At 30.8% G+C, this 72,089-nt stretch overlaps 7 protein-coding genes across 11 annotated transcripts in view; all 7 read right to left on the bottom strand.

Annotated features, from left to right (window-relative positions):
• Positions 1-21,544: 21,544 nt before the first annotated feature.
• LOC100815215 (protein GL2-INTERACTING REPRESSOR 1) lies at positions 21,545-22,913 on the bottom strand. Of its 2 annotated transcripts, none has more exons than XM_003540208.4 (2): positions 22,775-22,901; positions 21,545-22,114 (listed from the first exon to the last, which is right to left on the bottom strand). In XM_003540208.4, the coding sequence occupies exons 1-2, from the start codon at positions 22,887-22,889 to the stop codon at positions 21,780-21,782; spliced, it is 450 nt and encodes a 149-aa protein (XP_003540256.2). In that variant the 5' UTR covers positions 22,890-22,901; the 3' UTR covers positions 21,545-21,779. The 2 variants fall into 2 exon arrangements, with proteins under 2 accessions (XP_003540256.2, XP_025980501.1); XM_026124716.2 differs by having other exon boundaries at positions 21,549-22,131; positions 22,775-22,913.
• Positions 22,914-30,236: 7,323 nt separating this feature from the next.
• Positions 30,237-34,366, bottom strand: LOC100500255 (uncharacterized). Its single transcript, NM_001248484.2, has 3 exons — positions 34,066-34,366; positions 33,781-33,963; positions 30,237-30,709 (listed from the first exon to the last, which is right to left on the bottom strand). The coding sequence occupies exons 2-3, from the start codon at positions 33,937-33,939 to the stop codon at positions 30,542-30,544; spliced, it is 327 nt and encodes a 108-aa protein (NP_001235413.1). The 5' UTR covers positions 33,940-33,963; positions 34,066-34,366; the 3' UTR covers positions 30,237-30,541.
• Positions 34,367-42,409: 8,043 nt separating this feature from the next.
• On the bottom strand, positions 42,410-43,948 carry LOC100781337 (F-box protein At2g27310). The gene has a single exon (XM_006592707.4). The coding sequence runs from the start codon at positions 43,675-43,677 to the stop codon at positions 42,682-42,684; it is 996 nt and encodes a 331-aa protein (XP_006592770.1). The 5' UTR covers positions 43,678-43,948; the 3' UTR covers positions 42,410-42,681.
• Positions 43,949-52,953: 9,005 nt separating this feature from the next.
• LOC100814694 (leucine-rich repeat-containing protein ODA7) lies at positions 52,954-57,010 on the bottom strand. The gene is made up of 10 exons (XM_003540207.5): positions 56,839-57,010; positions 56,672-56,743; positions 56,484-56,576; positions 55,495-55,576; positions 55,358-55,414; positions 54,606-54,670; positions 54,423-54,518; positions 54,182-54,268; positions 54,016-54,096; positions 52,954-53,930 (listed from the first exon to the last, which is right to left on the bottom strand). The coding sequence occupies exons 1-10, from the start codon at positions 56,935-56,937 to the stop codon at positions 53,247-53,249; spliced, it is 1,416 nt and encodes a 471-aa protein (XP_003540255.1). The 5' UTR covers positions 56,938-57,010; the 3' UTR covers positions 52,954-53,246.
• A 3,090-nt stretch (positions 57,011-60,100) lies between these two features.
• Positions 60,101-65,414, bottom strand: LOC100814161 (mRNA-decapping enzyme-like protein). 2 transcript variants are annotated; one of them, XM_006592706.4, is made up of 8 exons: positions 65,092-65,414; positions 64,955-64,995; positions 64,787-64,836; positions 64,121-64,265; positions 62,946-63,002; positions 61,922-62,048; positions 60,794-61,258; positions 60,101-60,620 (listed from the first exon to the last, which is right to left on the bottom strand). In XM_006592706.4, exons 1-8 carry the CDS (start codon positions 65,248-65,250, stop codon positions 60,561-60,563), a joined length of 1,104 nt encoding a protein of 367 aa, XP_006592769.1. In that variant the 5' UTR covers positions 65,251-65,414; the 3' UTR covers positions 60,101-60,560. The 2 variants fall into 2 exon arrangements, with proteins under 2 accessions (XP_006592769.1, XP_003540254.1); XM_003540206.4 differs by having other exon boundaries at positions 60,101-60,617.
• Positions 65,415-66,484: 1,070 nt separating this feature from the next.
• Positions 66,485-67,824, bottom strand: LOC100527457 (casparian strip membrane protein 5). 3 transcript variants are annotated; one of them, XM_041007070.1, is made up of 3 exons: positions 67,313-67,824; positions 66,992-67,089; positions 66,485-66,904 (listed from the first exon to the last, which is right to left on the bottom strand). In XM_041007070.1, the coding sequence occupies exons 1-3, from the start codon at positions 67,627-67,629 to the stop codon at positions 66,792-66,794; spliced, it is 528 nt and encodes a 175-aa protein (XP_040863004.1). In that variant the 5' UTR covers positions 67,630-67,824; the 3' UTR covers positions 66,485-66,791. The 3 variants fall into 3 exon arrangements, with proteins under 3 accessions (XP_040863004.1, XP_040863003.1, NP_001236338.1); XM_041007069.1 differs by having other exon boundaries at positions 66,485-66,920; positions 66,992-67,115; positions 67,313-67,816; NM_001249409.2 differs by having other exon boundaries at positions 66,597-66,904; positions 66,992-67,115; positions 67,313-67,659.
• A 655-nt stretch (positions 67,825-68,479) lies between these two features.
• LOC100813086 (mitochondrial fission protein ELM1) overlaps positions 68,480-72,089 on the bottom strand; it is a 4,059-nt gene continuing 449 nt past the window's right edge. Inside the window, exons 2-10 of the mRNA XM_003540204.4 lie at positions 71,882-72,089; positions 71,689-71,785; positions 70,735-70,884; positions 70,484-70,610; positions 69,638-69,750; positions 69,477-69,540; positions 69,280-69,373; positions 68,958-69,066; positions 68,480-68,813 (exon numbers count right to left, since the gene is read on the bottom strand). The exon at positions 71,882-72,089 is cut by the window's right edge and continues 4 nt beyond it. Of these exons, the coding sequence (XP_003540252.1) occupies positions 68,712-68,813; positions 68,958-69,066; positions 69,280-69,373; positions 69,477-69,540; positions 69,638-69,750; positions 70,484-70,610; positions 70,735-70,884; positions 71,689-71,785; positions 71,882-72,089 (1,064 nt within the window). The 3' untranslated portion in view covers positions 68,480-68,711. The remainder of the gene's footprint in view (positions 68,814-68,957; positions 69,067-69,279; positions 69,374-69,476; positions 69,541-69,637; positions 69,751-70,483; positions 70,611-70,734; positions 70,885-71,688; positions 71,786-71,881) is intronic.

The raw sequence follows: 72,089 nt of genomic DNA, 5'->3' as shown, positions 1-72,089 counted from the left end.
TATGTGCATTAGCTTCCTTCACTCTAGTCTCAATCAAAACAACAATACTTGGTTGGAGGTTAAGGAGATGGGAGCTAATCTCCCTTAATTTGCCAGCTTTATTAAGCCCCCGAATATTCCATGACACTAACATGGTCCTCTATCAACAGGATCTTGTGGGACACTCAAATCCCCCAAAGCATAAAAACCATTAGCAAACTTAATTGTTGCAGAAGATTCCCCAACTTCAATACTTTTGCCTCTTACTCTAGAATTCTTGTTAACCAAAGTCCACACTCCACCTTCCTCAACATCAATAGTGTTAGGAATAATTTCCCTTGAGGGAATCTTAATCCTAACAATTTCCTACTCAGGAATGGCCTGCTCTATTTCAATTTTCCTGGGTTTTGGTTTCCAAACTTTATGCTTCACTGCTGGGTCACAAGGATGTCCAATCTTTTGACATTTATCACAAAATTTAGGGCGCCATTCAAACAAATTTTAATATTCATTTTGCTCCATAACCTTCATACCACGAGCTTCCTCTATCATTCTTGGCTAGTTGTTGAAGCACATCAATCTCGAGCATTGTTGCATCCCGATATTTCCGTATGCTTCTAACTACCTTGATAGCCACGTATTCTTTGGTTTGACGGTCCCAACATTCCAAAACCCGACCAAATGTGCCTACAGCACTAGCAATATGCTGAATGACACAAGCATAGTGACAAAAAATTAAAATCTTGTATTCAGAGGACACTTGACTGCTAACCTTCACCTATCTTGCCGAGGATTTTACCTGTTAAAAAAATAAGAAAATATCAAAACCGCTGCTTAAACAAGCAAAAGAAAAAAAATGCGGAAAAAAGACAACCAACAACACTTGCATGAGTGATGACAAAACATAATAGATTAAAATCTGCCATAAGACAACATGCACCAAAAATGATACTCAAATTTAAATGGTTAGATTTACCAAATCCATCGAAATTGCAAAAAAAAAAAACGCAATTGCAAAAAAATTTACATCTAGGAGTGAGATTTTCGCTGAGATTGAAGACATAATGGTCCTCTCGATTGTCATCCCTTTTCGAAGGCGAAATGTGCTTTCTTTCAAACCTTCGTCACTGAGCACCGGCAGAGCCCGTTGCGCCCACAATAAACTATGAAAAAGCTATGAAAAGAAGAAACCCTAATTTATTATGAAGGAGGGAAGAGAAGGAAGCGGACATCGAACGCAGAGCGAGGAGCTACGTCCCACGCCAGATGAGGGTGTTTCCGTGTTCGTTCCCTTTCCATGTGAATTTTTTCGACAGATACCATCGACGAATCAGTAACCACACATATTTGCGAGCAAATAAGGTTAAATCTTTGAAAGAGGAAGAGGATGCAGTTGTAAAGAAACAGAGGAAACTACAATTGTGAAACCAAAAGGCGTTAGGGTTCAGAGGTGAGACACTGCAGGTTTTGGAGAAGAGAGAGGTGGCGGAAGGAGAAGAGAGAGGTGAAGGCATTGCTTGAATGGGCTGCGCACAACACTGCACACTGAAGGTTATATATAATTAGAGCTTTTTTTTTAGAATTACAGCGGGTTTTAGTATAAAACCCGTCTTAAATTTTATTAGATACTTAGAATGTACGTCGTAAAATGTATTTTTCATTACAATAATTACAAAAATGTCATCATCTTACTTTCTAAAACGGTTCCCAGAGAACCGTCGTAAAATATGTGTCATAAAAAATTAAATTTGTAGTAGTGATAGATCAATCATATTTACGTACATAGTTAACTAACACTTAAATATGTTTTTAGTTTTTCCAAAATATACTAAGTTTAACTAATTTTAGTTGTTTCAATTTTTTTTCTTTGCATTTGATCTCTATAACTAGTTACATGGCATGCCAAACCATTTCAAAATCGCTGACTAGAAAGATCACGTGGCCACCTGTAGAAGCAAACAATGTTAAAAATGTGACTAAAGTTTAGTACTTCAAAAATTTTAAGGATCAAAATCAAATATTTTTTTCTTTAAAGGACTAAATTTAAATTCAATATATTTTAGGATAACCAAATATCTAAATAGACACATGTATTTTCTTCTTTTTCTCAATGTTAATAACACATTCTTTAAACATATTCTTCTATACATATTATCTTTTATTGGTTAAAGGGAAAAAAATCATTAAATAAGATATAACACTTATTAAATTTTGTGATTCCTAATAAAATATATTTAAAAGAGTATGTTAAAAAATATAATTCTGTCATTTATCTTTCCGTAATTATGACTTATCTTAATTCTATTTGAACAAAGGACTAAATGAAATGTTGGTGAGATGAGATAATGAATCTGTTTGTTTAAATAATTGTTTGTTAAAAAAACATTTAATATAAAATAAAATAAAAAAATTATTTTATTTTTGATGTGTTTATTTTCTTCAATAAAATAGTTTTATGCTATTTATGAGCATATATCTGCTTCTTAAAAAACATTCCTTTTTAAAAGTGTTTTTTTTCATAATTATTTTTTTAAAATTTAAACAAACGGCCACAATGATTGCTCCAGCTACTACTTATTCATAAATAGTATAGTAAGGGTTCATGATAAAAAGATTGTTATATATTTTGGTTAAATTAACGTTGGATTTGTTCTTACTGGTTGGTATAAATGAAAAATAAATTTTAACCCAATACTTTACTTTTTCTATCCGATACACTTGTCTATCATCCGTATATTTTTCATTTTATGCTGTGCTGTTGATTGGTCATTGGCCTTAACATAAGTGTTCTTCGTATTCCTCAGTTATATTTGCATTGCAGCTTGTAGATCACTCATCTCAGTTTAAATATTATCACGATAATTAACTTGACTTTTGCATTTTCAAAAAACTTAAATATAATTTTGATCATGAAAAATATGATCACTTTAATTTTGGTCTTTTAACTTTATTTATGTTAGTTGCTGTAAAATTTAATGATTTTGGTTTTAGTTAATATAGTAAACTAATAACGTTAATGGATGACATAAATGACAATAACATTTAGAGTCCAATGATTTATCACGTTATTAAGAAACTTGAGTGTTTGACATCAGAGTCACGTGCTATTTTATTTTAACTTTATTATATTAATTCTATCCAAATTAAATTAGAGATGAAATTGAATCATATATTACTTTTGGAATTTGTATATATAAAAATTATATGTTTATCTTACTTTTACATAGATCATATATTATTTTTGGAATTTATATAAATATAATATTTTTTCATGTACCGAAACTAAGTATAAATATATATAAAAATTCATTTCGTGGTTCGTGTGAGCTTGATGGTCTGTGCATGTTTGCTTCTCCATATATCCCGTATTCGCCAAGTGATTCTTTATCACCTACAACTCATTGCTATAGTTGTGATGAGGGTGAGATAGGTTCATGAACCAACAGTGCAATTAAGTTCCAAACAGTTATGCTAACGCATCACTCGTATCACTTTGTTATATCCCTCAAACCAACAAAGCGGCACCCCTTGATAAAGAGCCATATATATGAAGTTAATTAGCTATCTCCACATGCAATTGCAAAGTAACTAAGCCACATTATATACCTTCCTCAAGAAAGATAATAAGCCTTGGAATGGGCATTTTGCTGCATTGAACCAATGTCACCTCTTCTTGTATGTGGCAAACCGGACAATTTGGAGAAACCTGGATTCCTCGAGCAGCTAGCTAGTGTGGCTTTCGTTGGAATTGAACAATGCCAAACCTGTATTTTTTTTTTTAAAGAAAAACCGAATGCTAATTGCTGAATGAAAGTTGACAATTGTTTTGGGCATCCAACATTTTTACTGGGACACCCAACAACACACTATATTATTAATAAAACACTCAAGTTAACTAAACTAATAGATACATTATGTTATAAACAAATAATGTCGCTATATATAATAGACACAAAAATTATATAATGAGTTTTTCAATATATAAAATATATTTTTCAAATTTATTTAAATTTAGTAATCTTGTATTTTATAATGCAAAATCAACTATTAAAATTTAGTTTTTTTTATAAAAAAAACAATATCCATTAAATCTAATAATCAACTATTAATGCTATAAATTACAGTTGAAAGACACCTAAAATTTTAAAATATATATTGTTTGAAAATAAAGTAATAATTTTTACAAAAAAATATCATTAATTTAGTATCAACTCTTAATTATTAGTTTTTTAAAAATTGTTTATAAAATTTTTGAAACCCCACAAAAGTAGGGCCTTAACAACCCAATTTATATATTATCGTGATAGTAAAATTTTAAAAAAATTTTTTTTTTAGAAATTTTTTATTTATTTAATTTATTTATAAAATTTGATAATTAAACAAATTTTATATTTAATTGAATGATGTATTTAGATGTTTATTATAATGATTAAAAATTAAAGAAATATGATATTTAATTAAATGATGTATTTAGATATTTTTTATAGCAATTGATAATTAAATAAATTTGATATTTTTTTACATATGTAAATACTTATTAAACCTATGATTTTTATTTATAATTTATATATGTAAACAAATTAATTATTAGATAAAAAATAATCATCACAAAATTTATTATGTAAATTTACGTGTACATTAAATATAAATTAAAAATTTTAGTATTATATGTAACGATACTATTTATTTATAACATAATATATCTGTTAACTGAGTTGATTTAAGTATTCTATTAATAATGCAAGAGACAAGAGTGTCCAAAGCAACTGCCATGAAACAGGCATATCCAAAGCCCAGCTTTCCTAGTAGGTCCATTGTTATGAGAATATCAAATTATTAATCCAGTTGTTGTATGAATTAAGATAAATAAGATTAGAGAAATATTATCAAAACTAAATAGCAATTAAACTCAATCAATCTTTTTTGAACCAAGGAAGGTCATCAAGTGACTCTTACAACTTATTAATCTTAACAAATTAAATGGGTCATTTATAAATACTTAATTTAATATTAATTAGATCATTATATATATTATCTTTTTTTGTCATTATGACATTGACGTAGAGTATTTACTAATTTAACATGAGATCTTACTTAAAAAATCGAGCCTAAGACCACTTTTAGATTTTTACATGAGGTTTTACTTATCATTAGTTTTTGCTATTACATAATTACAGTTAAAATAAATTTTTGTTGTAGTGATATAATATATATATATATATATATAACATATGTTACTACCAATATATATAAATCCGTAATATACCAAATCTAATTTTTAAACTCAAATAATTCCAAATTAACTTTAGATTGAATGGTGTTAATAAGACCGAAGGGGTGATAGACACTGCCCCTTATATCCCCATGTCTATCCTATCCAATCTTGAACAATTAAATTGAGGGTTCGAGAATTTCTGCGCAGTCCTCACCACACAACCCACATTCTGCCCAAAGTAAATTTGACATTTATAAGGGCAATAAATTCTGCTTTTTCTTCACTGCATTCCCACTCCTGAAAACCTCAATGGTTTGCTCAACACACGAAATTGGTACAATATGCTGATGCATGCAATTTCTCTGGCTGATGACACACTTATGTACTGATCCCCCAGTAATTCGCTTCTGCCTGCAGCTGCTTCTTTTTTTAAGCAAATGATATCTCTTTCATTCTATTTTGCACTCGTATCGTACGCAGTATTTCACTTTATCATCCCTTGCTTTGAGCCTTTGATGACAATGACTTGCCAACTGCTATCTCCCTCTCTATGTTACTCTTTATAAATAGATTATTCACTTAATTTATAGGAATAAAATAAAATTCTCATGGTTCTAAGATGTTTATTTACTAGGTCTATTTTAATTTTTAAAATCTTTAGGTTCATATCTTGTTGAGATGAAGTTTACAGGAGATGGTAGTGAAACGTGGTTCCTCTATCTTGTTCGTAGCAAGCTAGGAACGGTAGTAAGATGTGTCTACTTCTCCTTATGCATTCATATCTTTATAAATACATGGATACATCATCAGGAAAAACACCTTTAATTAACACGGTTTTTTTTATATCTCTTTTTATGATTTGAAGACGGGAGGGAGTATAACATTATCACGTTATCACTTCTTTCTGTTATATATGTTTATATATTTCTCTAAGATATAGTAAATTTGAGGGACTAATAAGTTTTAAAAAAAAATTATGGGACTAATCAAATGATGTTTTTAAGATTTGGAGGGTAAAAATCAAATTCATTCTAAATTTTAAGCACTGAAAACATAATTAAATCTTCATTAAATCCAGAAATCTTATCCTTAATACATAGTTATTAAATAAGTATAACTTTAAGGATAAATTAATCTACAGGTCATAGAACTAAATGAAAATTTTTAATTAGGTCCTACCATTAATTATCGTTAACTTCATTAACGACGAAGACTTCTTAATTAAAAAAATAGAAGTCCAGGCATCCAATTATAATAATTGTTCAGGGACTTAATTAAAATTTTCAAATGATTTATAGACCTACTGAATAATTTAAAAGTAAGTTAAAAGTCATAAAAAAATATCACTTAATTAAAAGATGTATTCGGAGGAAATGCGTTAGGTTTGTCCAAACTAAACCTGTAAGAGAAGACTGAGAATATTAACCAGGATAGATGAGAATACTCAGTGCAGACCTACTGAGGTAAAAATACCAAATTCAAAAGTAACCTATAAAGATTTGAGAAAAATATTGTGAAATTCTAAAGAGAATTTTAGAATGATTGAAGTAAGTCCTTGAACTATATATTTGAAAATATTTAATTAGGTTTTTAAACAATTTTTTCAATTGGTTTCTGAACTTCTATTTCTGTTATTAGGTCTCTACCGTTAACAAAGTTAATGACAATTAAGGACATGAACCAAATTAAAAAAGAAATAAAAGTTCAACGGCTCACTTGAAAAAAAAATATAATTCAAAAACCTAATTAAAAATTATGAAATAGGGACCTATAAATTAATTTAACCTAAAATTTTCAAAATATAGAATATTGAACTAGATGATAACTATTCAAAATATATTACAAACTCATTTTTAATATAGATCATTACAATAAATTTTTAAAATTCAAATTTATCACAATAACTTTCAATCCAGATGGATTAAGTGAGAAAAAAAAGTGATGAAGACACTTGAGTCTTATCAAATAGAGCAATCATATGCATATAACTCATTATCTTATAATTCGCTTTCATCCTCTTTTTCTTTATCTATTTCTCTATTTTTTCCATGACATTACATGTCATATTTATTATTTATTATTTTTTCTTTATCTTTCTCTTCCCTCTACCATGATTCACCTAAAATGGGATATATGGATGAGAGAAAATGGATCCTCTCACGTGAAACATTCATTTGAATGTTCTCATGTGAAAATTTTCACCTTTCAAGTGGCATGTCTTTCTTTTATTATTTAAATTTTCTTTCTCTTACTTTTAATTATATATAAGCTAAGATTTCACGTGATCGATAATAATGTCAAATGATCGATCCAAACCCGCGTGTACTATTAACATTTTATATCAAACACTATCCTATACAACATTGAACATATATTAAATTGTTGGTTAATGTAATAATAATACTAATCTTAAGAAACAATTAAAAAATGCGCTTTTATTACGTAGGAAGAACTTCACCAGACAAGCCAACTTTCTGCCCAAATTAAATTTGATATTTACAGGGGCAATAAATTCTCCTTTACTGCATTCCACTCCTCAAAATCTCTACATATAACCAGTGTCGACCCTCAATTAGCTTAGTACGAATATGCTATTGCTGATGTTTCTCTGGCTGGTGAGACAGTTGTGACTCGTGAGTGTGTGATCCTTTTCAACCACTGATCCATCCCCTCCAATAATTCTGGCTCTTCCCGCTTGGTTCTATTTTAATTAATTAAGGTATTCTCATATATTTGCTGCATGCTACAACTTTTTGATCTGCGAATTTTTATTACGTTGTGCAGTGCTGTCAAACTGAAAAGGTTCACAATAAACAAGCGCACACACACACTAACCACCCTTCTTGGTTCTTGGATAACCCCGTACATGAAATTTTTATTTGACACCATACTTGTTTACATGTTGCTAGCTATAGCATAACAGGGTCGGATTTAGCTCTCGGATCCCTTAATTCCCTTTATTATATTGCCACAAGAGACTTTTACATTTCTCCATTAGCTTAATTCCTCCTTCTGAAAAATTGTTTTAGTTCAACTTAACGCAACATTTTTTTATCAGCCAAGAAAAACATGGATTAGATAGAGGTACAAGTACAAGTGACCCCAACCCTTTAGAATATCAAATACTAGTCACTAGCTACTAATTATGTTGCATGTTCCTGTGCTTGGTTTAAGGTGAGAGGAGAAAAATAAGAGAAATTTTTTTTTCATGTAAGACTTACAAATTTTACACTTTATTTTAATTTTAAAAAATTTATTTTATTTTCATCCTCTAAATCAAACACACCCACGATATCTCGATCATTCTGGTTTTCACACGCACTATTTCACTTTATGACTTGCTTTGACGGGTAGATTAAAAACAAAATCACCTGCTAATTGCTACTCCCTCTTGCTCTATTTATATAATTATGCGTACGTAACTGATTTAACTTGTTTAGAAAATGCTGGTCAAAATATATATATATATATATATATATATATATTTAAAAAAGTTATTATTTCTTGAAAATACTAATTGTTTCCAATGACTGACTTAGAGGAAGAGTTACTTTGGTTGGAAAAGGTCTAACAAAAAAATGTGCAAAAGAAAGGGTCCAAGCTCAGAATTGAGGCAACCGAACATGCCAACATCGCCGCCGGAGGTTGTTGAATCATCATCAGGTGAGTTGCCAGAAGAGTTTTCTTGGTCATCGTGTCTATCTTCTTCGGTGTCATCTTCATCAAAGATACCAATTGAGGATGAAGAGAATGTGCAACGTGCAAATGCTTCTCCAGAAACAAAAGCCATGGATCTCGTTGGTTGTCCTCGATGCTTCATGTACGTCATGTTATCCGAGGTGGATCCAAAGTGCCCTAAGTGCAAGACCACAGTGTTTCTTGAACTTTTCAAAGATGAAAACTTCAACCCAGATAATTAATTGAGCTTTTCCACGGGGATTTAAGTTAATTATAATATATATAGGAAGGGAAAAAATAAATCTCCTTGATTCTAGGATGCTTGTTTAATGTTTATCTATGCTTATTTAAAATCTTAAGGATCATATATTCATTTCCTGTTGAGTGTTGAGAGTGCAGTAAATAAAGTTTTAGGGAGATGGTAGTGTAATACGATTCCACTGGTACTGATTGAGGAACGGTGGAAATTTTGTAGCCACGGATATTCGTGTAGGTTCGTACTATATTATGAAGGTTTCGTACCATGCAGCATTTTCTTCCTAAATGTATACCGATCCAATATTTCCCAATAACCCCAGCTTAATTACGAGGCAGTTATAACTCGGTATCTGAAAATTTTCACGTCATAGTCCATTAATTAAAGTTAGACAAATTAATTATCTAAAAATTAATGAGAATAATATTTAATATTATATGCTCTTACAAAATATTCTTAGTAATTTTATTAAGAAAATATATCAAATGAAAAATAATAATAATTAGATTTAAAGTATTGGAAATGTACAAGCATTCAATATATACTTATCATATATATAAAGTTACTAGGAGAGTTTGTACAAATATAGGGTATATTTGATAAAATTAGTTGATAAGTTAATAGGAAGTTGATAAGTTACTTGGAAAAATCTTACAAGGTATAAGTTAATTATAAGCTAACTGAAAACATATATGTTATTTGATTTAATTGAAAGTGTTTCATAAAACTAAATGATAAATATTAAATGACATAAAATAATATATTTAATATTTTTTATATTTGAATTTATTTCTAATAATTTATATTATTAAAAAGTAGGATAATGATTTTTAAATTTTGTATTAAAAGAAGATGATAAAGATTTGATGATTTTACTCACATTATTTAAACTCATTTTTTAATAAAAAAGTAAAATTAAATGAAATAAATTTTATTAGAACTATATTATTGTTCAACATATTTTTTGACATTTAAATACTTTATTAATGATGTTATTTTAAAACAAAAAAATAAAAAGTGTTTTCTCTTTATAATTTTCTTAAACATTTATTTTTCTATTTATACAAGAATAATTTGGATGTATACGTCTTCCACTATCATAACTACGAAATAGGATACAAATTAGATCTTCTATTTAGAATTAATCATATATATTTGAAATTTTGTTTAAATTAGATCATATAATTAAAAAAGTCAACAAATAATTATAAAGTTGATATGATTTAAATAAGAGAAAAAGGATTATACAAAATTATAAAGTTGATATGATTCAAATAAAAGAAAAAGGATTATACAGCGACAATGTAAAATATTTTACACAGTTATCTGATCACAACTCACCAGTGGTAAGTTTGTTAATTTTTAAATTAATTATCTTAAAGTAATTCAAACGGTGATTTATAATTGAATGACTGTAAACTTATTTTATATTTTCTATGCATAGGCATTGAACTCCTCAAGTAATTTCTAGCCTAAATTGAATAAAATAATAAAATATAATTTCAAATAAATTAATAAAGATAACATTGAGAACAAAAAAGCTAGTAATTTTTAAGCTAGTTTATTTTCAATGTTAGTTCAAGTAACTTATCAAAATAAGTTATGGAAGTAACTTATAAAAGATGAGCTACTAAAATAAGCTCGTGTACTAACCAAACTTATTTTGGTCAAAATAACTTATAATTAGTCAAATGAGCTTATAAGCTCCTCCTTCAAAGGTTTTATATATCAAATATATCCATATAACATTTTTAATTATTCAATTAATGAATGTTAAAAATTTCTTTGCATGAATGCATTTTCTCACATTATTTTCATTTGATAAGTTTATGTCTTTCACTTAAAAGATATTAATTAAGTATAATTACCCACATATAATTGATATGATTGATATGAGTAAAATTGATTCAAATTTTTTAAGTAATATCTTGAGTTTAATTATTATATAAAAAGTCATTAAAAACGAAAACATAAAATTAAAAATTATTTTAAGTACGATTTTTAAATTAGTTATTGAAATTTGTTATTATACACTAAAATTTGTAAAAGTATTTTTTCAATTTTAATGCAAACATAGATAAAGTTGGTTATATATAGTTTGTTTCAAAATATTGATTGTTTTTTCAGTTAAGAAGATCTAGACAAATAATAAATAAATGAGTAAATACTTAATTTAAATTTTAGAAGTGACAAGCACTCCCGCAATATTTTCCAACTTTAATCCAAATATAACTAAAGTTGGCTATATTATATATAGCCTGTTTCAAATTAATTATGAACATCTATTTTTATATATATAAAATGCTGGTGGTCAGCCTCACAACATACAGCTGTAGCACCAAGACACAAACTTCATTAAAAAAAAAAGGGGAAATTACAAAAGGATGAACAAAAAAAACAGCTAGAAAAATCTGTAGCTAGGAAGAGAGATCCTATCCCTAAGGTACTTAGTCCTGGCAAAATTAGGAGCAGAGTTCTACAAAGAGAAAAGGAACAGAAGAAGAGACTTCATACTTAGTTAGCTTATCCGTACAAGAATTGTTGTCTTTTCTATAAATGAAAGAAAAAATGAAAGTTATATCTTTAAACAAAAGAAAGTTATATCTTATGAATAATACACAGTATATGCTTAATTTAATCTTTAAAGCGACAAGCACTCCCACAATAGTATCTAAAATTAAAAAACGTTAAATAAATACTTAAGATATTAAATAAATTTCTAACTTAATTATTTATTATCATTCTAATTTTTAAATATATGTCAATATTATTATTTTAATCACACAAATTTTTATATTTTAGATTAACATAATTAGTCATTTACATTTTGAAAAAAATTTATTTTTTATAGGTCAAAGATATTGTTTACTAATCCAATCCTGAATAATATTACTCTACGCATTCAGATAACAAATCAATTAACCATGAACAAGAAAGGAAAGGACAGGAGCCTTAAACACGGCCCCACCTCCACGTGTGTTACTGACCTATTATGGCGTGACTTGCAGGTTGCATGCATACCAAGCAAGTTGCCATATATATATATATATATATATATATATAACGTCAGAAAGATTATTTCATGTGAAAATTAAAATATTTTAAATTTAAATTAAAATCATATTTAATCATAAAATCTTTATAATATTTAACAAATAGAAAATCAAATATGATACATATTAATCATTTTAAGTAAAAAGAGTTTAAAGACACCAAAAAAAAAAGTTGTCGGAAAATAATCATAAGCTGTAGATTTTCATATTCATAAAATCAATTTATTTTTAGAAGAAAAAAAAACTTTTACTAAACTTATTTTATAAACAACTTTTTTCATGAAAACTGAAGTACGAAAAATATTCTTTTACAAATATGCTCTAAGTGGTCAAATTGATTACAATTGCTTATAATAACAATCCAACATTAATTTCAAGTTGCTTAAAATTATTGTTTCCAACCATTCTAGAAAATCGTCATGTATGAAATCACAACAACATCAATCTAAGGATAAAACAATTAAAACTTAACTTTAGAACCAAAAGAAAAAAATGTTATTAGTTTTTATAAATTAAAAATGATCACATATGTTAACATAAAAGCCAAATATATTGATAAAAGAACTAAGATACATCTTATTTTATTTTTTGTCTCAAATATAAGTAAATCTTAATTATCTATACCTTATTTAATGAGATTCTCTCTAAAATGTCATTCGTTTAATAAAATCAAAGATTTTTTTATTTGATATTAAGTTCTAATGAATAATAATTTAAGAAAAATGTTTATTTTTTAATTAAAAGTGACATAATTTAATTAAATAATTTTCTTAATAAATGTGACATATGTTTTATTCTTCTTATAATCAAGACAGCAGGAAATATCACTAAAAAATGACTAATTTAACCGCTGATAACAATATTTGTCATTCGTGCACAACAATGACTAATTTTTCAATCAACTTGACTGGGGACAACATTTTTGGTCTCTAATTCGGTCTCAACGTGGTTTAAAATAAAAAAATTTCTAGAAAATAGAGACTGATTTGTCACCGAGTATTGATTTGACTCAGGTATTGACTATAATTCAGTCTCTAAAAGTGATAATATCTCCGTCTTGGAGACAACACATTTTTCCTTAGAGACAGAAAATAATGATTTTTGTGGCTAGAAAGCTCTGGGGTTTTAGCAACCAAAGTATTTCTGTCTCTATTTTGATATTTATATTTCCATTTTTAATAATATTATCTATCAATATGTTGTAAATATTTCATATATAATTAAAATTATAAGTAATAATAATAACATAATATTCACAAAATAATTTAGGATGTGATTTAAAAAAAAAACATTTTTATATTTTTTTAAGAGAAGACCTAACATAAATATGTCTTACAACATAGTTTTTTTTTTTAATAGAGACACTTTACATGTTGGCATGTTAACAGTGGTTAAGAAAATATATTTAAACCACTTTGAGGACCTAAAGGTGGTGCATTTTCAAATAAGGACAAAAAATATAGGATAAAATATTTCTGAGATTATAAAATTGAACCTTAAAAATTTTATAGGGCTAAAATTGTCTTTTATCCTATAATATTGAAAATATCAATATAATATAATAATTATTTTATATAATTAAAATTATAAATAATAATAGATCTATAATATTTTTTGGTACAACATAAACCTAAAAATATAAAAAATGTTTCACTTATAATACAAATTATCAATAAGAATAAGAATATAATGTCAAAAATACTATAAAAGTGTTACTTTGGTGTTTGATTAAGCTCAATAAAACTCAATTATAAAACTAATGGCTTAATAAAGCCTAGTTGTAACACTAACTATGATTGAGCTAGGATCAATTTGGTAAAAATGTAATACTGATAATTGATGAAGGTTAAGTGTAACAGTGACAATTCACCAAGACCCATTAAGGTACAAATGAAACGCTAATAATTGACTAAGATCTAGTAAGGTCAATATGTAATACTAATGATTGATTAAAGCCCAATAAAGTCTAAGTGTAATATTAATGATTGACCAAATAAGATCCAATTGTAACATTGATTATTGATCGATGGCTAATAATAAGGTTGGGGTGTAATATTAATGATTGACCAAGATCTAATAAAATCTAAGTGAAACCTTGATGATTAATTAATGCCCAGTAAGACTTAGGTGTAATACTGATGATTGATCAAAGATTAGCTCGATATATAAGGCCTAAGTGTAACATTGATGATTATTAAGACCCAATAAGGTTAAAGTGTAACACTAATGTATTTTATAAAAGGCCCATGTGTAAATTGATGATTGATTAAAGCTCAAGTGAAACACTGAAGTTTGATCACGGTTCAATAAGGTCCAAATGTAACATTAATGATTAACCAAGGTTCAATAAGACTTATGTGTAATCCTGATGATTGACCAAAGGTTAATAAGTCTCAGATATAACACTGATGATTGATTAAGATCTAATAATGCCCGAAGTGCAACAATGACATTGACAAAGATTCAATGAGACTCAAGTATAACACTAATAATTTATTAAGACCTCATAAGGTCCAATTAAAACACTAATGATTAATGAAAGACCAAGTACAACATTGATGATTGATCAATGTCAAATAAGACTTATGTATAATACTAATTATTACCCAAGGTCTAATAAGATCTATATTTAACACCAATAATTGATTATGACCCAATAAAATCTAATTGTAATACTTATATTTGACCAAGGTCTAATAAAGTCGAAGTGTAATGTTGACATTGACCAAGGCCAAATTACATATTTTAATATCAACTAAATAGTTGTTTAACTTAACTTCTTATCTATTTCAATATATCATTTTTATTTTTTTAGTTCAAGATTGAATTTAATATTTTTTTCAAAGAAATTATCAATAACAATATATCACAACATAAATTATTTATGTAGTTTAAAATATAATTTATTGTGTTAAAAAATTAATTTATTATAAATTTTAATTATAATATAATTTATATTTGTGTAAGGCACATACTAAAATACTAATTATAAAATTAACTTAATGGATACAGGAAATTTAAGAGTTGAAGAAAAAAAAGGAGAAATTACAGATTTAAATACTCTACAAACATTATAATAAAAACTAATAATTAATATTGATCGAGAAAAAAACAAAAACTTTGCTAACAGATTAAAAAATTTAAAATAGAATTTTTTTTATTAAAATTCGATCACATTGAAAATGCATTAGAAAACAAGTAATGATACACTAATGAAACTTTTCAATAAATTTTTTTATAACTAATCTTATAACATGGGATCAATGTAGTCAAACACATGCATGCAGCTGATATGTTGTTCTCTGACCTCTCTCTCTCTTTTTATTAACTCTAGACAATTGTCTATCGTCCATTTATTCTGTCTATATGTCAGTTGTCCTTCTTATTCAGTAGTTGTCGCGAATGATTCATGATACTAAAATTATATTAGAGAATGAGAAATTTTTAAGGAGACACAAATCTAATATATCATTCTTAAGTATAATTAATAAATAATTTATAATTAATAAAATAAAATATATAAATAACATAAATATTATATATTAATAAAATAATTTTAAAGAATTTTTTATTTTAATTTAATGGCATTATAATTTCATTATTTAAATTATGTGTTTATTTCTATAAGTTAAATTATGTATTCTTTTATTATATTGTTTGTGTACGCGATTAGATTTTTTTATCATAAAAAATCAATATTAACAATATACTTTATAAAATATTTTGGTAAAAATTTATTATAAAAAAATTGTAGGATTTATTTTTTTATTTAAGAAGTTCTGGTCATAATCTATATCTTTAATTTAGCAAAAAATCAAGAAAAAAAACAAAAAAAAAACTGAAAGAATATCAAATTTAATTTTACTTCATAATCTGACTTATTTATTTATTTTATTTTATTAGTTATAGAATCTTATTGATTGTGCCTAATAATAATGTGTGTGTTAGGTTTGTGTTTTTCTAAGAGTTTTCGAAGCATAGATTTTTAGATCTTAGTTTTCTAAATACTTCATTAATTCACTCGCTCTTATAATTTATTTTTCTACTTATCTTTCTATAATATTGTATTACTTATCATATTTATATATATTTTTTATTTCTCTCTCACTAATTAAATATCAAATAACATTCTGATGTTCAAAAATCATATTTGCTCTACAGCCACAGATATTTTCTTTGGCTAACAAAAAAACAAACAAAGAGAAACTAAGATATTGAAGGGAGAAAAATTTAAATATGAAGTAAATGTAATAAGAAAAAATACATAAAGAAAAATGAAAAGTATCACTTAAATATATGCACGGAATAAGTATTAATGCAAACATCAACATGTCATGACTTTTGGATTTAAATAGACCTTTTGGATAAAGTGAAATTTGGTATTGGGAAGGTAAAGATTAACGGCTCTTTTGTTTCTCAATTTTGTAAATTATTTTATGTTTAAAACATAAAAATAAAATAAGAACAATTATTTTTTAAAAGCACATATAAAGAAACTGCATTCTAAGTTTTGTTCCAAGAAAATTGTTCACCACAGTTGAGAAGTTAGACCCATGCAAATGCCAAAATTAATACATCATGGAAAGCAACAAAGAAGAAACAGCAGCAGATGAAGTGTTGGCAATGGTTTGAAGCGACTGTTTTTGCAACTAAGACAAAGATGGCTCATGGCTATCCATTTCATACGTTGTGGTCCTTGCTGTGCTGTGTTGTGTTGGCAGTGGTCATGTGAGCTTAGTGGGCCGGTGGTAGTTGGGTTAGGGTTTTCAGTTTTCTTCTTAGCAGCTGAGACACAGATTGGTTCATGATATGGTTTTTTTTTTAATCGGGAATAAACTTCGTATTTATCAGAAGGCATCAGAAATGCCAAAAGTTTCTACAAACATATGAATTAATTGTACATAACTGCTGCTGTAAAAGAAATATAAAGACATTAATTGGTTACTCCATTTTTATTAAATGACAGCATATGGTTTTGTGATGATGGCCGGCCATGAAGGCGTGGACTACTTGAGCTGCTGCATGGCTCTCCTATTCAACATCTTTCTCAAAAAAAATAAAAAAAACCACTCCATTAATATTGGTGTACAATATCTGCAAAATATCAAATACGTCTTCAATATGCAGAAGAGAGTAAAATCCATTGGATTTGGGTCTACTGAGAAGGTTTAAGTAGTTCGTATGGAGTCTTAAATTTAAATCTAATTGCTGTTATTTTCCACACAAAAAATATCAACCAGTAAGCATGTAAAGAGATTAGACAAAGTATTTTATTTTCTTTCAAGACATAATTTATTATATTCAAGGTCCATAAAATACACCTAACATCCAATGGGACACTCATAAATACACCCTTTATGTCAATTCTGATTTAAGAGTGCGGATGTTCGGTTTTCAATCATCAGGACTCCCCAACAAACAAATTATTTATAACCTATTAATATTGAAATGTATTTAAATATTTTATCTATTAATAGGTAATTAATTATATGCAAAGGTTACAACGACCTGTACAATTAATGCAAAGGTTACAAGGACTTGTACAATTAAGGACCAGCAGTCACACTCAACTAATATAAATACCAACTAATATAAATAGAGGTTTCATTGAATCCCTTTACACGGCATCCCATCACACACTCAACACCCGAGCGAAAAGCCTATGTCCCCCTCTCTCGCTCGTTCATACGAGCTTTACTTTACTTATTTTTTCTCATTTATATTCTTATTTGAATGTTAGAATCTTTTGTTTTACAGGTCTTCTCTCCTCTCAAAGGTATCTCTTGAAGTTTACTCGTGTGAAATTCGAAACCCTACTCAATCACGTTCACCCTATGATATCAAGTTTCTAGATTTTGAAAAGAACACCAACTATTCTAGAAGAGTTTTTTTCAATAAAAAATATTTAGATTATGATAAAACTAAAATTTTCAATTATAATTTGTTGTTTTCATATTTAACTCCGAGTGTAAGACTTTATTTAAAATATCAAGCAAATCTACCAATTGAATCAATTACCCGTTGATGATTAGATTTTGTGGGGAAAAAATCAATGTTTTTATTATCTCGATAAAAAAAAAGAAATTTTCTTTTATTTCAGAGATATTTAACATTTTTAAGATAGATAATTAAGGAACTTAGATCAACACTAAAGTAGGTGAAATGGTGTAGTGATTTGTGATGCAAAGAAGAAAGGAATGAATTTTACTTATGAGTTATCAAATAATTAAATTAAATTAAAATATTATTATTTTTTATTTGAATAGTTTAACATTATTAATTATTTTTGGTTTGTGAAAATTAAGTGCCGACAAAAAACCATTTAAAACATAACACTATCTAAGCAGGTTTTATAAATTAGAATAAGCTATAAAAAACACTACTGTATCATTAATTTTCTTTGCTTGAGTAAGTGAAAAGAATAATATTAAATCTTGTGATAAGTAATAAAAATATAAGACATACATTTAGTATTTATTTTTTATTTAATAAAACAAGAATAAAATTTGTAGAAAAGAAATAGCACTAGTCTAATGATGAGTAATGACGTCGGTATGAAGTTCATTAAGATTGGACTGCCTGTTGCCATTGTTGACTTTTCGGCTTCCATCTTCCAGTCTTCTTCCTCCTCATCTCATTCTTGGGAGTCTAGTCAATAGGGTTGGCCACCAAACCCTAAAAGCAAAATCGAATTTTAAAAGTTGTTTCCGTACGGATTTGGGTCGGTTTGCGGGTTGAAAATTTGGGTTTGTATAAGTGGGAGCGGGAGGGTTCAATTTTAGATTTCTAAATCCTTTTTTGAGACCAAGCCTGACTGAAATACAACCAATCTAAGTTTAAATTAACACCACTGATTTAACAACTAATCTAAGTTTAAACTTGTAATTAATTAAAACATGAATTTAATATAACCTTTGGCTCCAAACGATTAAAAATAATGTGCTTTGGGCCTCCACAATTCACACGTTAAAAATATTAAAAAAAACTAAAATTATTTTTTAAAATAAATTTTGTATTAGAAAAAATGGCCAAAAATGTTTATTAGGCCAATTTTGGGTCTAACCCATTTTAACCCTATCCGATGCGCACGAAATCCATTTTACCCGAACCCGCACAACCTGAATCCGTTCTCAGTCAAAAATGGGCCTATAAATCTCTTGTTTGGATTTGTTCGTATTGGGCTAATTGGGCCTGAATTCAACCGAAATCCAATCCTAATAGCCGAATTGGTTTGATGCTATAATAGTCATATCTAATCCTAATATTGTGAGTAATTACCCGTCTCCCTTGTAAATATTTTTGCAAGTACCCCCATATGATTTGAACACATCTCAATATATGTTTAAAAGAAAAAAAAATCTTATGTAACTGTCTCAAATATAAATAATTTTAATTAATTTTACTTTATTTAATAAAGTTAACTTTAAAATACTTTTTAATTGAGGTATATTCATTGTAAATGTGTTATACGACCTAATTATATCAGTTATTCTGATATTTATTTAATTTATTACCAATCATATATTAAAATAAATTAAGATATGAAGTGAAATTTATTATAGAACCAAAAACATTTCCTCAATAAATTGGCATACGTTGTCGGTAAAGGGAATGAAGTTAAAAATATTTTTCTACGCAATAAAAAATACATGTTTGGTTCCTGGCGGGCTTGCTTGAAAATGTTTTTGCAGCTTTCTGTATGCTATATTGGTTTGGAATATGTAATCGTTACGCAGTTCAGTGTATTTGCTCCTTTTGGTTATTTTTGGTCAAATTGGTTGAAAAATTAATTGAAAAGGTGAAAGATTAATTCAAAATTATAAAATTCATTAGTAGAAAGTTTGTAAATTAATTTATTAAATTATAAGTGATCGATAAAATTAATTATTAAAGTAGTTAAAAAATATAAAATGATATGAATGAAAAAATAATAAGAAAATTAAATAAATATTTTAATATAAAAGAAATAAAATATAAAAATTTAGAAACTATTAAAATAACTTTAAACTATGTTTTAAAAAAAACATTGTATAACTAGATTGATTTGCATATCGAAAGTGCAGTCTTGCTCGACATATATATAGTATTTATTTTGCTGTATATCAATTTATCATATTCAACACTTTTTGGCAAGCACTGCATATAAATATACATCGTCATCATAGATAGCGCATAAAAAGTACTGTCTATTTGAAAAATAAATAAACGCTGTAAATGAACAAATTTAACGTAGTAGTGCTCCTCTGGCTCTGCCTCTAGTACTCTATTATTTAATATGAAGTTGTTGCTGTTTGCGAAAAAAACAAATACATTTTTACTCTTTTCTAGAAAAAGGCAAAATATATAGTAGTATAACTTTAACATAACTATAACTAGTACTCATTTAAAATTTAATTATTTACTAGGTAAAAATTCAATTAAAATCTGATTAAACAAATTATAACTTAAAATTAAAACAGAATTTTAGCTAAATAGAACTTAAAGAACGCTAGGAGTAGTGGTGATTTTCTTTTTGGGTAGAACTTAAATTAAAAACAGTATGTAGTAAATTTAAGGGGAATTTAAGGTAAAACTAATAATTATTTTAGTTTAAAAGAAAGCGATATTACAATATTTATTTAACACAATACTATTAGATAATTAAAGATGTTGGATAATAAACTTACACAAATACAAGGCTAGGTAGAAGACTTACAAGAGATGAAACAACTTCAAAAAAACTCGAATAATGCATAGAACACTTGGATACAAGAAGGAGATTACAAAAACTCACAAGAAGTATTCACTAAATCTCCAATACTCAATTTGAAAACAAGTTGGTAGTGTCATCGAGGGACTACTTATAATTTATACCAAAACAAAGACACACTTACACAAAATGTTACATCTCACCTAGCACACCATAATTAAAACTCTGCAGATTCGTTCATGTATACGTAGTCTTAGAAGAAAACATTTTGGCTTCTTATTACATGCATGCAATCGTAACTCTTGGTATTGCATAGTTTTTCTCTTGGTTCAACCTTTGAATTGGAAATTGATTTTCAATTCAAAAGTTCAATCAAAAGAAAATATATATATATATATATATATATATATATATATATATATATATATATATATATATATATATATATATATATATATATATATAGTGCTGGAGGCATCGGAGCAAGGTTTAAAATCTGAAAAATCTTTTTGATTAGTATTATATTATAAACTTTAATTTTCTTATATTGATGGTCATGACATGTGTTAAGGCTTTTCATATGTCTGATTTTAGTGTACCCTAGCTTTTTTGAGTTTTTGAAAAGCCACATTGGATTTTGATCGGTTAAATATCTCGTAGCAACCATCCAAATATAAAGTTTATGAAGTGGTTTTTATTTATATAATTCTATTCTCTGATACGTATGTAATTTTATAATAACAAAAGAAACAACAAATCTTCTCTGTAAATAATATTTTTTTTGTATATTATTGGGATATCTCGATATTCCACTAAAAAAGCCAAGTGTTCTAATTAAGGTGATTACAAAAAACCACCCTTAAAATTTAAAATAGTCGAACTCCGCCAAAGTTGCATCCATGAGCTGGTTCAGGTTGTTTTGTTGGTGTTTTGCTTGTTGTCATTGAGGAAATCAAGCAAAACAGTACTCTTGCACCTGGGGCATTTGGGGTTGGGATCATCCTTTGAAAACAAAACGTACATGAGGCATCGAAGACAACCTACGAGAAGCATGGACCTAATCTCTTTATTAGCCTCAGAAGACACGCGTGAGTCAGGATCCGATGAATACAAACATAATGATTCCGATGAAGGGTTGACTAATGATGAGTTTGCAGTTCGTGGGGGAGACAACCTCAGATCAAATTCCACCCTAGGACTCCTTGCTCTTTCATTACTCATCTCTCTCCCTCCTTGTTTCAATCCTGATCCCAATTGATGTCTATAAATTTGATGTTGACAACACAAGTATAAATTAGGGGTATAAAAGTTTTACGCTTAACATGAATGAAGTACAAGTTCCAGATTCACTTACAATAAGATAATTAAAACAAATTGGGATATCATAAGAAAATGAAAAATTGTAATACATGTAGGTTATGAAACTAAAATGAGTATACAAAATCATTATATACAAGAAAATAAGGAGAATTAGAAATCAATTATAAAACATCTATTGTTAGCATGATTTTAAAAAAAAAACTCTCCATAGTATAGTTTTAAAACCTCTTTTAATAAATCTCTGCATTTAGCATATGTTTAAAATCTCCTACAAAAAACCTCCATATTTAGTGTAGGTATAAAAATCTCTTCCAATAAACCTCTACAGTTAGCATAGGTTTAAAATCTCCTTTAAAAAACCTCCACAGTTAGCGTAGGTTTAAAACCTCTACAAAAAAATCTCTGCAAAATATTCTCGATACCAGAGATTTTCAAAAACCGCCGCTAATTGCTTGTGGCGAATATAACTACGGAGGTTTTTGAAAACCTCCGTAATTTATTTTGTGGAGGGTAAAATCCTCCACTAAACGAAAAAATAACCTCTATTATTTAAGAGATTTGTTGTAGTGCGTCAGAAATAATACCTTCTATATTACTTAAAAGAATCACAGGACAAGAGTCAGAAGAAACATAGCTAGATTTATTGGGTTTGAGACTTGTTGGAATGGTTGCAGTTGGATGACGTATTTGGTATAACATAGCCAATAGCAACAAAGGGTTAATTTGGTTTTGTTATGTGAATTGAAAAGGATGCTTATATATAGTGGATTTGAAGAGCAAGGCACTGAAGTAGAGAGGAAATTAAAGCAATACAGTCATACATGGAGGATGAGTTTGATTGACTTTTAAAGGTCAAATTTAATTATTGCGGTTAGTGAAGGAGCCAACAATAAGATAGAAAATTATACCAACGAAGCTTGCAGGAACAGCTCCAATCATATGTGAATGCGATGAAATTCGGCTGCGGTAGATACCATCTCATTAATTGCGAAAGCTACATGTGTTTATCCAGTTAGAGACTATTCCTTTTCTTTGTTCTAATTAAACACGGGGAGAAAAAAAAAGTTATTGTCTTACACGCGTGTTTGGTTAATTAAATTGAGAATATATAGACTAAAAAGTCTGCGATCCGTATTTATTCATTTCATTGAATTATGCAGAAATATTATATTGATTGGCTTGGGCATATTGAATCACAAATGCTACTCATTTCAAACAATATACATGATATTTTTGTTTGGTGAAAACCGGCCATTCAGATTCTTAAATTGCCTGATTTGACGATTCCATATAATTGACCAATCTACAAATTATCATCACATCAATTATTAATGACAAATATAATTCTTTTTGACTCAAATAAGATTATTATGGATAATAAAATCTTGTTTTTGAATATTTAATTTAAGATTTACTTGAATTTAAGATTATTAAGTTGAAATACTAGTTGGTCTGCAAGTTGTTTATTCTACGTAAGCATTAGTGTATATAATAATGCTTTTGGTTCTGTTCAATATATAAAAGTTTGATTTTAGTTCGTCTGATTGCGGAAACGTTTGGCTTTAATCACAAGCACCATTAGGCCACATATGTCAACCTATTAACTATACATCAGTAGTTAACCCAACTTGTTAGCCTGAAGGAAGAAAACAAGTTTGTTTCCCATAATGGGATGATAAAGTTTAGTTTTAAACTTGACAAAAAAAAACTATGACAAAATTTAAGGGACTAAACACATTTGAAACTTATTTAAATTTGCTCCTTCATTTGGTTGAATGGTTATAGACATATAGTTACTATATACAAAACCTTCCGCGTGTTTCCCGCTGATAGTGGTCTTGATGAAGCAAATGATGTTGTAGTCTAATGATAAGGCTGTAACTGATTTTTTTTATTCACAAATATTATTTGTTAATTTTTTATAATGAAAAGGATTGGAATCCCACGGTATTCTATTTCTCCTCTTCCTTTAATTACTAAATTAACTTTATAACTCCATGCTACAACTTATGTAATTAATGTGGTCTAGGAGCTGTCAGGTTACAAATGCTCAATACAAGTGATCCGGGTCTCTATTGTATGCTCCTATTTCTTATTGAGCTTGAAGTCTAATGCATATTAGGTGGTTTGAGGCCATATGGATGGAAATTATTTAGGGAGTTCTATTATCTATTTGATCACAATGACCACATTTTTTTAGTTGGTCTATCTATTTTAGCATTGGAGTCTTATAAAACTATGCATGTAATAAAAAACACCACCACTTGTGCTTGTATTGGTATCTTTCTTAATTCTATAATACTATATTTGTACCTTTAAAACAAAATCAGTAAATCATATACAAAACCTTCAAGTCCCTTTTCATACTAAATTTGCGATCCGTTATCTATTATTAGTCCACATTTTTGTACTTAAGTGTGTATGCGAATGAATATTTCTTCCATGGGGGTTGCTAAAGAAATTAAAACGTGTATATCAGCTCTGCTGATAAACTTATAGTGTCCTATGTTTGGTCTATGCCAGTCATTGGAGCGAGAGATCTATAACTTTTCTGTTCTGCTATTTCCACATTCATCCATTCATGATAAAATTACTGCAACCAGACATAAATACTGCTGTCACCATATGTTCGGTGTCTTATAGGGTTTGGTGTGGCAATTGATGCCTTATATTTTTGTCTTCCTCCGTTAAGGGGTTTTGCCTTTAATTATAATAGTACACTCAATGCTGGCTGGATCTTGGCACTCCTTTGTGCTATGGTTCTGCTTCCTCTCCCTTAATGCATTTTCTTTGCCTATAAAATATTGAACCCTCCTTCCAAATTCTCAAGGTAGTTTATTTTAGTTAGTCATGGTAATTATGGTGTCTCTACAAATATTTATCATAACTTAGATAAGCTATTTATCACCACTAGACCGACACTGGTGGGTTTAAACTGTATTCTAGTTCCTTTTTTATTTTTTTTTTATAGGCAAGCTATATTCTAGTTTGAAACTTCAACGGATCCAGTTGGAAGAAATATCTCGTCATATATAATAGTTGGAGCAAGTAGAATCTTCAAAAAAATAAAAAAATATAGCCAAGAAAAGTCGAAAGAAACTACATCAATTGTTATAAATACCGTAGTTTTTTTTGGCAAAGATAAGTAAGATCTGTCTTTTTGTCAAACTAATATAAACCGTCGTGTTTTAATTGCTTTGCTCCTGCTACCCTTTATTTCAACTAGCGTTAATTTGTATGACTATAATTTGTTGAATGTTTGACTATTAGTATTTTCAAGTAGCAATCTAATTTTAAAATAAATTTTGTTCTGATTTTTATACAACTGCTAATGCATTGTGTTTTCTCTCCGTTTCCCTAAAACCTCCCCGCTTAAGCATGATTGTTTGTTTTAACTTGTTGACTTAGTTGTAGGCTTGTTATTTAATTTCATGAAAAATTAATCTTTTTGGGTACGTAGAAAGACGGGGCAATGCGCCCAACACGCAAAGCTAGCCCCAGTTTGCTACAGAAAAAATCAACTATATATCTATCATCTATAAGAATAGCTGCCACGCCAGGAAGGAGAATTCTCAAACACCACCCTACCAAGATCCTAAACAAAACTACTACTTGGTTTGTTTGTTTCATGACTATATATTTTTCACTATTAGAGTTGGTGACCGAAATTATTGACTTGCCTCGAAAGTTTGCGGGGCGAATAATTTGGTGAAGAAATTTTGGACGTTTGGCATATGGACCTTTATGCTTTTAGGTTAGGATTTTACATGCTCTAAATTGTGTTGTGGGTTATCTCAATAGTAATTTAGACACTGTAGTTGTTCGCTTTGTATCTCTCTCTTGTACCAATGTTAACTATGGCGTTTTTTTTTTTCTTTTTCTTTTCTACCCATGTATTTTTCTCTCCTGTAAATGGGTTTTAACTTTAAATTGGTGGGGGGTTTTTTTGTTTACTTTCCTTATCTCTGTTGTGCATCATTTTTAACAAACTAGTATCAAAGTTGTCTTATTATGGTTTCTCCGGTATAATGACAACTATGAAGTATGATATTCTTCTGCTATTGAATCGCGATACTAGATTTTTGCTATGACATGTTGAGATGTGAGTTTGGCCACTTGGCATTTCAAAGTTTCGACAAGATACCTTCATCATAGACATAGGAGGAGAAATTAACAGCATAAGGATTGTATATTCGCATTTTACTATCAGCCAAAAGTAGGCATTATAATGCAAAAGCGAACGCTAGATTGACTTCAGTAGTGTTGGCTTTGCGTATGTGCCCCTACTCAACGCTTCAAAGCTAGAACATATGCAAATGCATCCAACTTTTTGGTCGAGGCTACATAATGTTGTTACAAACAGACGCTAAATTGGGAGAAAGACAAAAAAAAAAAAGACTAATGCAACTAAGTGGTGGACGTGAAACCAATGCAACTAACATCAACTTTATGATTGATAATAGTTGCATTGGCTGTATGATCGACTCTAGTTGTGTCGGCCATAACTAAAACTAAGTGTTATCACTTAAACTATTCATCCAACTCAAATTCTCTCACCATTCCAGACCGTCGCTTTTGAAAGTAAAAGTGTTGAATGACATCATAACCGTGGTCGAAGAAAATAAAGAAGAGAATAAAGCAATCAACTTTTCTTATCACTTCTGTCACTTCTTGAAAACCAAATATCATTCTCATTTGGATATATCATTTCTCATAATTCTTGCCATCTAGAATTGGCAAGTTTGCTGGGAATGCCATTGGATCCAACCATGACTACTACTTCACTTCACACTTTTGTTATGCAGCATGTAGTATGCCATTAACAGGTCATCATAAAACTCTTTGATACCAATCGTTAGAACACATGCAGATTCAAGAGAGAAATTCTATTGACTGAGCTATTGTCTTTGTGTATGATAGCGGCAACAAAATTAAAACATAGGACCTTTTGCACACTATCAAATCCTTTACCCTTAGTCGACCCTAATGAGTTTTTTACTGACTTTAGTTATATCACATATATATTGTGTCACTACTTATAATACTCATTAAGCTAACAACCTTTCCTAATAAGGTACACTAACTAATTAATTGTCATCTAACCCCTTATTTGCTAAACGAAATATCTATAATATCATTAAACTTTACTATAACCTGAAAAATTAACATATATCTATATTTTTTTCTAATGTAAAATTATTTATTATTTTTATGTTCTAAAAAAATTATTTAGTTTTCAAAAATGTAAAAAAAAAAAATTAAATGCAAGAAGCATTTTCCCATATTTTAGGGGAATTATTTTTTGTATGTGAGGCCCAAAAAGACTTTCTTCCTTCCTATTTTTCTCTCCTCTCAAATAAACAATAGAAATTAACATATTTCCATTCTATCTGACGTCTTGTGTCCATTTCTACACTCAAAAAATAAGCTAAACAAATAATACTACAGTATAACAAATAATACTACAGTATAATTGGACAAAGATAATTCAAAGTTCAAGCAAGCCCAGTAGACCATGGCATACACATTTAATTTCAATATAATTTCTGGCATGATTGTCCTTTCCAATTTTTAGTAGATATTTATTAATTTGCTTCCGTACTAGTATTACAGTTCTAGACAGTTTTTTGACACTGAAAAAATTAATTTATTTTAGGGTGTGTTTGGTTTGCATTTTATTTTTTGTTTTCATTTTTTGTTTTCATTTTCTGAAAATTATTTTTATTTTTAAAAGATTAGAATTTTGAAAGCATGTTTGGTTTGACTTCTTGTTTTCTTTTTTCAAAAAATAAAAACACTGAAAATGTTTTTTCAAAAGGAAATGTATTTTTAGATTTGTTTAAAATTATATTCTTTGCCACCGCGTTTTCATTTTATTCAAAATGAGGTTCCTGATTTCAACTAAAAACATTGAAAATTAGATTTTATTGTTTTTAATTTTTTGGTTCGTTTGGAAAAATATTTTTACTGAAAATGAAAACAGAAATCCAACCAAACACATTTTCATCACCATTTTTTATTTCTAATGAAAATGAAAACAGAAAACAACAAATCGAACCGCCCTTGCTACTCTTAGTGGTTGAATAATTACTGCATTGATAATAGTTTTTTTTTAATCATTCTTTAGCGTTTTATGAATGAATGCAACAACAAAAATTGTGAATTTTAATTGTCTTTGTCTTAGGATCGAAGCTAAAATCATGTCATTTTAAGGTTACCTTATGATCAAACTTACCATTTTAGAATTTATTTTATTTTGCCACGATCATTTTTGCATTTATTTTATTTTATTTGTTTTGTCTTTGTCGTCTGTGTATATATGTATATACGCTTGGGATCATTTGATACTAATACAAATCAAAATTATTCTTGGATACTGGCAGGCTTTATGTATGTAACATTTTTTCCCTGCTAAGATGAAAATTAATAATATTACATATTTTTTAATTAAATAATAGACATGGCCAGTATTATGACAATAACAACACAAGATTGAAGAAGAAATAAATAGGCAACTAACCTTCATTATATTGCTGCAATTATGAATTTACAATCGACAAAATTAGTAAAACTAAATAAGGCTAAAAATAAAGTTGTCATCCAAAATACCACACACACACACCAAACTAGCAATTTTCTTTTATTTATGTGTGCAACGTGCGTGTGTGAGAGAGAAAATTATCTTATGAAATAAAAGTTAACTTAATTTAAGTTGGACCAACTGTTTAAGTTTATGGTAATCGATCAAACTGATCTACATATGTTCTTAGGGATCTGATTTTTCTGCTGTCCTTTTTCTTGCTATCCCCGTGCTGTCTCTTGAAAATTATACAGTTTTAAATTGAATAATAAAATTAAATATTAATAAAATTAAATATTAACACAAATTAAGTGTACAACACTGAAACAATTAAAAAAAAGACAGCAACGAAGCCAGTTTTTACTCCTACCATACCTTTAATGTCAATTATAAATACATAGTTAAAATTTAATTAAGCATATTATAACTGATTTATTTTAATAATGCAATTAAAGAGTAAGAAGTATTTGTATTTTAATTAATGTTTAAATCTTTAAATAAATACCACTGAATATATACATCAACTAATATGAGATTATTTTAATTTAATAAGTAATTTTCGAGTTTCAACCGTAGAACAATAAAATGTATTGTAATTACTTGCATTAAATACTCGAAGGAAAAAAAAATAGATTCATAATAATTTTACTTATCTTCAAATCAGTAATTAGTAACAGTGACACTTTTTGGGGGTGGGAAGGGGGGAAGGAATTTCTTTTATTATACAATAAGTTACACTGTTACAACACCAAAGAATAAAAACGTTATTGAAAGGGAAATTTGTTATTTTATTTTATAATATTGATTAAAATTAATTAAATATTTGAAATCATTTGTTACATTATAAAGTAGTATTAATTTTGATGTATTATTATATTATTTTAATTATTGTTCATGGCTAATTGTTAGATATTGTATGGGACATTGAAATAGGTAGCTCAGTTATAAAATTGGACTATTCATGCAATGCTAACTAAAAGGTCTTTTAATTTTGAAATATGCACTCTAATTGCCTTATCGGATAAATATTTAGTGTATGTTTGGTCTAATTTATCATTAAAAAAAATTCCAATCATTTTTTTACTAATTTTTTAGAGGGCTCTTAAGAGGGAAAAAGCAATTATTTTTCCAAAATAGTCTCTACCGAACATGCACTTTGTCATGTATGAGGGGAAAAAACTTAGAAATTGCCTTCCGGAAGAAAAAGAAAAACACTTCAATGCATTCAAATTTTAGTCTTAATTCTCTATATAAACTTGATGCATTGTGTACTTACATTATAAAACTGGTCTAGATTATTTATTATTACTTTTCTATAGGATTATTCAAGTATTCAACTGGTCGACTTTCCACTCTTGCAAAGGCAAGACTAGGATTGTTTTACATTAGTGACCTCTTGACTTACATAGTGAGTCTTCTGGTTTCCTAATTATTTGCGTTTTCACAAAGCTCAATAACAAAGAGAGTTTACTCAAAGATCTCCTCAATTATATGTGCCAAAAGGACGGCAGTATTAGATGTCAAGAGAGAAATGTGAAAATGTTAAACTACAGAAACGATCTAACCGGTATAAGATATAATGCTTCTATATCATTCAACAACTTTTTGAGCAAGATTACAATACTTCACTTTCCATTGAGATAGAGTTGAAAATCATAATTGATCAGATAGGGAACAAATCTTCTACAACGTTCACTCCAAACGAATTAAGGAACAACTTCACAGCTTGAGCATAACAATGAACATCATTTACCATACTTGCTGCATTTGCTTAATCCTCTAAAATTTGCTGTCGCTCAAGCTCAAGAATCCGCTCAGCTAGAGGGCTTACAGTGCCATTTATAGTTCCATTGCGTCCTCTACACTGCTGCAGTTGCTCCTGGAGATGCCGAACTAGCTCATTCAGTCTTCGAATATTCTTCTCTTGCACTAAAATAATCTGCAGCAAGGAACATCCATTTCAAGAAAAAAATCAATAAATACCTGATTAAAATAGCAAAAGCACTATTGGACAATTCTGTAAAAATCTAGAGTTAGAGGTACAGGCACACAATTCATGTTCATAAATGAAGAGGGAAATGGGCCCATTGGTAACATTGGTTCGGGGGTGATGAGAGGAATGTGGGAAATGATGAGGATAAAGGAAATGGGAAAATTGGGGATGCAGTTAGTGGAGAGAGGGAGGAAGCATAACTGAATGGGACAGGTGGCATTCAGGATATAAGACTCCAGAGATAGGACAGTGGAGGAGAATATTTTAATGTATGAGGATGGAGTGCACCATTGAGTGGCAGTTGCAGAAATTTGTTCTTTTCTGGTTTCTAGTTGATTTTCACTGCTGTAAGGAGCTTGGCTCCCTTTATCTCAATAAATAATGCTCATAACTTCTAAATTTCCATCAACGTGGTATCAGAGCTCCCAGTCCTGGTATCTATGAGGATGGTCATTTTGAATCTCTGAAGTGAAGGATGACAGAAAAGCAGGGAGAAAGGCAGGAAGCTCTGACAGTCAACAGGGGAAATGATGAAAGAGCTGTGTGTGAGTCTGGCTCATTTTATAAAGAGAACGATCAGATGGACCAGAGGACAAGGGCTTGCGGAATAACAAACATGAAGGAGAGGTGGGTCAGGAGAGGGAGCAGAGAGATACCTTATTTCACCCGTGAAGATCCATAAGGATGGATGACTGATATTGAGATTAATCAAATTCCAGATGATGAGGTGGTAGCAGTTGCTGTTTGTTTGGAGGGGACAAGGCTAAATTGGTTTCAATATAGGGAAGCAAGAATTTAGTGCATCTCCCGGCTCACTTTTGAGAGATCACTATTGGGTCAATTTCAGTACTCTTGAAGTATTAATGAGTTTGCAGCACACAAAACCATGAAGGAAGGAGCAGTTAGAGCTCACCACTCCGCTTTGACAAGCTGACAAAAAGGTTCTTATATGAGTGGAAGTCTGACTCCATAGTTCAGGAGACGGGGACATTGATGAAGCTGGCTCAACAGGTGCAAGATCAAAGTTGGGTATTGGAGTCAAATGTTTTCACTGTGAAGAACAGTTTTTTTCCCAGGCACATGTGTCAGAATAAGCACCTACAAACTGTTGGATTTTTTTAATTTCTAGTTTCTAGTTGACTTTCTCTTCTGTAAGGAGCTTAGCTCTGTTTTTCTCAGTAAATAATACTCATCACTTCTTAATCTCTATTATAGAGAACTGTATGTAAATATAACACTAGTTATGCACAATGTAGACAAGCCACAACAAAACTATCTCATTTTTTGTGTCACACTAAATGTCTTTAGCGTTTAGTAGAAATTATTTACAGTTTCCAAATTTACTTCATAATAATCTTTTCACATAACAATTGATAACATTGGAACATTTAATGGATGGGTTTCAATGTTCCAATGAATGTGATGCTCCATTAACCACTAATAAATCTTCTACATTAGTTTTGAAAATTAGACATTCAAAACTTAAGCCCATACATGTGCCACTTCTCCCACAGTGAAACAACTTTTTAATTTGCTTATAGCTCTATAAAGCAAAATTCCCTCAAATGATGATGAAAGATCTGAATGTGGATTGTCTGAGACAATGAGATGCCAAAGCTATGTGATCAAAGGATTGTCTTCTCAACTTAATAAAATTATTTTATTTCCAGTGATAATTGTATAAAGCACAAACATGCAAATCTTTAAGACAGAATGATAACCTTGCAAGTTGGGAACCTCCCAAAAACCACAGAAAGGGCATACAGGATAAAACTAAGCATAAAAACCTGTCACGCAAAGTTAAATTGTTTTACTTTGAAAGAATTATATGGAACAGGACCTGAGCAATCCCAATGAATCTAATCCAAACCTATACAAAAAGTTACCAGAAACCTCCCTGGCCATATGCTAAAGGTGGAATCAGAGTTAGTTAGCACAGAAAGACCGATGGCTGTAGATCAGTGTCATGGTGCCACCATGGTGGAATGGCATGGTGGATTTTTTGCCAACTGCCATAGGCAATTTGTGAAGGGAGGCTCACCATGGCGGCACCATAAGGCGCAATGGCGTGTTTATATGGCCGAATTTCAGCCTTCCACCATTTTCCGCCATCTGCCTTTGATAACACAGCTGTAGATCCAAGGATTCAGGGATTAAAAAGGACCTCACGAAGGAAAGCAACTAACAACCCCCTGAGGGATTTTGAGTGAAGCAAGAAGGCTCAAAGCACCAAATGCATTGAAGTGAGAGGGTGCTAATGGAAATAGGAAAGTATTCTGTTATCCCTCTCTTCCTTTCTGCATTTGTCTTCATATATATAATCTGTTCTAAGCTTCCATATCTCTATGAATGGATAGCACTTCTTCATTGTTATCATTAATAACAGAAGCATGTTACATATTTGTGTTATTTAATTACAGGTTCCTTCCATGCTACTAAACCCAGATCACTTGTCTTGGTTTCAAGAAATTTATAAAATTGAGGACACACATACTATCTCAGAACTGAGTTTTCAGGGTTTTATTCTTAATCTTTTAAGTAGCCAGAGAGGGGTGTTAGTCAACAAGAGTACATAAAACAATTATCGAAAAGTGAACACCAAACTCTCTTCTTCATGCCTCCAAGGAACATGGTTACACAGTGTAGGCCAGCCTACTGAGACCGTAAAAATCATGTACAGCATAACAAAATGAATGGATCAAAGCTAACATACAAGCAATCACATGCACTAATCTAAACAAATATATAATACCTATGAAAGCAAGCATATAAACTGTACGCATTTGTGTTATAATCTCGATCAACACCTCTCTCATATTCTGGGAAATTTTCTTCACTCGGTTATAATTGAAATGTAACCTAATGCAAGGTGCAGGATAAAAAGCAGCATGAGTCAAAACTGCAGACAAATGACCCAAATAACCACACAACACAGAAACAGACGCTACATCAAACAACTCAAGCTACTGATTATATCAACAGAGAGATTTAATTTAATTTAAGCATAAAGGCAAGACCTTCTCCTTAACGGTTTCTCCAGCCTTGGAAATCTGATGCTGCTTCTGCGACACGCTGGGGTTAGAGTCAACATCGGCCACAAGCTGCTGCTTCCACTCGAACTGTGAGGTGATTATAAGTATAATCAGCAAGAAAACAAGCAACATGGGCCTCGACATGGTTCCTAATTACAGAGTAAACACCTGCTCAACATTCAATTAGCTCAATTAGCTCAATTTTTAATTCCTAAAACTAGGGTTAATTGGATCGAGGAATCGCACAGAAGTGGGAAGAAGAAGATTTACCGATGGATGTGAGCGAGGTAACCCCAAATTCATTATCGATAGGTAACGACGAGTTCCGAGTGGGAGGTTAGGGGAAAGTGGAAAAAGTAAATTGTGGACTGAATTGGGAACAAAGCGAGTGACGCAGTGTTGGAAGATTGGAGATTCTTTACCAGCAATGGAAACAAGTGTAACCCTAGAACAGAACTGCAGCTCGATGTTTCTCTCTCTTTCAACTTTCTACTTTTCTTGTATCTGTCAACCATTTACGGAAGTTAAGTTACTTGGAAGATCAAGGCTGTTATTCGTTGCGGTTGGGAGCACCCAACGCTACCCTATGCCTCAATTCTTATAAAGAGGAACCCTAGTTTAACACCGCCATCAAATGAATCTAAATATGTAAGTATGTTCAGTGATATACTTTAACCAAGGTGAACTTCTAAATGCTAACTAATATATTGGACATAATTTATCTTAAAAATTTATTATTGCATAATTTTTAAGTTTATATACTTTTGTGAAAAAAATATACCCAACTGTTTATATAATTAAATCCAATTCCAAAACGTAAAAGTTATAAATAGACAACCTTTGAGTACCTATCTTTCCACTAATAAATAAACTAAACTAAGTTTCATATTTTTAATAAGTAAAGATCAAACTTTAAATTTTACTTGTTAAAATAAATAAATAAAGTTTGAGCATAATTATTTTTAAAAGTTAAGTTGGAGATTTAATTATTTGACTCACTAGTACAATTTTTCTACTAAAAGCTTTGCATGGAGAGAGAATACCAAACATTGAGAAAAATTATTTTTATAACAAACTTTTACGCTTTTCTGATAACTTACTTTTATTTCTTTTTCTCTTTTACATTTCTCTTTCTTTTCCACTCTTGGTTGTAGAATATGTTTTTTTTTATATATATAAAACACATATAAGAAAAGAATTTATAGAGATCAAACTAGTGAAAATAAAGTGTAAAGTATGAAAGAAGTATGAATCACACAATCACTTTAATTAAGGCGTTGTTTATTTTATATTTCTGTAATGAAAATTGCAAATATGCTATTCAAAATAAATTACGATATTAAAAATCAATATTTTTAGTACATTAATTAATAAACTAAAAATATAAGCAATATAATTTTATGTATTTTAATAAATAAAAAATTCTCTCTTTAATTTCTTAATTAATACCTAAATTCACTTATTAGTATTTTTTATTAAATAATTTAAAATCAAATCTATCTGAACCAAATGGTTACTGATCAAACCATTCTGAAAAGTACTAACATAACAAGATGTCAGAAATCTCAACAAGATTGTGATTTGTGCCCCCACCACCACCAGTTAATGTAAGATTGGAATCAATAAAGAGTTGAAGATCCAGCATTCCGTCATCATCAAGTTTAGGAAACTTCTAGCTGCAGGAACTAGGAATCATGTGTATGGTAGCGTCGTGGCCATACACAAGTCATAATTCACTTTATAAAAAAAAGTGACAGAATCAAATCTAACCATACATAAAATACTAAATGTGTAAACAATCAAAGTTTCATCATCACTTTAAAAAATAACATACACAATAATATTATCTAATTATAAATTATTATGTATTATAAAAAAAATTCTTAAACTTTATAATAATTATCTTAAAATCATATTAAAAATTATTTCTGTTATATGAAAGTATATAAATTTGATAAAATTATATTTTTAGTCCCTCAATTTGTCTTCAATTTCGATTTTGGTCTGCCTTCCTATTTTATACAGATGAATGTTGACGGGCACGTGTCACATTCTTATTGGATGATGATTGTATTTGTCATGTTTGGATTGACCAATCACAACAACAATGCATTCATCTCCCATGAATTCGACATTCCTTTGTAACCATCAATGTTCAATTCTGGGTTGTGGGACTAAGATTGCGTGACCAAAAATATAATTTTACCTATAAATTTTTTTCAATAATTTTAAAGAGGGACCAAAATCAAAATTGAAAACAAATTAGGAGACTAAAAATACAATTTTACCTAAAAAATTTTGTACTCCTTAAAAAATTTACTTAACAAAAACTAACATAGATTATATATATATATATATATATATATATATATATATATATATATATATATATATATATATATATATATATATATATATATATATATATATCTGTGTGTGTGTGTTTTTTTTTTTAAACTTCAAATAAAATTTAATAATTAATGTTCTATGTTTCAAAAAATGCTCTCATTTGATAAGGTTTCTTATCAGTATGTGTGTATAGTATGTATTATTTTATATATTGAAAAAGAAAAACTATGATAACAATCCTTCCCAAACCTCCACTACAAACCCTGATTTCGTGTGGTGCAGAGGAGCCCATCATTAATTTGTACACGAAATCTCAAAGGCTAATGCAACATACTATTAGGAAAGAACCAGTTTAACAAATTGCCTACCCTTTGTGTACTAATCATAATTTACACCAGAAAATTTCCCACAATATTTCACTTGTTTGTTTCCACCCACTAAAGACAAAAAATATAGAACTGTCAAAGTGAAGACAAAGAAAGGAAATACCACCAAACTAATGGTTATTCTGGCGAAGAAGGTACTCTTTGACGAGTGCATTGTGCAAGGGAAACGAACTACTGCAGGAGAATGCTTTGAATTCCCAACCCTTAATCTTATTCTCCGTTGTGATGTGCCTTGTGGTGAAGGATGCATCTGTATAGGATCCTGTGGTCTTGTGTGACCCTCTACCGAGATTGATGATTCATCTAATTTAATGATATCATCCTTTAGTATCTCAGCATAACAATCCTCTTCATATCTCTCCTACAATATAATAACAAGGGCAAGAAAATATTTCAATTTTATCCAATGCAGTACTAATTAATATACAAAGAAGCTGAATCTTAATAGTATTAATATACCTTTGGTTGGCCTGAAGACACTGCCAAAGTAGCTTCACTAACCGGTCTCTGATTCGGTTCGGACACAGAATCAATTTGCTCCATTGAAGGAGAACCATAACTGCAACTGTCCCTCTTGGAGCTACATCCTACCTATTTGTCTTGCTCACAAGCATCCCTTTGATCAATACCACCCTCTGAGATGGCACAACCACTTTCATGTGAATTCACGGGGTGCCTTTGACTTGATGAAGCTCTATTCGAAGAATCGCCCAAACGGAACTCTGTGTTCTTCTTGAGGCGACAAATGACCAAAGAATCCTGAAACATATAACATAATAAATTACTAAATAATTACAACTTGCAACAAACATACAACTCAGAATCCTTGAATGTGACTTATGTTGTCTTGATATAAGAAGATATTCAGATAATGAAAACTGTTAGCAACACATTCTTTTAACATACTTCTTATTGTTATTGTTGATTGAAAATTAGTAGAAATCACAAAATATCATGAGTCTCACTTCTTATTTAATGACTCTCACTTGTAATTATGTAGTTTTTAATAAATTTTAACAACAGTAGACAATATGTTTTGAAGAAGTGTATTTCTAACGTTCCTTTTTGGATAATATAATAACTGATCACCTGAGACTTTTCATTGATGCAGTACTCATGCATAATCCATTCGGTCCTCTCCCCTTTAGGTGCACGCCCTAAGTGGAACACCAAAGTCCGCTTCGTTCCTATAACGTTAGAACCTGACTTTACATTACGCTCTTTGCCAGTTGCCTTCCAATATCCACATTCAGTTGCTCTTTTACTTTGTGAACCTTTTGGGTACTTTCTTCCTCGGGGAGAGAAGAAGAACCATTCGTTATCTGATTGAATGAATGATTTGGCTGGTTCCAAACCAGTATTAGTAAGTCAAATGTTTCAACATTTTTGTTGAATCGGTGACAGGTCTAAACATGCATAGCAATTTCTAATTACATTCTGTTCTCTATATTTATTTAGAAAATGGATATCAGAAAGCTGGAATAACATTGAACAACTGCAACATTTCATTTCAGTTTTTCAGTGCAAATAGCCAAACACAAACTACAACAGATCTTGGTTTCTTTCTGCGTGTTCTGTTTTCACTTTAGCATAAAACAAGTCAAGAAATAAGGAGATAAATGTTTCTTGAATGTTCAACCAGTCACAAAGCATTATGCATCAAACACTATAACTCACGGTGACTCTTCAAAACTAAATCAAATTCTACAATGAAGCTACACCACAGAAAATTATTACTTGATATAATATTTAAATTAATATAAATAGCTTGAATCATGTAATTTCATGTAACAACCCTTATACTAATAAACCATATTTTAGCATTGTCCCACCTTTGCTTTCTCCCAGTACTTAGGGGATGCTAGGGGAACCAAAATTTTCAAGGGGTTGGGATCTTTTTATGATATTTTCGAACATGACAAAATGTAAAGAGACCGAAAGATACAAAGTATCTGTAGGAAAACTTATCATTTTTTGTGTAGGACGGGTTAATTTAATTTTATTTTTCTTTCTCATACATAGCATAATATCATAATTTTATTTACTAACTTAACAAGAAGCAAAATCAATTTTGAACAATTTTAACATTGCACGCAAATTGAATCATCATGTACGCAGAACCCATTCACGTATGAGTAGGTTTTACATAGGACTCCAACATGATGAGCGGCATATAAGAAGCCCCACTACAAATTCATGCAATGCCCCAATTAGATGGAATGGCACTACTCACCTTGAGCCTTGCATAAGGAAGGAAATTCTCCACAAACATAAGTATTTGTACTAGTATAAAGTTGATAAATTTTGATTTAGCTCCTACCCACCCGCATACCTCATTTTGATTTTCTATTTTTCAGCATCAACTGAGTCTATGACTAATCAACAATCCACAACCTCTCCTTTCAATTATGCCAAAACTAATTGACCAGCTTAGATATCTCTCATTTTGCAAGTGAGAATAAGTCAGCTCCATCATCTAAGATGATATCAAAGTTTATTCTAAACTCATTATTAAGTATGTACCTCTTTAGTCGAATGCCAACCGTCATCGCTACTTCATGCCTCTTTGTGTTTACACATTCGAAGCTGAGGGGCTGTGTAGCTCAGCAGTCGAATGGTCTTACTACTTCAAGTCTCTTCGTACTTACACACTCAGGCTTAGGGTTGTGTACCTCTTCGGTCGTATGCCAACCGTTCCCTCAATCTAGCACTTGATGATTGGCTTTCAGTTATGCACTCACTCACCCATAACGTCTCCAATCTTGACAGCAGTAACGGTCACCCAGGAGCTACGGGATACCAATCATGACAATTAATAGAGAGTTAAAGACTGGATTACCCGTTACTACTCGAGGGAGAGGGACGGCCTAAATAAGGACCCAAGAGACCTAGTTACAGGAACAAAGTCATCTCCCATGTTATCTATGCATGAAGCCTAATAGTTCTCACCTTATGAGTTACGTGCAAAATTTATGACTTTGCTTCCAATTATGCCAAAACTAATCGAAGTGAAGAAGCGTGAAGTCGCACCCAAAACATTGAAGAAAAAGCTAGGATTAAAAACTGAACACGGAGAGAGAGAGAGAGAGAGAGAGAGAAATATTACTATTAACCTGGTAAATCCCAAGGCTCGTATTTACAAAGTTCAACCTCAGAAATGACTTGAACACTCTCTTGATGGCCATCCATCTTCTTCCTAAGGTAATAAGAAATCAACTCCTCATCAGTGGGGCAGAATCTGAATCCAGGAAACATGGAAGAAGCAGCAATCGACATCTGAGCCTCCCTCGAAACCCCTTCCATCATCATCCACCACCCTGCTTGCACCCTCCTCTGTTTTTTTGTTCCTCAACCGGTTGCCGACACAATAGTAAAAGCTAGCTACCTAGGATTTAAGGTTAAGGTGGTCGATGGTTATAATATAAACCAACAGGGTTATTCCTCGGGGGCAGGGGTGGCTCGGTTCAAGTGTGGTTGTGCTTTGCTTGAAAGCGTGTGGCACGCAAGCTGGCGCTGGTTGTGGCGTGGTGGTAGAGCTTTTGAGAGAGTCGGCGAAGAATGTGTGAGGTGCTGAGGTGAGGTAACTAAGGTTCGGTTCCATTTCAATCTTGTCACGTGGCCTCAAGTCAGCTCCTTCTTTCTTTCTACTTTTATATCCCTCTGTTCTGTTTCACCCTCTGCCACCGTTTGTGTTTTTTGTTATAATCAACTCACACTTTGACTAGTTAGTAAGGAATGGAGATCACTCATTCTTATTTCTTTCATATACTATACTATAAACAACGTTTAATACCTACTCGGTATGTTAAAACAGTAATGTTATCGTTTCTGGTATTCATGATCGAGAGAGGGTTTTTTTTCTGTGATTTCTTTTTTATAAATCCTCCTAGATATTATGAAAGGTAAATATTTTCTTAATAAAGTAATTAAATAATGAAACAGCACCTTCAAATAATAAGATAAAACCTCTTTTATTAACCCCAATATATAAACTTGCTGGGTTTATTTTTTCTTTTATCTTTCTCCTTCATATTATAGATTTTAACAGATTTTTTCTCTCTTCTTTCTTATTCTTCTTATTTGTATGAATTATTATGTGTTTGCTGTTTTAGTATAATTTCTCTTTAAAAAATAGCCTTTCGGTCGTTTACTGTTTAATACAAACTTTCGCCCAAGAAAAGTTACTTTTTATGCATAAATGCTAACCTTTAGACCACGAACAGAAGAATACCTTAAACAAAGTGAAGGTTAGTCTTTGCTTGCATCATAGGTTTAAAATGAAGAATTTAGGAATAACTGTAGAAGATTTTAACTTGGCAAATGTGTCTTTCTCTGAGTCTTGAAATATTGGTTATACATCAAGCCGAAAGCTAGTAGCTTCTATTTTATTTACCTTTTTCAAATTTAACATGAAAAATTGAGAGCACTTGCATTAAGAACGCCGATCCAAAACGCCCTTTTATCAGAAAAAAAAAAAAAAGCCCTTTAATTCAACTCATCAGCAGCCAAATGTTCTTCTTCAGTAACTGAATTGAAATTTGAAACTGATATACATTTTTTTCCTATAAAGCTTATACTATTGAAGTTGCTATAGATATTTTTGTAGGGTTTTTATCCAAAACTCAAATTGTACATGTTTGTTTAAAGAGTTAAATGATATGATTCAACTCATTGAAAATTGACAGACAAAGTTTTATTTATAAATTTTTATTTCTAATAGTTGAATTATGTGTACAATAATATTTGTGTAATTTTTTTGTGATCGCATTAACCGATATTTTGAAATTCAAAAAAATTATGCTCTTGAGCGCCTTGAAGTTCCACGTCGACAATCATATTTAAAAAATTAGTTCGAAATTGAACTAGTTTTTAATCAGTTTTAAATTAGTTCTAAAAATTAAATCAGTTTCGAACTAGCTTTTTAAGTATTTTTTCAAATAAAAATTAATTTGATTAATAGTTTTATAAAATAATACACTGATATTTTCTTAAACTAATTTAAAAAAAAACCAATTCAATTTAAGTTTGATTACAATCCGAACTAGTTTTTTTAACACCTATCCTGCCGTGTATATAGATATTGTGGATGATTGGTGGTGCTAAATTAATATTCATCCTGAAGTACACAAATTAATAATTATTTTTTTATAAAATTTATTCACTTTAATTTCGTAACTAAAACATTTTGATCCGTTAAACACGTGGCTGATCTATCCAACCATTTAAAGATGGTTAAATACCCCTGTAAAATCACTCGTTTTTAATCAAAGGGGAAAAAAAATCAATGTTAAGTGAGGCCTACAATAATTAATTCGAATGCCACTGTCTATCCATAACAATAGATACTATAGTGATCCACTGCACTGCACACGGCCATTTATTTTTCCCGTTCTATTTTGATATTTTGGATCATTGTACAAATTGCATACTCTAGAAGCAACGTGATCATCAATAAATTGGCTAGAGCCTTAAAGTCAGAACTACAACCATAAATATCATGATCACCATTAAGGGAAAGAAAAATGATTCTTAGTTTCTTGCACACTAGTTCACCACTTGATAGTGAGCCAAATTCATGTTTGTACGGAGGGAGATTTTTTCTCCTTCGGTCAAAACTCAAAAGTGACTCGTAACACACGACAATATCACAATTCTATTGAATCTAATCCAAAACAAATGTAGGCTGTAACCTTACTGGTTTCTCATCGAAAATAATTATTAAATTATCAATTATTTTACACATGTTGTTGGCATGTTGCAAACCAGCTATTGTTAATGTTAACCAACATAAAAAAAATAAAAAAATACTAATGTGTGGATTTCAACGTGCAAGCATCAAAACCGTTAACAAACCACGATTTGGAACGAAAAAAAAAAACTAAAAAACTATATAGAATTTGTATAATTGAGTTAGGTAACAAGGAAACATGGTATGGGTCAAAAGAAAAAATAAATTAACCAATTGGAATAAGATACACACGTTTTTCTATCGTATATGTTGTTGTTTTTTCTGACTTTCATGTTTCAACTATACTATTTACTTGTTGAATATTTTTCTTTTCTCTTCCGTTTGAGTGCAACCAACCCCCAAAGTCCAAAGGCAGAGGTAAAAGGGTTAGTCTTCTCTCCAGCAAAAACGGCAACGTTTTGGTCAAACACCAAAAGCCATGAAGCAGAAGAGCAAAGCAAAAACAGCAAAAGCGATCAACATGGCAACCATGTCCATTGCCCTGTCTCTCCTCATCTTCCTCTCTCTAATCTCTCTCTTCACAATGGAGAATTTCTCGAACCTCTCTTTCGCTTTCTCCGCGTCAAGTTTTTCTCTCTTCCCATTCTCCATCGCGTCTTGTAAAATTACGACGCCGTCCCTGCCCATCACGTGCCTCCCCTCGGTGTCCTCCATGGTGAGGCTCACCTCGCGCACGTGCATCGCGCCGCCGACCTTCCCGCAGCACGTGACCTTTACGACGCACTGGACTGTCTCCATGGGCACGGCGTAGAGCACCTCGAGCTCCGCCGTGAGCCAGTGGCGCCGCGCCGAAACCGGGCGGCGGCTGGAGAGGTTCGCGGCGCGTTTTCGGGTCGGGTCGATGATGATCCAGCTGAGGGCGAGATTCTCCACGAGGTGGTTGAGCAATTCGATTTCGTCGTTGGTTTGGGCGAATTTCAGGGGAGTGGGGACCACCTCGGTGGGGTCGAGGAGGTCCACCCAGAGGGGGGAGCAGAGGAACCACCCCTTGTGGGTTTCGGTTCGGATGACGCGGGAAAAGACGGGTTTGCCCTTGTAGTATATGTCCACGGCGGAGATGAGCTCCGGCGGCGGAGGTGTCGGTGGTTGTGTTGGGATGGGATTGGGAGGGGAGTGGTGGAGGGAGGGGAAGGAGTCGGAGAAGATGGAGCGGTGGGTGGCGGGGAAGGTGGCGATGGTGGCCGCGGCGAGGGGATCGTTGAGAGAAGGCCACGTGGCGGCGCAGATGTTACGCCAGAGGTGGTGTTCGGTGCAGAGGCCGCGGAGGTGAGAGGTGGCGGAAGCGGCGGAAGCGAGGGTGGGGCCGTCGAGGCGATTAAGGATGTGGGATTGAAAGATGTCGGGGTGGACGGTGGTGATGTCCGACGAGGATGAAGTCTTGTCCATGGCTGGTGTCATGAAAGAAGCAAAAGTTGCGTATAATTGGTTGTTTTGTATTGGGAGGATAGGGATGGATGAATATATGACCTAAGTGATGAGGGGAGTGGCCTTTTATTTATATATGGGATAACAATTCATAGTTCAAGCCTTGAAGCGTGTGTGTGATGTGTCATCACCAGTGATTCGGATTCGGATTGGGATAGACTTGTGTTTTGGTGATTAAGTTATAAATAAGTGTATTTCTTTATACTTGTTTTAACATCTTATATAAGTTTTTTTATATTAAGGAAATTTTTTATTTTTTCTAGCATAGAGATATATTTTATCATTTTAGATTTAATATAATTTACATTTTTTCAAAAAAAAAAATATTCATACTTAAAAAAATTCACCCATTTATCAATTCTATTGGACTTCATGGCAAACCTTATTATGATTTGGTCAATTTTTTTAGCAAAACAACTTGGAGGAACAGTCAAGACTGGCTGTTAGTAAGGTCAGCGTAGATACTAATCAATCAAACCTTTTCGTTTCATTGGAGATGGAAGCACCGTAGATATTTCGCATCTGGATTTTATTTTTTTTCAATTGGACCCTAGAGTGCTGAATCACCACTTTTCTCATAAAAAACAAACTAAAAAACAACCCTTGATCTAGAAGGATTGGACAAAAAGGAAATCATTTGATTACTATTTTTATGAGATTGAAAACATTCTAATAGTATGAAGATTATCATAAACATTTTCTGTTTTAACTATTCCATTGCTGAAATCTATAAACAATTTTATTCTAATTTGGACATCTAATAAACTATCAACAAAATGCAAACTTCTGTAAAAGAAAAAAAAATGCAAACTTAAATTTGAGAAGGCCTATATAATAATTTTTTATTCAAAAATATTGTAACACTTTCTTCGATAGTGATTATATCATATTCATACTTGTGGTTTTTTATATTGACATGTAGCCATTATGAAGATTGATTTGTAGTTAGTATTACTCTGTATTAGTATACCTTCATCAAGACCACAAATTTCATCATAACGAAGGAATTTGAAAAACTATATAATCTGAGTGAATATTTTAATCAAGGGTAACACGCGCTCTATATAACCCCAAAAAAATGGAAATTGCAATTGGCAACAGTTTTTTGTGGGGCGCAGTGCTAATCGCAACATTCAATTTCAATGCAATAAAATACAAAATATAAACAAACAAACAGATTACAAGTGCGAGGCCCCTAATTTTTTTAAATTTTTTTTTATTCTTTTCCAATCTACTTTTTAATTTTAATTTGATTTTAAAATTAGCTCAAAAAATATCTCTTGGTTCTCTCGAGTCGTTCTCATTTGATCTTTATTTGTATATTTACTTTTTTTAATTACTTATCTCTTTTCATTTAATAGAAATTATCATTTTTTTAAAAATTGCAACTGATATACAGTTGAATAAACGTATGATCATTAAGATAAATCATATATTTCAACTTTTTAAATAAAATAAAACTAGTTACCAAATTTGTCACTACTAATTCAATCGTTACAATACAAGATATACTCATTTAGTGATTTTTTTTTTTTTTGGTAATAAGGATAATGAAGATCAAACTTAAATCCACATGTATCTGTCCAAACTCTTAATGATTCAAACTAAAGATCAAAGAATTTTTTTTTTGGCTGCATCAAATAGACGCATACACAAACATACACCTAGTAGTTGAGTTTACACATGTACTGATTAAAATTTTCAATGATGATTTTTTTCTAATTGGTTTAGTCAATTTTTGTGACCATTTACAATAAATATTCATTGAGTTACTTAAGGATTCACTTAGTGTATAGTATATTCAATGAAGAATGTTAACTCTATTAATTATCCTAGAAGATAGAGGTGCACACTTTCTTAACTGTACAAACTCCGTTGATTTTAAATTTACAACTCTTTAATCCCCAGATCATTTCCTTAGACTCAAATTTTTAATTATATTTATTTTTTATCAGTACAATTATATTAATTTATTTGAATAATTAAATTATATTTAATCTATTTAATAGGTACGTAAAACCATATATTTATCATGTGTTGCTTAACAGTTTTTTTTTAAAAAAATAACTTTGAAAAAATATAATAACTTATTCAATAACATTGTCATTGACACTTTTTACGAGATTTATATAGTATATATTACATTCTTAGTTTGTTATATCAACATGGAGTCACTATTGATGAGTGAATCAACTGACATGCAATTTCATCAATAGTTTTGGGTATAAATTTTAAATATCTAATTGTATTACACACTTGAAGGAAAAAAAAAGATATATTATTTGTGATAATTCTATCCTGTTCGAATGAAATTATTTTCAATAAATTAAAAGATACGTTTAATCACTAAAAGAAATTAGTATATGGTATACCTTATTCTGATTATTTTTTTAATACACTTTCTTTCCTATTTTTTTTCCAATATACACTATTTTATTGTAATTTAATTTCCAATCTACTGAATACACTTTCTCTTTTTTATTTTTTTTTTAATTTAAAATATTTTAAAATATAAATATTATATTATATAATTTTTTAATTGGTTTTAAAATTACTTATTTATTAAATTAAATTTTATAACATGCAAAATAGTATAGATTGAGAATTAAATTGTAAAGTGATGTACATTAAAAAAACAGAAAAAAAATATATTTAAGGAAAAAAAACCCCTTATTCTAGACCACAGATTTAAAAGTATCAAAAAATGTGAAAACAATCTAATCTGATTTAATATTTTGATAAAGGATCAAGTGTCAAAATTCAAGTTGTACACCTCAGCGGTCCATTATAACCCAAGTTTTGAAGGAGAAAGAGGATGGAAATTGTTATTGGCAACAACTTGTTATTTTTGTGATTTGCAACATTGAATAAAATATAGATAACAGTGTAAACAAGCAAACAAATTACAACTGTTATTTTTGTGTTTGCAGTCTGCAGGCTACATGCAATACACAGATTAAGGATGGATTTGCAAAGTTTGGTGAATTCTGAAAATGTGGCTGCAGTGCCAGGCTCAGGCCGGAGGTTAAGTGTGGACCAATGAATTAAAAGTCAAAGATGATAAGTAAACTTTTGTTGGGTCGGCCAAATTGATTTCATAAGTAGTAATTAATGAAGCTATCACCGTTTTCAAAACCAAAACTTGACCTTCGAACAATACAAATAAGCCGTCCCTTGAAACATTACATTACATTAATTTACCTATATATTCCCAAAAAAAATTATGTACTCACGAGTTTATACAATTTTTCAATTATAATATATTATATATGATAAATTTATTAACTTTTAAAATAATATAATCAGTTTGAAAACAATATAAAACAATATATAGATATTAAATTCATATATTTCATTATAATGTGAACAAGGTGGTGTTTGGATGGTTAAGTACTTAAGCCATTAGCTTTTGCTAGTTTGCTTGACGCTAAACGGGGTTAATTTGTCAACCACCAAAATTGTTGAACCCCAATGTACCATTCTTTGAATGAGCAGCAGCATTACGTGGGATTTGCATCATCCTTCTAGTTAACACCTCAATAAAATCTGTCATCTCAAGTCCTTCAAAATTTTCCACACGTACATTATTCAATAACGCAAGTAATGCACGTGGGTTTAGATTTTTTTTTTCTCCTATATATTAAAATTAAACTAAATTTCGATGTACTGTTAGATAATTGAAAATTATAGTTTATATAATTTTTAAAACAATTAAAAGATTTCATTAAAAAACGGTAGCAGTGGTCGTCCCGGAAAATTACAAACAAAGTTTTAAATATGCATTTCAATAAATGCAATCATATATAACAGATCAACAAATCGTGAGTTCAAATGATATCACATTTAATTTATTTAAGCAAAATTTGTAACTAAATCGCAACTTAAAAATCTTTTATATTATATCGTATGGATTATTTACTTTAAAAAATATTAATTTTATGTATTCTCATTATAAAAAGATTTTACATTGTTAATTAATTAGAAAATAATATATATATATATATATATATATGAATAATTTTACCATACATATCGCTGCAGATAATAATATAAAAATCATTTACATTGAGTATTTAAATTAAATCATTTTGAAATTTATTTTCTAATGAGAGTTAATTATACAATATACAGTATAATCAACCGACATTCACTTGCTTAAACGTCATTGGTAAAAAGACGCGGCATATGTCAAAAACAATATATATATATATATATATATATATATATATATATATATATATATATATATATATATATATATATATATATATATATATATATATATATATATATATATATATATATATATATATATATATATATATAAACTTATTGAGATCATGTTTTTTTTAATTGAAATAAATATGGATTATAAAAAAAATTATGAAAAAAAACAAATTATACACTGATAATATTATTATGTATGAATATAAACCGGTGATGATATCAACATTTTTATACTAACCGTTCATAATTTTTAAACTCAAAATATGACCAATTTAATTTATTTTTATCTTTTTTATTATAATGATTTATTTTATTTTATTTAAACTGTGTTTTTGTCTTACACGGATGTTAACTTTCAATTTATATTTTTTATATTATTATATTTTTATAATATATTTATCAATTTTTTTTTTAATTTTATGTATGTATATATCTAAAAAATATATAAGAAAATTATCAATACATATATATATTTAAATATTTTTATATTATAAGTGTTTTATTGAATTTTTTTTCTATGAAAAAATGCATGAGATTGTATATAAGAATGATAATGAGCTGGATAGATACATATTGTAATCACTCTTTATCCTTCTCGTTAGCTAAATATTCACGTGTGAATTTTTTTAAAAGATTCACATATATATGTAGGTACCCAAGGATATTTTTGTAAAAAAAAATAGTTTAAAAATATTTTTATTGTAATTTTTATTTATTTTAATATTTTCTTAAAAAAATAATTTTAATTGCTACAAATAAATTTATTCAAATATTCTACGCTCTACACAATTAATAATACCCATGAGTAATTCTAAATAATTTTTGTGAACTTCAAATAATATTATCTAAAAATCACTCTCTAAAATATAAACTTAAATAAAAATACACTCAAATATAAGTCCAAATAAAATTATACTCCAAAACATAAATACAAATAAAAAATATTTATAAAGAATATTTACGTATTTAAGCTGAGTAAAAAAGAAATACTTGTGTATTTTAATATTACCAGATAACACATATGTACATATACGAGTATATCATGATATTCGTCTTCGTGTCCATTAACAAACCAGTGAAATACATATACGATTGGACTTATTACCCATGAGTACTTACTAAAGATACACATTTAGTATTTGTTGCGAATATCTATTGGTATGTATTTCTTTATCACTTATAATTGTGCATATTATTTTTAATTGAATATGAAACAATTTACTATATATTTATTTTCATAATATTTTTAATTAAATGATAAAATATATTTTCTAAATTTTGTAATTTAATGATTGAGCATAAATAAAAATATTAACAAATATTATATATTAAATTGATAATTATATTACTCAATTGATATTATAATTTATTATAATAAACTTTTAAAAGTTATGACAATTAAAAATTTAAGATACATATTTAATTAGAATAAATATTGATTATATATCCTTTCAATTTTTTTTATGGATAACTTTTGTTGGAATATAAATAAAACTGAAAAATAGAAGAGAGAGAAAAATCACAAGTAGAATAAATATAACGATAGAAAAATTCTATTTGATTGAATTAAGTTTAAATTATTAAACTGATAGTTAATGTAGTTTATTATAATAATTTTTTACCATAAAAAAGTATAATAAATTTTGAAATTAAATATATTTAATGCATAAATTGATTATCAATTAAATACCAATTTATTAATATTAAATATTTTTCATATAATATATATATATATATATATATATATATATATATATATATATATATATATATATATCAATTCGTAAAATATAAATTAATCAAACTAATTTATGTATTAACATCTTATTGATAATTAACTTATTAATAATTAATTTATTATATTAACTTATTAGCATCAATCTATTGATTGATTAATTTATTAACACAGAATATATTATATCGATGTTAATTGATTTCGTTGATAATTATATTTGTTTGAATTGAAAATAAAATAATTTTTTAAAATATTTTTTGATGCTACTATTAGCTCTTTTGTCACTCACTAGAGAGGTTGGAAGGCGTTAGAAGACGAGTGATACGATACTATGCGCGATATAGACCTTGATATGATGGGAAGGAACACATGCAATTTGCTCGTGCTGCTTAATTTCTAGTTGGAAACTCTTTTTCCCGTTGCTTCAATCTCTTCTTCGTGTTCATACTTATCCGTCAACTACTAGTATTTTCCAATTTTGAACGTGCTTACCAAAACAAGTGGAAAAAAAAAAATCAATCATTGATGAATATGTGCTCCTTTCAAATTCATAATGAATATTTTTTATTTCTAGTTTCTTGAAATAAAAAAACGAGTGTTCTTGAACACGCTATTATTATGGCGTACGTGAAGATATCATATGCATGTGTGCGATGTGGCGGTGGTGGATAAATCATTGGTGTGGCAAGTGGTTCAAGTTGAAATACTTTTTCTCATGTGTTCACACCTATTGGCTATATCGCTTTTAATATTTAATGCTGCAAAAATCAAAATAGACTCGGAACTAATAACCGTTGAATTTGAACTCACGGTCTCAACTCTCAAATCTCTCACATATATCATTTTTATACCACAAAAGAACAAACAATCTCTCATCTCTGTTTACTAATTGGCTGAATATTCAATCTCAGTTATCGTTATCATATCACTGTTGTATCCCTTCCGGGAACAAGCAGTAAACACTATGCACACTAATGGCTAATCATTTAATCATTTTTGTTTATATGAATTTTGTTTGACAGAAATAAATTTATTGATATAAATATTTTAAATTCACATTTTTTATATATAAAAATAGAGTTGTCAAATAGGTTTAGGTGAAGTGGGCCTATGTCAGCTCATAAGTCGACTCACTTTTAAAAATTATAATTTAAAAAGTCAATACAAAATTTTCTTTACTTATACCTATGACTCAAGATGTCTTAGTTAAGGTCAAGCGAAAAATGTTTCACTTGAAAGATGTCCCAACTAAGGTCAGTCGAAAAATACTTTGGACAAGGTCAAGTCAAAGATGCTCTGGCCAAAAGATGCCTCGATTGAGGTTAAATTAAAAATACTCTAATCAAGGGAGTTGAAGATGCCTCAGTTGAAGTTGACTAAAAGATGCCCCAACTAAAGTCAATCCAAAAGTGTCCCAACTAAGGCTTTGACAAAAAGATGTAGCAGTCAAGGTTGAGCCAAAGATGATTTGATTAAGGTCGAAGTGAAGATACTTTGATTGATGTCAAGTTAAAGATACTTTAGTGGAGAGCGTGCTTAACATGTCCTGATTGAGACCAAACTGAAAATGTCCTAACTGAGGTTAAGATGAAATTACACTAATTGAGACCAAGTTAGAAATGCTTTGGTTGAGGCCAGATTTATATTACTTTGTATGAAGCCAAGATTAAAATTACTTTGGTTGAGGTCAAATTAAAAAATATTTTTTTGTGAACAATTGAAAAAAAATGTTTTTAAAATAATCATAACTTGTGAGATGACTATTCTTAAACCCATTACTAAGTGAGACTATATTGGTCAAAGACTTTTAGGCCATCTCATTAGGTAGACTAAAAAATTCTACAACAATTATAGTGAGATGACCTCAAAGTTTAAAAATGATACTTCTACATAAAAATTTAAATTTGAAGAAACAAATCACTTATAAGACTAAGAAAAATCATCAATTTCAACGATAATTTACTTTAAATGTATATTAATAATATGAAATATATTAATAAATGATTTTGTTGATTCAAAAATTAATTATTTTGTAAATATCTGTCTTTAAAAATGATTTTTAAGTAAGTAAAAGTAAGAACTTATTATATTTTTATATTAATAATGTAATAAATATTGCTTTGATAAAAAAAATTAACTTTAGTTATTTAAATTATATTTTAATGTTAGAACTTGAAAAATAATAATTTGTAAATACATATTACCGAGTCCTCTTCCAAGTTGTGTAACGAGCGTGTGCATATAATAATATGGGCGAGTTTTTACTTTTTACCTCATAATGGCCGCCGACTCAACAAAATCCAGCTTATGATGAGCAGTATGTGGATAATGATAATCATTTAATCAAGTGAGTAATTTTTTAAAGATACCAATGTGTTGATTTAAAATTAAGATTATCTAATTATGAGGTGTTTTAATTTAAATTAATTATAATTACATTTTAATTTTTTATTTCATGTATATACTTTAAAATTAATTAGACAATGCCGGTTAGTTTCAATTAAAAAACCGACACATCGTGTGAAACATAAATCCTCTACACTTTGGGTGCTGCAAAGTGCAAACTACAAACAGAAAAATTGAATAAAAAAAAGGTGAAAATTAGAGATTTATTTTAATTAACTAGAGACTAAGGGTCACTTATTTTACATCGTACGTACGATAGAAATTTGTAATTAAAAGAAATTTAAACAGATTTTAATCATGTTGAACAATTCTACTTAGTTTTAAAACAATCAAACACTGATTCAGACCCAAAAATACACAAGTCACGCAGCAACTTGAAGAACAAAAAGTCAAGAGGCAAAAAGAAAGTCATTTTCGGCTGCATTGGACTTTTTCTTTTAAGATTTAACTTGGCATCTATTCCAAATAAAGCTAATAAAACGTTGCATAATTTTCAACGAAGATTGATGATTGAGATCAACTGAGGCATGAGTCATGAAGCATGGTGAATGGAAGCCGAAAATTTGCAAATAAATTGTTAAGAGACCAACCATAATTTTCTGCTTATGGTAGAATAAATAATACCAGCAAAATCTGCCTTGCAATGCTACAAGCAAATCAAACATGTAATGAAAGTCACATTCAAATAATTACGATATCTAATATATAATTTTAAAAAATATATTACAAGCTATTTCATCAAATCTTTTTGAACCTAACTATATAGTGAAAAACGATAAATCCTTTTGCTAGTTCCCTTTGAAAGGTAAAATAACAATTGTTAACTGCATTTCACATTAGTCAAGTAAAAAAGGGGTAAGGGGCATAAAACATAATGGAAATGATGAAGAAAGTTATTGGAACTGATTGCAATAAACTCACTAAAAAAGGGTAAAAAAAAAGTTTGAACGGAAGTTCCTGAATCTGACATACAATTCACCGATTAACAACATAACCACCAGCTTAAAGCATAGCAAAAATACCATGGAATTCAGAAGCAGAAAATAGCTGAGGAGCTCGACTCAAACATCTGACAAATGCAATGCGAAATTCAACAGCAGAGTCAAACTCAAAATTGGTCCTCAACTCCTTGCAGACAAGGTTTGATGCATCTGTAGCATATGTCCAGATATCATCACTCATCACCCCATGTTGATGGCCCTCCCATTCCAACTTCTGCTTCTGGAGCTGATAGAGATTCAATATTCTGCATTTTAGCATTCTTACGTTTCGCAAATGAGGTCACTGTGTCACCTGCCAATTTCACATCCTTAGGCACTTTGTCTCGTGCTCTCATTTCATCAACAAGATTCAGATTTTCTGCATCATTGATTTTAAAAAGCTCCGCAAATGAAGCTTCTGCATCATCGATAACATCAAGCTCACTTTGTTCCTCATTCTTATGTTTCTTCTTCAGTTTCTTCTCAACCTTAGAAACATTCTCCTCAAGAGCAAATCCCTTGTCCAAGGGCTTGTCATCCTTTTTTGCCTTTTTCTTAGTTGATTTATTATCCATCTCAGGACCGTCATTTTTTCTATCTGTCCTGTCCTTTTTATGACCTTTCTTTTCCTCATCAGCAACCCTGTCTTCCTTATTGGATGCATCAGCAGTTCTCTTCCTTTTCTTAGTTGATTTTCTCCCTGAGTCAAGATCAGCAGCAGCTTCAAGATGATTGTCCTCATTTTGATCTGATGGATGATCTGCCTGATCCACTGAAAAATCATGAGTTCCATCAACTATGCTACCTTTCTTATTCTCGGTATCTTTATCTACTGGTCTAGCATTGAATATCTGTAGTTTGGGCAGCGCTTTCTTAACCTGTAACATTACAACCACAGTAAGGATGAAATTTTACAATCAAGTGAGAATTCACATATGAATTAAAAAAACACAGTGGGATCACCTTTCTCGTAACTTTATCAACTGTGGCAACAGGATTTCCTTGTAGATTAAGATTTCTAAGATTCGTGAGCAATTTGAGGACCTATAGTTGCAATACATGGTAAGGTGAGTTCTTGACAACTATTAAATGTTTGAAAAACTGAAAACTCCAGATATGTACACCAAACCTTTAGTTCTGACCACCTCGTTATCACATTATTCCCCAAATCTAAACTCCGGAGCTTTGAATTGAGCTTTAATTCCTCTGGGAGACACTGAAATCCAAAATTTAGTAAGAAGTTATAAACAACACAACAAAATTCTTAAGCAAGAAAGTCATTAAACAAATATGAAAGCAGCATACAGATACAAAAAATAATTGTCAGTGGAAGTGGAATCAAAAAGGAAAGTCACATATTTAAAGCACACCTTAATCTCATTGTGAGCAAGGCGGAGCTCGCTCAACTCAACACAAGACTTGAGTGAAGTGTCAATACCCTGAAGCTCGCAATATGAGAGCGAAAGCTGCAACCAGGAGAGGTATCATGAGCAATAGGAATACAATACTGAAATAAGCACTAAAGGAGCTCAACGTCTTGGAGCACCTCTTACCTTTGTGATAGATTTCACCTTCATCAGAGCCTCACCAATTTTGCGTATAGGATTTTTGGATAGAACTGCAGAAGTTAGAGATATTTGAAGATTATTCAAGATTTTTTATGAACACTTTTCTCATACATATTCAACTAATTCAAGTTCAGACCATCGTGAGATATTATTTCGTCAAAATAATTATGCATTTCAAACAAACAATAGACATAGAGTAGCACAAAGAGAAGAGTATTGGTTTCTATATATACAATGTAGATTGAGATGGAACATATCCAGTGGGAGCATAAGAGAAGAAATGAAGTAATTTTGATCAAGCAAGATTAAATGGTCAAGATAAACTTCTTTCATATTACATAAGTTGCTCCTGATATATATATATATCAAGGATTTAAAGTGTGGTTGTCATTGTGGTTTCTCCATGATCCTTTGATATTATAGAAAATTGCAGCTGATGTGGCTCAAATGCAGATCATTTTTCAACACGAAAACTGTGCTGCTAAACATCCTAAAAAAAAGTATTAGGATCTATCAAGAAAGCACTTCCCAATTTTTAAATTGTTTCATCCTTGATAACTAAGAAACTAGATCAAAAGTAATATATAGCCTGTTGTGAATCTGTGATGGAAGCACAACATCCAAGTCATATCCATCACTAAAAATAATAGACAACAACCAAATATTATCCTAAACTAGGTGGGACAGAAAGTGTCTGAACTTTTAACTTAAAAGAAAAATACAAGGTATAGTCATACCAAGAGTGTTCAAGTCTTTCAGCTGATCAAGTTTGCAAATAGAGGAAATCTCATTTTCTGTCAAAACCAAGAAAAGTAAGAGTGCAGAAAAAGAGAAAGATATAAATAAAGAGAAAGATTCAGGTAAGAAGTCTCACCATTCAAAATCAGTGCTCGGAGGCTAACAACTGACATGACCTGATCAATAGATTTAAGCTTATTTTTACCTGCATTTAGCACCTGGTTCATGTAATCATATAAAAGTGACTCCTAAATCCTCATGCAACTCAATGAATTTTATCAGAAGAACTAATCATAGACAGATTACTTAGCAAGAAATAAATTCATTAATCCAAACACATACATGCACAAACAAAAAAGCACATCAAGGAACAGACATAAGAATCATTGTTTCAGAAACTCAGGTAAACAACAAAGCTTTAATGATAGTAAAATTAGTAATCTTATCCTAAGAAAAATATACTTAATTAACAATTAGACATTCACTGTGAAATGAAAGAATGCTTGCAAATTTAATCTCATACTAGAGATTTGAACTCTTGGGCATGCCTCTGTTTTCCTTTTTCAGCAAGGATATAAATAACACTTATACAAGATACACACAAACTACAACCAAGTGATGTAATTGCCAAAAGGAAATGGCCTTTCATCTCAAATTAAACAATTACATAACATACTTACAGTTCCAGCATGATACGTATCAAAGGGGGTGTCATAATACTTGGAAGTTGAGGTAAAAATCATATCATTCTCAAGATAAGACTCTCCATGATGCTATTCCTACAGCTGTACAGCAATGCTTTTCCAATGCAATTTGAATAACCTAGTAGTCCTAGGGAGAGCCAAGATATCCAAAACGTGGAATTCTAGAAATAAAAAAGAAATTTTCCGCATGCTTTAGCTGTTAAAAGGAAAAGATATGTACCATTGTTCTGACAACTAACACATCAGTAAGAGCACCAAACAAGCTAAAATCTATTAACAACACATACACCATTCAAGTTGCCACTAAATTTACTACTAGTATTTTACTAAGCCACTCAAACATAAAGTACACATAAATAGGATTGGATTAATAGTTAAACTAGAACTAAAAAGTAACAAAATAAAACCCAGAGGTACTTACAGTGAGCTTAGTAAGTCCTTGAATTCCTTCCAAGCTTTCTAATTTGTTTTCTACAACGGATAGCCACTTTAAATTAACACATGATCTCAACCCCTGGTGTAGCAGCGAGCACAACAAATCAATCACAAAAGCCAATAATTATATTTTTAAAATACAAAATAATTTTTTTTAGAAAAAGGAAAAAGAACCTCAAGTGAAGTGAGATTGTTGAGCTTGAGGTCAAGCTTTTCCAAGTTTATGAAATTGGCCAAGAACGTTATCTGGGTAATTTCCAAAGTTAAAAAAGTAAGTATTTTTGGTGGTTAAAAGTGTAAAGGGGAACAGAAAACAAAAGGGTATTTGAATTGAAGCTGACATCGGAAAGAGCTTTGTGAGTGAGGTAAAGAGTGGTAACGGAAGTTGGGTCGGCGGCATTGTTGTCCTTCAAGACCTGATCGGAGCTCAGGCGAGCCATTGCCTCCTTCAAGACCTGCTAAGCGTAATCAAAACTTCTAACCAATATATGCTCCCTTTTAGTTCTATCGCATCTCAGAACCCTACACTTTTTCACCCTTTTTTTAAAATTTTGGTAATTTTTTTAATAAGATTTATCTGAAAAATATATGATTAATTAATTTTAATTCTAAATTTTATATCAAAGTAATCATATCACTAATTTATATTGATTAGTTTTTATAACAGTTCAAAAAAATTCTAAAGATTCGAGTTAGTCTTAAAGTTTTTTACTTCTAAATATTAGTATTATGTTAAAAGTTATTTATTTTTGTTTTTTATCTTATTTTTTTGCTAATATTAACATCAATAAATAAATAAATAAAAACATAATACTGTGATAGAAAACATGAGAAAAGAAGTTTTTTTTTTTAATTTTTTATATCTCCGTCTTTGGTTTTATTATTAAATAATAATAGAGAGAAGTAAAAATATTTATAAATGACATTATTAATTTCCTAAATAATGCGTCAGTAAAGCACTATTAAATAGTTGCATATTATATATATATATATATATAATTTTCTTTTTTTTTCAAATTTATATAATGTTTAAATTAAAAATATTTATATTTAATCATTTAATAATAATAATAATTTCATTCACCTATTGTTTTGAATCACAATGAATAAAAATTCATTTTTCTTTTGTTAGTATACCTCTCGCTACTGATCCAAGAAGATCGTTGCCTTACCACCACTTTTGTCTTTGCTGCAACATTTCTACTTGGTCAAAATTGTTGTCTCACCAAATGACAATAATTGTCTCATCGTCATCACTGGCAACAGCGCGTTGAGGAAGACAACAAACAAGACCGACAACATTCAATTATGGATGAGATTTGACTAATCAGGCTAATCAGAATCATCTTTCCGTGAAATGCACCACTTAACCCCTCTTTGTACTGCTCATTTTCGCTCGACTCAATTGTAGATGTTAGATGAGAAATCCTCTACTTGCCCGGTCCAATCATGCATGACAGTGGCGATTTTATTCGCAAACCTCACAAAGAGTCACATTGTGACTTCCTTGTTTAGATATAGATTAATTTGAGAGTTAGGATTATGTTTTTGTCAACTAAAACAACTCTTACTCCAATCTCCCTTGCTTCTGTTTCCAATAACATAGTAGTAGGAAAAGTTTTGATTTTTAATGAGGGGTATAAGAATTTTTTGTGGTTCCAATGAGATTATGTGTTGATATCATTTGATCTATGTGGTGTTGCATTTTTTACCTTTTCATGTGTGTAAGAGGTTGGAGGAGATAATGATTTTTTTAGTTGTTTATTTTTTTAAAAATAAAATAAAAATAGTAGTGATTTTTAAAACGGTCACTATGTAAAATTAATTATTTTAAAAAACTTAATGTCATTTTTGATCTATTATGTTTCACAATTATTTCGTTCTAATACATTAAGTTTGAAAATAATTCATTTTGATCCTTTATATTTTCAAACTTTATCATTGTGGTCCTTTTTTAAAATTTAAAAGTTAAAAAAACATTAATATTTCTGATGGAAAATTGAAAAAAGACAAAAATGATATATTTTGAAAACATAAAAAATCAAAATAAAACTTTTAAAATTTAATGTATTAAAACAAAATAACTAAACATAATTTAAGTTCCAAATTAGTTCCATCATGTCAAAACAACATTTAAAAGTATGCTATTTTCTTTCTCTGTTAATAAACCGTTGGAAGCATGTTGGTGTTATGCCCATAACAACTAGATAACAATAAAAAATTTATGCATAAGCTCTCCCTCGAAGCTTACAAGAGCGCTCTTTTATTGTTAGTTATCAAGATTCAAGATGAATTCTATTGTTGGAAAGTAAACAACTTTCCCACGTTGGGAAACAAATTGTAACCCTTAGATATAACCATCAAAAAATGAATGGCCAAAGGATTTTCTTATTTTTATTTTTTATTTTCTCATTTTTTTCCTTTTCTTTTCCACTTTGTCCTGCCCCCACCCCATCCACCAACAGGCAACATACACCACATGTCTGACTGTCGCACCTCCCTTGTTGTCCACCCGATTCCATGGCAACCATTGTTGCACCTCCCTAATTCCACTAATTGCAGTTCCAAAATCAATTCAAGTTTAATTTTTTTCAAATCCATCAACAAATCAATCTAAAAATCAATTGAAGTTTGGTTATGACAAATGTTGGTGAATGTCATAGGGAGAAGCACCTTTGAGAAGATCTATGATGGTTGTGGTGGATCTAGAGTAAATGAGGTGAGTTTTTGCACCCCTTTTTCCCCTTCCTTTTCTCTCTCCCCATCTACCACTGCTTGACCTTCCTCACCATGGACAATCACGCCGTCTTCGCCACTAAAGACAACCCTAACATCACCACGAAAGTCCCTCGACGTTGTTGTGCAACCATGATGTTTCAAATCTCGAAGAGAAACTCATTTTTGAAACGAAAACAATCAGAATCAAGAAATATAAAAATCAAATCACAAGATTTATTCTTGATCTACATCTTGATGACGATTTGGATTTGGAGGGACCAGATCTCGATCTCAAAAAACAATGCGTAGATCATTCTCCTTCCCTCTCTTACTCTTTGTCTTGTACTCCCTTTAACGACAAAGGTAGACCCTCACAGCGATGGCAACAATGCCTCTTCCTTGTGAATCAAGTTTGACGAAGGTGGGAGTGGCGCGTGTTTGACAAAGGCGGAGTGAAGAGGAAAGTTGTGTGAGTGGGAGGGGCAAATTGGTAAGGATGAGGGTAAAATATCTAATTAATTCTGCAACTATTACGGTAGAATTCGTCTAGGAATCAAATGCTTATTTCAATTGAATTATCTAATTAATTCTGCAACTATCTCTCGTGAGTCCCACCGTGTTGTGCCTAATTGCTCTTTTAATGTACAGGCTGCTATTAAACCTTGTTTTAGGTTCGTCTTGCATTTGATTTGCTAAAGTAATGGACAATAAGGTTAAACCTTACTGATTCACAGGATTTGAGCTTGGCTCATGATAATAAAACTTTTCAAATTGATATAGTAAGGAAACAGGAACTGCTTTGTCGTCATCATCATCAGAATGATTCTCAGTCACTTGACACTTGTAATCCATCAAAAAGATCGGGCTGATTATATACTTGCATTATGCAGCACAATCCATTTTCTTTGAAACACTGACCAATGGTGCTATACAAAGTCTTCTTTGACATAACAATTTAATAAAATACACAATAAACAAGGCTCAGTAACAACCTTTGCACCCCCCCTTATAACTTGGAGATTTGTTTCAGTCGATCAACATAATTTGTGAAATCAGTTCCGAATTGCTAACCATTCATCTGGACCTCACCATTTCCTGCCATGTCACCTAACTAATACAGTTGATATGGCAGTTAAATTGCAATGACTTGTCTAAAAAACAGACACAGGAAACTAGCTAGATCAAAATGGTCACCACAAAGCACAACCAATTTTACAAATTGAATACGACTGAAACATTTCAAAGTTTAGGACATAATATAGCCTGGCCTAAAAAGTATAGCAAATGTAATTCAGCCCAAAAAACAATTCATCCAGCGAGATGATAATTAAACACCTCGTGAAAGTCATGATTGATGAGCATTCAGCAGCGCTCTATAGACCATGTCAATGAATTGATTGTCCTGCTAGACAACCAAAAAGCAAAAATAAAATGAGATGATGATAATCTGTCCCTGGTATGAAATAGAATGACATTACGATAGGATCATACAAAATTATTTGCTCCCTGACAGTCATTTAGGATCATTGAATTCCCTACACAGAATATCATAGGCAAGCTCCAAGAAAGTAGACTAACCTGAACAAGCACCAGAAGAGCATCTCGAACCTTTTCTCTGGAAATAACTGGACCATAGCTTGGAGAGGGAGAGGGAGCAGGAGCAAGTGATGGTGGTGGATTTGGTGGTGGAAATGGCTGTAGCAGTGGAGCACCATATGGGCGTTGTACATTAACAGCAGGATGAAGTGGAGGGGCTGAAGGTGTAGATGAAGATACAGGGGGTATCATCATTGCTGAAGAAGGGGGAGGGACGAAAAAAGATGGCTTCACAAGTTTTGCAGTTCGGTTACTGCTGCTGATGAGTTCAGCAGCATCAAGCTGAGGTATTAGAGGAGTAGATGCAGAAAGAGTGGGTATCTGTAAGGTTGGTACAGTGGGTGTAGCAGCATTAGTTGGCACTGAAGATGAAGAAATTGTAGCCGAAGACTGACAAGGTTGTCCATTAATTGGAGCATTTGAAGTATTCCCAATAGCCATGGCTGCCTGCAATAGTAAAGTATCAGCAAAAAATCAACCTCATCAGAACTCATTTACAAATATTTAATAACTTATCATGAGAAACAATCCTTGTAATATCAATTTAATTAAATCATAAGTGGAGCACCAAAGTCATCAGTGGGTCCTACAGCTCAGCAAAGAAAATGCTGAAAAAATTGACAGCCAAATGGATTTCAAATTGTCTGGACTAGTCTATCAAAGAAAACACCAAAAAAATGGACAACCAAATAAAGTTTGAATGCAAAAGATAAATGTAAAAATGAGTCTCTTATAATGAGATACTATAATTGGAACTTGCAGTGAAAGAAGAATTTAAGACATTAGATGGAATAAGGCGTAGTTCAATAGATTTATTTTTGTCCAGTATGTTATTGTAGATTAAATTCAGATCCTGTTTTCTCCAATAGAAATCAGCAGTTAAGTCTATTAGTATTTAGTATATAGCTGAAACTGTTATATATTGACATGTTGCATGATAAAAAAAAGCAGACAAGTACCAGAAACCAAAGCACACAACCAAGTTAAGCATACATGCACTTATCCATCTCCACAGTAAAAACATCAACACATTAAAGAAAAAAATGAATGGATAAAAAAATTGCAATAACAAATTATTATAAGCAAATAACAGTTCACAATGGTACATACACTGAAGAAATTTACAAAGGATGGATCATCAGGAACATCAGCCACATTGGAAGTAGTAGATGATGATGGCTCAAGAGGACCATCGATTACTGCCATAGTTGGTACTGCTTCTAGTTCCTCAAACTCACTGCAATAAGTATAAGCAGAACCATTTACTCAAATTCAAAGTATACAATGTCAAAAAATAAATGGCTAATGTCTAAGGTATGCTAGCTGAGCTGTCAAGTATTGAATAATCACTTATTGGTTTGGTGACACAAGAAAAATGCCCCTTTTTTCAGAGAGAAAATGAGAATAGTACAATGAGGGTAAAATATTCTCCAAAGCCTAAAAAATAAATAGAAAAAAGTATAGAAAAAGAAGAGAACTAAGAAAGCAACAATGCTGCCCAATATTTCTGCATCAAAGACAGTAAGAACACAAATGCCCTTGAAACAGACATTGGTATTTGTAGAACACCATATAAAAAGAAAACAATAATGGGCAAATAGAGGAACTTGTCCCCTTTCCCAACCAAAATAGAAATACAATTACACATACACAATTATATGATAACATGACTAGGTGTAAGTTGCATAATTAATATATATCAACATGTACAGAATAAATCTACTCATCATATCCCACATAAATCCAAGCAGTAAACTAGGAATACAGGGGTTGATCTCCCCAAAATACAGGTTCCAAATTCCAAATAGCTAAAAGTGGTGATCTCCACTAAAAGAGGGACGAAATGATCCAGGATAGTATTTTGGAAAGTAAGGAAGTAGCCCACAAAAGCAGCAGACAAGAAAGAGACAAGACAGAGCATGCAGCAGAAATGAGAAAGAGAGAGTGAAAACACATCCATCAAGATCACTTCAAATCCATGGCATTTGTCAGGAGCATGGATATGAGTACATAAAAGAAGTTTGATTAGAATTAAAAAACTAGAATATCATCTATTAAACCAGTCCCGCCACTCATGGGGGAGCAAGCAGATGCTTGGACGGAGTCACTTAACCAGTTAGAAGCATATTATTACCTCTTTGTGGAAGAAACCTTCGACTTGGGAGGAACCTTAGCATACGCATTAAGGATCCTGAAAAATAGCCAAATATATATGAATCATATGTACATGATTTTTTTATAAGTTCCAAATAAATCTAGATCTCTATGCTAACATCAGCAACTAAAGACATTGCTAAGAGACTTGTGTCTTGCAAAACATTTGCAGAATAATAAGAAAAAGAGAGAGAAACAGGGAGACTTTGATTATTTTTGTCCTCCACTACCCTTTCTCTCCACAGGTAACATCTACAGTTTCTCAGACACTACTGGGATATAGTTGTAATGGATGGAGCAGCTAATTAAATCTTTGTTTTCCCGTTCTTTGTATATGTACAATATTTTGATCATTTTCTTGCCATTTTTATCAGAAAAATATCTACATAACAGGGTATCAGTATTGCTTAATCCAAGTTTTGCCAATTTTTATAAGTGACACCATACTTTTAAATCTCAGATTCTCAGTACATTGGACAATGTTAAAAGACTATATAGTAAAAATCCAACTAAAACCCATGGTAATGTGCAAAAAGAATTGACAAGCAAAGCAAATCATTAAACAGAACAAAGCTAATTGTTGCACATATAGCTTATATGAAATCTATGGTATATAATCAACTAAGTTCAGGATTCCTTCAAGGCTTCAACTAATGCTTGAAAATTTAATTTGACCATCATACAAAACACCATATTTTGGTCAGGAACCCTTGAGTTGAATTAAACATCCTTTAGGAACTGGCACGAGGAGAGCTGATTAATTCAATACCTAATAGGTACATCAGTGTTTGACTTTCAAAAGACAAAAGGACAGGATATATTACTCTTTATCTCTTGGAAGTGTCCCAAATCAACTTTCAGTCAGTGACTTTAAACACCTACACTTTACACACATCAAGTTTCCAAACAATACACTACAACCATGTCAGAATTTACTTAAACTATTGGAAAAAAATGTTTTTCTTCTTTTTCAAAAACACTCATAAAGATGATGCTTATAAACTATTTTGAGCAAAATAAAATAAAATAATCCAAACAAGCACAATACAAAATGGCAATATTTTGCCAAAATCTGACAATTTAGCTATGAAAAAAAAATGTGACCATGTGAGACACATAGCATTTCCATAATTCAATCCATATGAAGAGCAATACCTGCTAAAAAGATTGGCAACCTCTTCACATTCACGTGCATTATAGAACCAGATACCATTCACTTCTTGAGCAGCATTTCTATACAGCAAATATGGAACCTGAACTTCATACTCGAAATCGCCCAAGAGATTCTCCACCAAATTTTCTGCTTATGCCAGCATGGAAAAGGGTAAAATGCAAGTTACATGCATGGACATTAGGCAGTTCTCCACCACCAAGTTTAGTATCAATACAGTATCTATTTAATCCTTAAAACAAGGTTTAAAAGACATTTACAGTTTATGCATTTACTAATTCATAGTACTCACAATATTGATGGCAAGATGTTGCGTGTGCAATGTCGATAGCCAATACCCAAGCCCCAATCCTATAATTTTAAGGTTAAAAGCACACCTACTTACTAAAACCATATTAATATATTACCTCACACAATCAAACATAGAAGAATAAAATAACTAACATTTAATATATTTTACAAGACAAACAAAATGACAAGTTTTCACAACCAAATCCAAATACCACATTAGCCAAGTGTCAGCAATTCATACTATCATCGAAGAAGATCAATTGCACGTTACGCCCAGTTTTCAACAACCAGAACAATTTTCCCACTTTTTTAAACGACAAAAGAAAAAAGAAAAAAAAGAAGCAGACGGAGTCACTAACCAGTATTGCGACGGTTCATCACAATAAACTGAAATCGCGGTTGCGTGTTCCTGAAATTAAACAACGCCATAAGCACAAGATAAACTTGGAATCCCAAAATTTAGATCGTTAAAGTGATGAATTTGTGTGATATAAAAAAACAAAAAAGAGAAGAAGAAAAGTATGAACCTCTTGACAACGAAGAGAGATCCTTCAACGTCCTTGCGGCTCTGCGAAGCAATCGCGGAAGAGAGCGATGATGAGAATTGATAGGGAATGGAGATGGAATGAATGAAAAAAAAATGATATATAGAGAGAAAGCGAACCCATTGGCTGAGGTCGATGTTGAACTCGTAGAAGGTGACATGCGCAGCGGTGATGAGAATTTCCTCGACAAAAGGGTCGATTCGTTGAAGAACAGTGAGATTGAGAAGCTTGGTGCTATGCTGGTCTAGATTTGGCATCAGCTTCCCGTTCTGAGACATCTTATGTTCCTTTTTCTCTCTGTACCAAACCCTAGAAATTTGGGAATTAGAAGGTATAGAGAGAGCAACGCAATGCAGGAACCAGGAGAAGGTTGAGGTTGAGTCGATCAGACTCAACTTCTTCCCAAAGAAAATCCTTTGCTAAAATGACAAAATAAACCTCCTAACTAATCCCTAGGCATAAATAAATATAGCCTTCTAGTGAGAAAATCATCTCATATAATTACTTCAAATTTTCTTTTTAATTGGTTCGTTCAAAATTTCAATTTGATCTAATTTAAAATGGTTTAAATTATATTAACTTTTTATTTCAGTCTTATTTTTATTTGGGTAAAGTATTAAATAAATAATAAATAATAAAACATACAATGAAAATACTAATATATCATCTATTAATCATTATATAAAGTTAATAGTAATATATCTTTTCAAACTATGGAGTGTTAAAAATAATTTTACATTATTTGATAATCGAATTTATATATTTTTACTCAAATAGTCACAAAATATTTTCAATTCAATATACTTTTATAAATAAGTATAAACTATGTGATAATCTTGTAAAATATATAAGAAATAAAAGTGTGAATACAAGTGATATAAAATTTATAAATAAAAATATATACTTTTTTTGTGAAGAATAAAAACATATACTTATATATAAGTTTGGTTTGTTTACATTAACTTTCAAAATTAATTCTAAAAACATATACTTTTTTCAATTTATTCATTTTCAGTTTTTGAATTTTGTTTCAGTTTTTATTTAGATAAGATCAGTTTGTCATCAAGAATCTAATGTAAAAATTACTCCAATGAATAAAGATCTTGGAAATTAATTCCGTAACTTTCAATTAGGAGCATATCTTACTTTTAACAAAAAATAGATATATTTGATAATAATTTTTATTATATTAATTAAATTTTGTGTGTATTCTTGTAAATAAGATAAAGAAATGCTAATAACATACTTTTAAAATATTTTTTTTATTGGTTAAAATTATAAATTAAGATAAAATGTGAGACTTACAAAAATTTATAATTTTTAATAAATTTCAACTGATAAATAAAGTAGAGTAAATAAAAATAGTTTTCCTAGCATTTCTCTTAAATGTATATCTCTGTTGTTTTATTTTTTTTTTTTATCAAATTTCTCTTGTTTTATTATTCTCTATAAAAAGGTAATTAAAAAATAGAGGAATTGAAATAAACACCGGTCAAAAAAAAAAAAACCGTATGAGGAAGGAAGGCTTTTAGCATTGGACTCAGATTTACAATGTAGAATTTGTTGGAACTTAGGAACCACAAACTTGAACATGATTTTTAACTTTAATGTAACACACATCAGTTACACCTCGAACTCATACACCTTTACAATAATAATTATACAAGAGTAACTTCTATCAAGCACCACCATTACCATCCAATCCAATTTATCTTTTTAACCCCTTTTGAGAGCCACAGAGGACACCACAATCAAGCAAATTAAGAGAAATGCTGCAACGAAAGAAGCCACCACAGCCTCACTGGTAACCTGACAGAAGTCAGTGAACTGCTGACAAATGGCTATCCAATTTGCATCTTGGCTCCCATTGTGAGCCAAGTATACAACAGCTGCAGCAGATGAAGCAGCTGCCATCACTAAAGCCATCATTAACTGCAACATGTAGTTTCTAGTAAATATTAAAGTGAAGTAATTGTTTGAACTTTGAACAAAACATGTTGGTCAATAATTCAAGCTTACTATGTCTAGGATCACAAGTAGAAGCCTTGGCCCTACTGTGTAAGGCCGAACAATGCAGACAATTGAAAATGGCAAGGAGAGGATGAGGAATCCACCTGCTGCTCCATTTGCAAACACAAAAAACCTGCATGTAAAGACCTAAATAAAAGAATGATCTTTATATCTAATAAGTGTAACTATTTGTGAGCTCTTTTTTGTATATGTGTGTTAGAAAAGTGGTATACATATAGTAACATAGCATTAGCACTAGCACTATAGAAGAGAAAATGTTTTGTGATATCCAAAATTGGACGCAATCTTTATTATGGAACATAAACTTACTGGAACATTGGAAAATCATCCCATTGAGCATGAAACTGAAAGAACTGCGTGAAGAATGGAAGTATCTGTTCACTGTTCCCCATGATGGCAGCAGCACCAAGAGCAGAACCAATGGCTCCGAGCCTAATGATGAAATCAAGGATTGCAACACCCTTTTTCCATCCACCTCTTGGGAGTGGGGTAGCTTTTGTGGAAACTACAGTTGCAGAAGGTGGCGCAGCATCAGCAAAAGCTTTCACTTTTCCATTGCTCCTGGTCCTCCTCGATTCTGGGCTGCTGGTGGCTGCTGGTGCCTCACCCTCTTTCCCTGAGTCCATCACAACGGGCTATTGCAGTTCTTTTGTAGTATGTAATGTTGAAATTGTTACAGGTGTATATATAGAGGATGCATAATGGTTGAGCCATTTAATTAACAGGGTTGGTTAGTGAAGATGCTCTATGTTTCTGTGAAGTCTGATTCTCATAAGGTTTGTAATGAAGTTGTTAAGAACTTACTTGCTCCACATAGTACCAAAAGCACTTTTCCTTGATTCTGTAATGTTCTCTCCCAAGAATGTGACAAAATCGCTAACTAAACTATCGAATGATGATAAACCAATAAATAACTATACTTGTGAATTATTTATTTATTTGTATATTATATATCTCAATTTTGTGCAGGGGTTGGATAAGTAGTGCAATACAAACGAAAACAAAATAGGCAGGTCGCATGATTCAAGCCAAAAACAAACACCATAAAAAACCAAGTACATATGAAGGGGTTTGGTGGGACTTGGACACGCAGATTGTGTCATGTTTTTGGGTCATACATAAAAATTAATCAGTCGAAAATTTATAATTTGCATCTAGGCCTAGTAGTTAAAAGCACTATAATCCATTCTTAAAATTATCATAAATTTATAACATTTTCTTGTGTAAGACACTGCAGGTTTTAGCTTACATCAATTAAAAATAAAAATGTCAGCTATTGGCAATGTCAGTTCATATAAACCTTTTCATATTTATCAGTACACCGACGTCTCGAAGCTAAAAGGATCACAAGAAAAAAGTGAAGATAAATAACAAGAAGAAGGATACAATAAAAAATAAACAGTTCATTTTGTTTACAGCACAAACAAATTTTTTATTCACCTCATTTATTAAAATGTGTCAATCGGCACAAAAAAGTAAAAAATTTCCTCCCAGTTTACAAGCTGCAATCGCACAGTTAACCTTATACTACATTACATCCTTGAAAATTGCTATGGTGGAAAGAATGACGAACACCCAAACGGTATTTTCTATTCGTGCTATCAAAGAAACATGAAATTTTGGACACTATCTTCCAAACAACAAATGGTTACGACCTTAACGATAAATATAACAAAAATTGAGTATCATGTGAACTAATAATTGTGTTCTATATCTTCAGTTTCCACCCTCGGGCAGCAAGCGCTTCATGAACCCGTTTAGCTGCATCAGAAGTGTCATCAAGGGGTGGATAACTCCAATTTTCCGATATCTGAAAATTTCAGGAAATATATACTGATTAAAACATGGATACTTGACAGCACAAGATATATAATTCCAAGAAAAACGTCCATCAACAATTCGAAATATTAATTTCAGTCCATGTACTTGATGAGTAAGTAGGAATCCAACTTACATCCTCAGACCCTGTAAAAGGCCGAACAACTCCTCGTTCTCTCAATGATTTGTGGAATTCTGTGAACTTCCATCTGCAACGCTCAGCTCCCATAATATACACAGGCTTCCTGTGGGAGGAACAAAACTGATTTCTTAAAAACAAATATCAGATAAAAAAAATTACATGTATCAATCTACAACAATAGCAACAACAAAATCATATAGAATCAGGTACAAATCAAGAAGCATCAGTGGACTCTATAAATACTAAATTTCAGTAAAATCATTTAAAGATCAGAGTGGGGAGAATCTAATCATAGAAATATTTCTGACAGACATACCCAGTGCTGCAAGCTTCACTTATCATGCTAACTGAATCTGCTGTGACAACAAATGCATCGGCCCAAGCTAGATGCCCCATTTGTGGGTTTGGTTCTGAAAATTGTGTTAGTGACATGGATTAACCACATTCTGACTGTTAAAACAAATTTAACAAATCTGATTAAATAATCTATTCTAAACCTGGATAAATATTTACCTTGCCCATCCCAAATATAAACTTTTGGATTATTTCCAAGTTCTTTGACTATAATATTCGATAACTGTTTAAAAGACAAATAAAGGAAACAATAAGTGTGTCAGAGATGAAAAAAATTCGCTCAATAATACCAGCTTAAGAAACTTCATGGTATGATATACCTTTTGTGGAGTCCTATCTGAAAAGGATATTCTTACACTCCCACAACTACCAAGAACACTGAGCAAACATGTTGCTAACTGCTTTGCAAGGTCGACACCATACCGACAGTTTCCTGTATATATAATGGAAATTAGGTGAATAAGTATATCTTTTGACCAGTGAAGTTACCAAACATAAATCCTTATCCTCATTGCTAATACTAACAATTAGGCCAGTTAAAACTTCAAACTTTTGTTGCCCCCCCCCCCCCCCCCCCCCAAGTGTGCAATACTAACATTGCTAATTATTAAATTCATGAGAAAGTTTATGTATAGAAAAAAAATCATGAGTACTGCAATTCTGACCCAGGGCCATTACTCTACATGAAGTTTAGTCTTCTTTTAAACCATTGCTACAGCACAGTAAAATGTATATTGCAATGTCAGCCCACTGTCTGCAAAGCCTTCATATGGTTTCTACTTTCTAATGATGTACTCTGTCTTCCCTCTGCTGATTCCCCTAATTCCCAAAGATTTTTTTATAAGAATCTTAGGAGAACCACATCACAAAAGTTAGCCATTGTAGTTGGAGAGCCCAAGGTCTTATAAACCCCACATTAGAATCCCATACTTCCAATGCGAGACTAAGTCCCATACCTTGCAATTGGATCATAAGCATTATCCTTTTTTTCTTCTGAGGGTATACTGTTAGTCCTTCTTTTTCACAACCTTTACAATTTTAATGCATCCCAGTGTTTCACTTACAATGATATAAAGATTTATCCCAAAGAAGACATTGGAATTTAACCACAGGAAAACTGAGAAATAATTAAGAAACATGACTAGGATAAGTATAATAGAAATTACTTGTTGGTCCTCCAATGTTGACCACGAGCAATGGCCTTGGAACATTTGCAAACACATCTTGCCATGTAATGGCAGCACTGCGAAGTGAAGCAAAATCTATTCGATGTAAGGCTCCCAATGTCAGAACCTAATATAAATTATCACATACAATCCTCAGCAATAGACAATAGCCAACATCAAACTAAAACCACATTATCTCCAGTACAGTAAAATCTAATGCAGTCACATAATATGCTGCACATTACACATACCACATGACTATCTGGAGGTTCGCGTGGAGTTATCCACCTTCTAAGAAACTTAGGAACCTGCTTCTGTCCTTCTGGAGTCAAAGGATAATAATCATGATGAGGTGTAATTACCATGTCAAACCTATTCAAATGAGACCTTGGATGTTGTATCTGTCCAGAAGGGGAAAATAATAGTCAAAGTTACAAATTGAAGCCAATGCTTAAATGAAGCAATAAACACCACAGTAGTATAGAAATGCAATAAGTTACCACACCGCATACAGTACAAATTGAGACTGAATGACTGATACAACATAGATAATCTACTATTTCTTAGGAACAAGCACATAGTTTTATATATTTTCATTGGATAAATTAAGAGTTAAAAACGTCTGGCTCAGCTAAGCATCTTAAAATTATTTGCCTAAAAATATTGGAAAGACATTAAAACAAACAGTAACATGCAAAAAAAATTAAGCAAAAGAAATACAAGCTCTAGACATTGGGGAAAAGGAGTATTGAAGAAGCATAGAATCTTCTCAATCTCCTATCAAGACTCAAGAGTCAAGACCATGCCATGGAATCCAAGAGCTGTACTAGCATAACAGCTGAAATACAAACTGAAAATTCCCAAGCCAAGAAAGTAGGTTGCTACTCCTATTTTGGAATGCAATTGCAACACCAACATTTGTCAACCACATGCTGAGTTTCACTCTTGGTGAACTTTTAAGGCACTGAACAATGAACACATTTCTTTACTTTATATTGCAGGTTCAAATCAAACAAAAAACCACTAAACCATAGCAGTCACACGTTTATCAAAGAAGCAAAACCTAGGATAAGTAAGAACACATATAGCACAGTTTGAATTGAATCACGTTGCTTATCTGCACAAAAACACCACCGCCCAGACTTTACAAGCTATCACAGCAAAGGTGAACAAAATCAATCACAGCATAAAATGCAAGTGCATACCTGAACAACAAAAACAAGGTCAGGAGCTAAACGTTTTATGGAACTCGCAACAGAAATGGTGTCTCTTCCAGATGCAACCACCAATAACGGTCCCTCCCTGGACAAAAAAAAAAAAATCAAAATATCAATTAGATTCAAATTACTTTTCATAACACATCATATTATAGTTAAAAGAAATGGAATAGAAATTGACTTTTCACAAGTTTCGCGAGCCAAATTGACTATGTGATTGGCATCAGCTTCGAGAATAGAGGACAAGCCGTTAGGGTGGGAAGTGAGGGGCAGGTAGTGAGATTTGGAGGAGAAGGCGCGGAACATGGAAATTAGGTAATGAAATTTTCGATGGACAGAGAGGGGAAGCCAATGGAGCCAATCGTTGATTCCACCTCTCGGCCTCGTAA

The sequence above is a fragment of the Glycine max genome, chromosome 12 (genome assembly GCF_000004515.6).
Source record: "Glycine max cultivar Williams 82 chromosome 12, Glycine_max_v4.0, whole genome shotgun sequence".
NCBI classification, from domain to species: Eukaryota; Viridiplantae; Streptophyta; class Magnoliopsida; order Fabales; family Fabaceae; genus Glycine; species Glycine max.
The sequence above is the reverse complement of the archived record's forward strand: the minus strand, read 5'-3'. Positions and strand labels throughout refer to the sequence as shown.

What these genes read in the sequence shown, in the direction of transcription:
- LOC100500255 (NM_001248484.2), bottom strand. Translation starts at nt 33,939, where the DNA reads ATGTCGAGGCCCATGTTGCTTGTTTTCTTGCTGATTATACTTATAATC. An exon ending in GAGAAACCGTTAAGGAGAAG is followed by an intron (nt 30,710 to 33,780) that starts GTCTTGCCTTTA and finishes TCCTTGCTGCAG; the next exon opens with ATTATTTTAGTGCAAGAGAA.
- LOC100815215 (XM_003540208.4), bottom strand. Translation starts at nt 22,889, where the DNA reads ATGTTATACCAAATACGTCATCCAACTGCAACCATTCCAACAAGTCTC. An exon ending in TCTTTTAAGTAATATAGAAG is followed by an intron (nt 22,115 to 22,774) that starts GTATTATTTCTG and finishes AATTGGGATCAG; the next exon opens with GATTGAAACAAGGAGGGAGA.
- LOC100527457 (NM_001249409.2), bottom strand. Translation starts at nt 67,629, where the DNA reads ATGGACTCAGGGAAAGAGGGTGAGGCACCAGCAGCCACCAGCAGCCCA. An exon ending in GATGATTTTCCAATGTTCCA is followed by an intron (nt 67,116 to 67,312) that starts GTAAGTTTATGT and finishes CTTTACATGCAG; the next exon opens with GTTTTTTGTGTTTGCAAATG. An exon ending in TACTTGTGATCCTAGACATA is followed by an intron (nt 66,905 to 66,991) that starts GTAAGCTTGAAT and finishes TACATGTTGCAG; the next exon opens with TTAATGATGGCTTTAGTGAT.
- LOC100781337 (XM_006592707.4), bottom strand. Translation starts at nt 43,677, where the DNA reads ATGACACCAGCCATGGACAAGACTTCATCCTCGTCGGACATCACCACC.
- LOC100814694 (XM_003540207.5), bottom strand. Translation starts at nt 56,937, where the DNA reads ATGGCTCGCCTGAGCTCCGATCAGGTCTTGAAGGACAACAATGCCGCC. An exon ending in CCGAGCACTGATTTTGAATG is followed by an intron (nt 55,415 to 55,494) that starts GTGAGACTTCTT and finishes TGGTTTTGACAG; the next exon opens with AAAATGAGATTTCCTCTATT. An exon ending in TTGCTCACAATGAGATTAAG is followed by an intron (nt 54,269 to 54,422) that starts GTGTGCTTTAAA and finishes TTTGGATTTCAG; the next exon opens with TGTCTCCCAGAGGAATTAAA.
- LOC100814161 (XM_006592706.4), bottom strand. Translation starts at nt 65,250, where the DNA reads ATGTCTCAGAACGGGAAGCTGATGCCAAATCTAGACCAGCATAGCACC. An exon ending in TCTCTCTTCGTTGTCAAGAG is followed by an intron (nt 64,837 to 64,954) that starts GTTCATACTTTT and finishes GTTTAATTTCAG; the next exon opens with GAACACGCAACCGCGATTTC. An exon ending in CCTTTGTAAATTTCTTCAGT is followed by an intron (nt 61,259 to 61,921) that starts GTATGTACCATT and finishes TTACTATTGCAG; the next exon opens with GCAGCCATGGCTATTGGGAA.